This window comes from Elgaria multicarinata, chromosome 16, assembly GCF_023053635.1.
Source record: "Elgaria multicarinata webbii isolate HBS135686 ecotype San Diego chromosome 16, rElgMul1.1.pri, whole genome shotgun sequence".
Lineage (NCBI taxonomy): Eukaryota > Metazoa > Chordata > Lepidosauria > Squamata > Anguidae > Elgaria > Elgaria multicarinata.
Window position 1 is genome coordinate 9,711,796 of NC_086186.1, and position 71,096 is coordinate 9,782,891.

General features: G+C 46.6%; 2 protein-coding genes across 3 annotated transcripts; both read left to right on the plus strand.

Annotated features, from left to right (window-relative positions):
• The first annotated feature begins 11,006 nt into the window (after positions 1–11,006).
• On the plus strand, positions 11,007–23,907 carry SCAMP5 (secretory carrier membrane protein 5). 2 transcript variants are annotated; one of them, XM_063142254.1, is made up of 7 exons: positions 11,007–11,071; positions 15,849–15,915; positions 16,904–17,032; positions 20,439–20,595; positions 22,238–22,339; positions 23,287–23,404; positions 23,520–23,907. In XM_063142254.1, the coding sequence occupies exons 2-7, from the start codon at positions 15,909–15,911 to the stop codon at positions 23,712–23,714; spliced, it is 708 nt and encodes a 235-aa protein (XP_062998324.1). In that variant the 5' UTR covers positions 11,007–11,071; positions 15,849–15,908; the 3' UTR covers positions 23,715–23,907. The 2 variants fall into 2 exon arrangements, with proteins under 2 accessions (XP_062998324.1, XP_062998326.1); XM_063142256.1 differs by lacking the exon at positions 11,007–11,071 and adding an exon at positions 11,275–11,335.
• A 5,863-nt stretch (positions 23,908–29,770) lies between these two features.
• On the plus strand, positions 29,771–42,754 carry PPCDC (phosphopantothenoylcysteine decarboxylase). Its single transcript, XM_063142185.1, has 6 exons — positions 29,771–29,796; positions 31,856–32,025; positions 35,088–35,183; positions 36,466–36,594; positions 38,511–38,679; positions 39,923–42,754. The coding sequence occupies exons 2-6, from the start codon at positions 31,885–31,887 to the stop codon at positions 40,006–40,008; spliced, it is 621 nt and encodes a 206-aa protein (XP_062998255.1). The 5' UTR covers positions 29,771–29,796; positions 31,856–31,884; the 3' UTR covers positions 40,009–42,754.
• Positions 42,755–71,096: the final 28,342 nt, after the last annotated feature.

Genomic DNA, 71,096 nt, shown 5'->3' on the forward strand with positions numbered 1-71,096 from the left:
AATTGGTGGCCATCACACCATTTTTGTGATAAGGAGCTGTCCAGAGTGCTGAACTCCAACCACTCCAAATGGCTTCAGAACCTTAGATAGCTCTTTTACATTCCTGTCTTGTTCTGACTAAAACCCAGAATAGATTTACAACCCCACCCATATCAGACCCACCAGCCTCCACTAGTTCAGAGATTTCTGTTCAGTGGGTTAGCCATGAATTTTAGCCCCAGGGGCTCCTTCCAGTAGTAGGAGAACGCCATTTTCCTGCCCCTTTCTCAGTTAAACAGCAACTCGGCTTTATGGCAAACACAGGTGTGGACGGCCGCTGAAATGCAACACGAACACTGGTCTTGACACAACGGTGCTGAAACTAGTTACAGAGAGAAGCTGTCTAAACGCCTGGTGTCATCGCTCCCAGATGGAGGTCACCGACTCTGCATTGGAGAGTTAATGCAGTTTTGTCATTTGGCTTGACATTCTCCTCTTCGTGCCTTCTCTCTCGTTCCAAGGCTGAGTTCTTCTCAAATTGGGAGATGGCTCCGCTTCATGGGCTTCACTGTGCACAGCTAAAGAAAGGCAACACAGCGGGGCAGGGGAAATAGAGGAGTGCCCCCCCTCCACAGGCAGGGTTAGTGCTGCCATTCAGCAGGGCAAATTGACGTTCTCCAGGCAGCACCACAAGGAAGAAATAGATGAAAGAAGCCGTTAATGCCAGCATGGTGCAGCAAGTGCTTGAAAGCCTTCCCGGACTACAACCCCCATAATCCCCAGACAGCACAGACCAATAGGGGGCAGTAGTAGTCCAACACATCTGAAGGGCGTGCCAGGTCAAGGGAGGCTGTTGACTTTAGCCTGTGGGTAGCGGTGGTGGGGATAGGATTTGGCCTCTACTTCAGGCAGCAAATTAATGGGGGCAGGCACCGTCCCCAGACAAGAAACTCATTCCAAGCAAGTAGGCATGGTACTGTGGGAACCGCCTTCTCCACTGCTGGATCCCTGTGGTGACTTGGAGAAAAGGCCCTTAAAACATATAAATTACAACAGAAATGTACATCAGAAACGTAAACTGAGGTTATTATTTCAAGCATGCCTGCCTGAAAGTTGACACCGCCAAAAATCGGTAGGACTGAGGTCAGAGCAAATAGATTTGGGCAGTGGAGGTTGGTGGCTCCAGTTTTGGTGGGGCTGTAAATCATAGAATCATAGAATAGCAGAGTTAGAAGGGGCCTAGAAGGCCATCGAGTCCAACCCCCTGCTCAATGCAGGAATCCACCCTAAAGCATCCCTGACAGATGGTTGCCCAGCTGCCTCTTGAAGGCCTCTAGTGTGGGAGAGCCCACAACCTCCCTAGGGAACTGGTTCCATTGTCATACTGCTCTAACAGTCAGGAAATTTTTCCTGATGTCCAGCTGGACTCTGGCTTCCTTTAACTTGAGCCTGTTATTCCGTGTCCTGCACTCTGGGAGGATCGAGAAGATCGAGAGGATCTGGGTTTTAGACAGAACCAGCAAGACTCTAAAGGAGCTATCCAAGGTGCTAAACCTGCACCCCCCAAGCTAGGTCCAGAACCTTGGATAGCTTCTTTAGCGTTCTGGCTGAAACCCAGAATGGATTGACAGCCCCTCTGAAATTGGAACCACCAGCCTTCACTGTGTTTAGGATGGGAGCATTAAAGAGAGATACACCATTACTTTTCTTTCAAAGGTCCCCTAACACTTGGGACAAAGTTTTCCCCTCCCGCCCATGCCACTTCAGTGCACCCCCCCAAACATACTGTACCTCTACATCTATATAATGAGACCATCACTGCAGTTAAAATAACCAGGCCACGCAGAAAGGTATACTCCCTCTGTTTCTTTCCATCTTTGCCATCCTTTTTGGAAGCAATATGGAAAGTTGGGGTATATGATACAAGGTAACTTTCCGGCCCATGCCTTTCTATCTGTATGTCGCATCGCCCCTTCTCAGGTCTCACCTGGTCATCGCATTGCAGCTCAAGGGCAGATAAACAGGTGAGTGTGCTAAACCCAAAGCAGGTGTGCTTTGCAGCTTCCTGCTGTTTTGGATCAGGCGTCTCTGTTTGGCGCGCACAGATTCTTTTCTTCACATCCAGAGAGGTCCGCCTGGTGCCTACACTGTACTCCTTTCGTCGCCAGCTGAAGACCTTTTTATTCTCTCAGTATTTTAACACTTAATTTTAACTTAAATTTAAATTGTACTGTTCTAACTCTGTATTTTAATCTTATATCAATTTTGCTGCATGGTTTTTATCCTGGTTGTGCTTTTTATACTGTATTTTGTATTTGTGCTTTTAACCTGTTGGTTGTTTTATTACGGTTTTAATTTTTGTGAACCGCCCAGAGAGCTTCGGCTATTGGGCGGTATAAAAATGTAATGAATAAATAAATAAATAAATAAATAAATAAATAAATAAATAAATGAAATAAATATATTGCCTCTAGGGATTTTGGAGAAATCCCTGATGGATTCAAATGATTTCTCTGAAACCGACCCTCGAATTCTGCAGCAGACTGGATTTTTCTGAGTTGTGTGGGTTCTGCAGACTTGCAAACCAGTCTGGTTTGGAGGGATTTGCACAAATGCATTAATGCACATTAGTACAAGTGGAGATCATAGTGTGAATGCATATTTGTGCAAGTGGAACAGAATTCTCATATATATGGTGTGTGTGTGTGTGTGTGTGTGTGTGTGTGTGTGTGTGTGTGTGAATGTGTATGTGTGTGTGTGTGTGTGTGTGTGTGTGTAAAAGTCCAAATGCATGAATGATGGAATGAAAGATTCCAGACAAGCTGCAAAACAGGATGGAGCAGATTTAACAAAATCCATGCTTTCCTGGTTGCCATCTATTGCTCCCATTAAGGGAAAGAGAGGGAGTATGGGGTCATTTAATGAAATCCTCAAGCCACACCCCCTGAACCCCCCTGATTTGAGTCGAATCCTCCTCTTTTAAATCAATAGCTCTGGGCAGAGATGTTTGGTCAGGGCCAATGTGGTACCAAAAGAGTGCAAGGAACATAAAAGCTTAGCTGGAAAGAGAGGGGCATGAAAGAATGAAGATGGACATTTGAAAATTTGTAGAATTGCGCAGTCCGAAGGATAACTGTTCTGATCTACAGCCGGGCATGTGAATTAGGTCGGTTCACTTAAAAAGTTTTAAATTCTCCATCTTTAATTGCATGTAACTTCTCCTTAAGCAGACTGCCATGGTTTTAATCGGTGTAGTTTGTTTTTCCAATTATATTGTGTCCAGACGAGTTTTGTTTGTTTGTTATTACAGCTCTTATTATTATTGCGCATAATTATTTGTGCCGCCACTTCTTTTGTTTTAACTCCTCTCCCCTCCCACCATATTTTGGCCGTTGTCCCAATAAATCAATGACTGTTCTGCTCTAATAATGAGTCCAAGTTAATTATAGTTTTATCATTATTTTGTCAGAGGCCAGCTGATGAATCAGGAACATTTTCAAACAGACTTCTCCAGCTGGAGCCCTCCAGATCTTTTTGACTACCAACTCCATGACCCTTGGCCATACTAGCTGGGGTTGATGGGAGTTTGGTTCAAAATATCTGTAGGGCACCACACTGAGCCATGCTGCTTTAGTAATCCAAGTTTATGATGTGGACAGAAAAGACATGGTTGGCTGAAGGTCACATGGGAAACCCACCCATAAACTATGCGTAACATCTAAGGTCCTTCTCCACATGCCTACTCAGAGGGAAGCTCAGAGGTTTGCAACAAGGGAGAGGGCCTTTTCAGTGGTGGCCCCCCAATTATGGAACGATCTCCTCAACAAAGCTTGCCTGGTGTCAACATTGTTATCTTTTCGGCAACAGGTCAAGACTTTTCTCTTCTCCTAGGCATTGAACAGCATATGTAGAGTTTTAACTGACCCAGAATAGTTGTTTTAAATGGATATTATCTAATCTGTTTTTATGCTTTTGTGGTTTTAAATTTTGTATATTGGTTTTAATGTTCAGTGTTTTAATCTTTGTAAACCTCCTACAGGGCTTTGGCTATGGGGCAGTAGATAAATGTAAATAATAATAATATTAATAATTATACACCAAAAACTCTACTCATGATCACAGAAAGCCCTATTCCAAGACCTCCTGGAATCATCCTTTTTTTTTCTCCTGGATGGTATATTTTTATACCTACCTACTTATTTATTGAAATACGTTTATATCATACTTCAGCCGTGTTCCTAGCTTGGTTTACTATTCAAAGGAAAGTGCATGAAAGTGTTATTCTCCCTCCCTCCCTGATACCCAGAAGAGGAGCTGCATGGGAAAGGCCATGTGGATTTCCAAACCTGAATTTATTTAATTCTTCCAGTGTCCCTGCAGGAGAGAATGATCCCTTGAATTTGTGTGGATTTATGTTTCAATTAGCTGTGTGATCTACACTCAGTCCACCTTTGCCATGCGTGACAAAAAATAGCAGGGCTCAAGATAAGCTTTATTTAAGGAACAGAGGGGCGGGGGAGATGCAGAGAAGTGGGAGAGATCTTTATCCTTATTTACACTGAGGTCAGTTTTCAACATGGATTTGCACTGTCATTGTCAATAGCCTCCAAGGCTCCCTTTAGACTAGCGGTTCCCAAAGTGGGCGGTACTGCCTCCTTGGGAGCGGTGGAATTGTGTAGGGGGGGGCGTTAAGAGACAAAGGCGCGGCAGGGGGGCGCTTGAGGTGGTCTTTTCCGAGAAGCGCCTCTCCAGAAGGTCTTAAAACCCAGGGACATTTTTCAGGGAGAAGGAAGTTTGGTCCCAAGCCATATAGGGGAAGAACTCACACATGTATTAATACCGTTTCAGAAGCCCATCCATCACATTAAGAATTTACAGAATAGTGAGGTACTCTACCCTAGTTACTAAATGTGATATCTAATATTCTTGCTAAATGACTATCAGACTTTGAAAAGATGATATCGCTGGATCAAGTTCATCAATTATGTTTAATGGAATAAACTAAAAAAAATGGAATTGGATTTTGAATAAATATTCAATTAATTGTTACTGTTTGAATTTTATTGTTATTATCTTCCTTAGTGGGTCGTTGAAAACCACTATTCTGAATTACGATTTTTATAGTGTAGGTTAGGAGGCACTGGGCATGAGTTTGTGGAACCAAGGGGGCGGTGACCTGAAAAAGTTTGGGAACCACTGCTTTAGGCTTTCCAAGTGCAGTGGAAGCCGGTGGTTCCGATGTCATTGGGACTGTGAATCCACTCCAAGTTTCAGTCAGAACTCTTCACACCTTGGATAGCTCCTTTAGACTTCTGACTGAAACCCAGAATGGATTCGCCACCCTGTTGATATCAGAGCCACCAGCCTCCAGTGCCCAAATGGCGCTAAGGAGCGTTAAGAACATTAGAACATAAGAAGAGCCCTGATGCTGGATCAGACCAAGGGTCCATTTAGTCTAGCACTCTGTTCACACAGTGGCCAACCAGCCATCAGCCAGGGATTAACAAGCAGGACATGGTGCAACAGCACCCTCCCATCCATGTTCCCCAGCAACTGGGGCACACAGGCTTATTGCCTCGAATACTGGAGACAGCACACAACCATCAGGGCTAGTAGCCATTGATAGCCTTCATCTCCAGGAGTTTATCCAACCCCCTTTTGAAGCCATCCAGATTGGTGGCCATCACTACATCTTGTGGTAGTGAGTTCCATAATTAGTGTCACTGCACGGGTAACAAGCCACACTGGCTGTGTTCAGACAACACAATAATCCACAGTTAGCAAACAACCAAGACTGCAACCCCATCCTTAGGGTTCCTTCTCCTGCCCACTCAACCCTTGGTGTCTAGTAGAGGAGGAACATTGGACCGGAAGGCATGTTTACCTGAAGTTGCACACAGGAGCTGTAGAAAAGGAATAATCTCAGAACCAATAAAGAGATATAAACCAGAGTTCTGATTATCTTTAACAAGGCTGGGATTTCACATCAAGCCTGTTAATTAATTGCTAAACCCATATAACACGGGCCTGGGTGGACAGAATAGAACAGAACATTATTTCCTAGCCCAGGTCCTTTTTTTATAACGCTGTGTTTGCTTCAGACGTTTTATCTCTTTACATAAAACTTGTCAGTAGCAGTGACATTGCAGGAAAAATTAGGAAGCTTTGCATAAATAACCCTCCTCCAAAATCTCATAATTTAAACAAGCCTGCAATCCTATGCACACTTACCTGGGGGCAAATTTCATTGAACTCAGTGGGATTTACTTCTGAGTAGACATGTAAAGAATTGTACTGTAAGATTGTTATCTGATGCATGGTTCCACTGAATTCAGAGGTCCCTACTGCTGCATAAATTGTTTAAGATTATGCAAAGTGTTTGGATTAAAGCCTACTTAATTTCATTTACTTCCATGGGCGTGAAATAGCAATCCACAAATCAGTTGAGCTGGAGTCCCTGGCATTAAAAAGGTTTCACTGAGGCTAAATCTAAACACTCTGGTTTAATTAATTTGATTGGAAATTGGATTAAGTCAAAGTGCTCTGGTTTACTTTGTTTCTGGATTAGGGTTTGATGAAAGTGATCCGATCTATTAATTTTATTTAGTAGAGGTATAGCCCACCTTTCTTCTATCATGGAGCTCAAGGATGTGTAGAGAGGGCTTCCTGTCTAATCTCCCATCCAGATAATGACCAGACCTAGACCTGCTTAGCTTCAGCAATGTGGCTGGATCAGGTGCCCTCTGACCATGCTCTTGGGCTTTGATGTTGTTTTAGGATAGAGCCTTCAACAAGCTGTTAACCCCCAGATGTGTGATAAGCCAATATAGTGTAGTGATTACACTGGGCATTACCCTGGAGAAGAGAAGATTGAGGGGAGACATGATAGCTCTCTTCAAGTACATGAAGAGTTGTCACACAGAGGAGGGCCAGGATCTCTTCTTGATCATCCCAGAGCACAGGACACGGAATAACGGGCTCAAGTTACAGCAAGCCAGATTCCAGTTGGACATCAGGAAAAACTTTCTGACTGTTAGAGCAGTGCGACAATGGAATCAGTTACCTAGGGAGGTTGTGGGCTCTCCCACACTAGAGGCCTTCAAGAGGCAGCTGGACAACCATCTGTCAGGGATGCTTTAGGGTGGATTCCTGCATTGAGCAGGGGGTTGGACTTGATGGCCTTGTAGGCCCCTTCCAACTCTACTATTCTATGATTCTATGATTAGACTGTTGGACTGGACTCTGGAGATCTGGGTTCTAATCCCCACTCGGCCATGAAGCTCACTGTGTGACTTTGGGACAGTCACTAATTCTCAGCCTAAACTATCTCACAGGGAAGAACAGAGTCAAATCCAGCAAAGCAGAGCCAAGTCTGGCAATGCAGGATGGCAAGGTCAGACCAGGCAGGGTCTGTCAGTGCCCTGGACAGATCTATACTGGCCTAAACTCACTCAAGAAGAGCTGTTGTCTCAGCAACATGCAGAGGCTTTATGAAAGCTAGCTGATCTGGGCCTACTATTCACCTCATTCCCTCTGAGGAGCTGTCTTTCTCTTAAAGGGCCATTGCCTGAATCTGCAGTGGAATGTGGGAAGGTGTCTGTAGTGGAATGGGGAGGGGTGTCCTCTCTCTCCAAAGAGTCTGGCAAGGCTGTAGAAGGTCCGAGGATAGCAGATGATGGCTCACTGGATGATGCCTCCTCCATCATGGAGTCCTCCTGTGAGCTGAGGTGGGAGTTGGGGTGGAATTAAGGCCAGAGAACATGACAGTGGTAAAAAGCACATGCTTTACATCCAGGAAATCCCAGTTTCAGTCCCTGGCATCTCCAGTTACGGTTGGGAAGAACTCTGGTCTACAACCCTGAGGCGCTGCTGTCCACAATAGTGAGCATAGAACAAGCAACGGTCTGGTTTACTATAAGGCAGCTTCCTATGTATCCTTCTAAAATTCCCAGATGCTGCTGTAAATGGAGCAATAAAAATGATCCATTAAATTCTTACTCACAGGCATTTAATGGCATATGATTGAGGCCCTTCTGTCAGCTGTCTTGAACAGGTCTGTTATTGAAAGTGTTTACTGAAATTGTTTTTAGCTATTGAAATTGTTTTTAAATTCTGTACATGCAAGCATTTTAGACTATATTTTATTATAATATTTTTAAAGTTGTATAATGTTTTAATGCTGGTGTGTGTGTGTGTGTGTGTGTGTGTATGGTTGTGAACCACCCAAGCAGCTTGAGTTACTGGGTGGGATAGAAATGAAGTAAATAATAGTAATACTAATACAAGTTGGAATTTTGCCAGGGCTTTCACCCTCCTATTGTTATAAATGTTCACCAACAACCAACTTCATTATGTCTGTTGACACAATCACATACAAGGCTGGAAGGCAGCACTGGGGAGCCCGTGCTTGGACTCCAACCCCCACCAGCCCCTGCCAGCATGACCAATGGCCAGGGATGATGGTAAATGTAGTGCAACATCTGGAAGGCCACGGGATCCTTGCCCCTGTTGAGAGGAATTGAGCAGGCATATGAACATCAGAAGTGCCCTGCTGGATCAGACCAAGGGTCCATCTAGTCCAGCACTCTGTTCACACACTGGCCAACCAGCCTCCTGGACATACCCATTCTCCTGCCCAAATACGTCAACCTACCTAATCCAAACTAGAGAGGAAGATGGGAAAGTGCAGCATACTTCCTAAATAAGTAGCTCCAGCTGCCTCACATGAGCAAGTAATGGCGCAAGGCAAAAAAACTTTCCAGAGACACTTTTTTTGTCCAGAAAGTTTTGTCCAGAAACTTTTCCTGGACAACAGGAAAAACTTCCTGACTGTTAGAGCAGTACGACAATGGGACCAATGACCTAGGGAGGTCATGGGCTCTCCCACACTAGAGGTGTTCAAGATGAAGCTGGACAGCCATCTTTCAGGGATGCTTTAAGGTGAATACCTGCATTGAGTGGGGGGTTGGACTAGATGACCTTAGGGGCCCCTTCCAACTCTACTATTATATGATTCTATCACCTCGAGGGAAAATCATTCAGAAAATCCTTCACATATTGTAGTTTTAATTTGCCCAAATTGGTTTAACTTTATGTGTATACTGCTTTGGGTATAATAATGCAATGAATGTAACAAGGAAATAAATAAACCACAAACTAAGTTAGATTCTTGTGTTGGTGTTGAATCACAGGAAAGTCTGCCACCTAATGGTAGCAGGAGCTTCCATCAATAGTTCTGACTCCCTTAGGTAATGAGCCTATGTACACAGCAGGTACAAGCAAGTCAATAGTATGAAAATCTGCAAGCAAAGAACTTCCTCGGGCAAAGCCTATTAATCTGTTCTAAATATTCATAAACCACACTTTCATCCCCCAAAGGATTTCAAGGCACTGCACATAAAATAATGCAATGCCATTTGATATAATAGAATTAAACTATCTGAAATCTAAATATTAAAAACAACAAAAATCAATGAGAGGTGTAAACCTGAGAGGCTTTTTTAGTAGCTAAAAAGGTACAAACTTAAATCTAAATGTGTCAGATATTTGAAAGTTGTTTTCAAAATGCCTGTGCGAATGGAAAGGTTTTCAGCTGATGCCAAAAAGGGTTCAGCATTGGCACCAGGTGAATCTTTTGTTTTATGAAAATAATAAAAATCAGTGTTTGTGTAAAAAAGAGAAGACAAAAGTCACATTTAAAAGCAGAAGCTATCAAATCAATGAATAATTGATATTTCCATTAACTCTTTTGAGAAGAAATATTAGTTGAAAGGATTTAACATCCTGTGTAATTAATAAAATTAACATAACAGTATTCCAACCCTGCTATCTTTCCAGCGCCAGGTTAAGACTTTCCTCTTTGCCCAGGCATATGGCAGCACATCTTAATCACCCACATGTTTTGGTTTTTTAAACGGTTTTTAATGCTTTATGTGTGTATGTTCTGTGTTTTAAAATTTAAAATTTTGTATACTTGTTTTTATCTCAATTTTAGAATTTCTGTAAATCGCCCAGAGAGCTCTGGCTATGGGGGCAGTATATAAGTGTAATAAATAAATAAATAAATAAATAGGCAATTCAGAGTCAGGGGGCAACCACAGAGAAGGCCCTCTGATATGTAGCTGTGACGTATATTTTCTCTTATGGAAGATCATCAGAGAAAGGCCTATAAATAAATAAAACACACACACAAATGGAACAGAACAAAAGCAGCTATCTTGGCCATAAGAAAAATGCCAAAATCCATATTAGTGCAATACCAAAAAAAAAAAAAAAATGTGCAAGCTTTTGAGATTACCAGATCTGTTCATCACGCAAGATGTTACAAAAAGCAGGTTGGCAGGGAGGGTGGAATAGGATTGGGGGGGTGGGGGTGGAATAAGGCTGACTGGATGTTGTAGCTAGGAGGTCTGCATAGTTGGAGTCCTAAGGTGATATGGAGCTTCCTTATGCTAGGTCAGGTGCTCACTGGGAGAGCCCCTACTTTGCGTGGAGAAGGTCCCTGGCATCTCCAGGTAGGGCCAGGAAGGAATCCTGCTTGAAAACCCTGCAGAGCGACTGCCAGTCAGTGTCCACAATACTGGGCTTGCTGGACCAAGGACCTCACTCAGTAAAAGCCAGCTTCGTCTGCTCCTTTCCATTGTGAGCTGTGAAAGAGTTCTGTGTTGACCCAGAAGCTTGCATCCTTGGGTGGTGGTGGTTGTTGTTGATGATGATGTTGTTTTTGATGATGAAAGTCATTTTAACCCCTCCCCACAAACCTTCCAAACCTCCTCCCTGTGCAAGGCCTCTGATCCTCCCGTCCCCGTCGGACCCCTCCAATCGCCCTGCCCGGGATTTCAGCACCCTGGAGAGCGGCGGCGGCGGCATCACCGCCTCCGCCTCCGCCTCCGCCCCGCCCCGCCCTTCGCGCATCCGCCGGAGCCGCCCGGCGCTGGTGGGGAGGGGGGGGGGAGGAGGGACGGGCGAATCGGCGGAGCCTCGCGAGAGCCGCGGCCGCTGCAGCAAGAGGCGCCGGTGGGCGCTGTGCGGGCTGGCGATCCGGGGAAGCGGTTTGGCCGAGCCCGGCGGAGCGGAGGGCCCCTGCGGCGGGGTGAGTGCGGACGCCGGGGCCTCGCTGCCCGGCCGGGCCCCGTTGCAAAGAGGCCCTCCCCCATCGCCCTCCCACGCGCGATGGAGGGGTGGGGGTGGAATGCTCGTCCCTTGCAAGGCCTGGAAGCGTCGCTTCCAAGCCCTTTTCCTAGAAGGGGGATGTGCAAAGGAGCCCCCTGCTCCCCCCCCCCAGCCCCAGAAAGAGCCCTGTGGGGTCTGTGGATCTGCAGGTTGGCTTCGTCTCCTTTCGGGACTTTTGGAAGATGTATAGATTAGATTCGGACCGCCCCACCCTCCGGGGACACGCAAACACACACGCACATATTTGCCATGGAAAAAAAAAGAGGGGGGGGGAAAGGAAGGATATATATTCGCCCCCTCCTTCCCCGGGTCCAAGCTCTTTTCCCTGATGGGATCTAAAGGAGGTCATCTAGGATGGCTGCATTTTGAGGCCTCCTGTATCCGTGGGGTCCGCGTGCCTTGGGGGTTTTGCTCTCTAGGTATGCATGCGTGCAGAGCCGTCCTTTCTCTCTCTTTCTCTCTCCCTCTCCCCCCCCCACCCCGCCTCCAAAGAAAGGCCTTGCTTGATTGTGCAGAGATAATCCAACCGAGGCCTGGGTGTCTTATCTGGAGCTGGGGGGGCTACAAGGCCTTGCAGGACGCCATCTGATCAGAAGCTGCCCTCAGTTGGGGGCAACTACCGAGCCAAGGGCAGGGCTCCCGCCGACTCCCCAGAGAGCAGCAGGTGACGAGGCTTTCAGGGGAGGAGAAGCCAAGCCCCATTTTATTCCTGAAGTCCTGGCAGCGCTATGAGTGAATGGAGCTTAAAATGCAAGACGGCATCTGCTCAGAGTATTATTACTCGTGTTTATTCCATAGAAGTCTTGGCAAACACTCTTAAGAGATGAGCAATGCTGAAGCAGTTGCAAAGTGTTCGCTGCGTGCTTCACGGTTGACGTAAGACGCAAGGCCGTATAAAGGGGACGTTCGTCCAGGGTCTCCGGTGACCCAGCTGCACCACTTCCTGTCCTAACGTAGTGCCCTTCTGTGTCTGATATGCTCAGTGAATTCAAGTGCAGATGTGGCTGCGGTGGTAGTGGTGGGTAAAAGGGCCTCATTGATTAAGGGTGCGCAGCCCACCTTTCAGCGCAAAAATGCTCAGAACAGAGGATGAAAATAAAGCCAGGATTCAGTTCAAAGCCTCAGTAAAACAACTATAATTGCTTATTCTCCACCGAGAGACCAGGGCCGCAATCCTATACATGCTTACCTGGGAGATGCCAGGGGATGAATTTGGGAATTGCGCACCAAAGGTGTGCACTCCTACTGAGCTAGGTCCCCTTCCAAACAAGTAAGAGAACTAGTAAGCTGCAGATCTGTCGTCAGTAGTATAGTCGGGGTCCAACCCACAACTCAGTGTTTCCTCTAAGATAGGGATGGGCAGCTTGTGGTCCTCTGTATATTTTGGCTTACAACTCCCATCAGCCAATGGTGAGGGATCATCAGAGTTGTAGTCCCTCATTAGCCGTGAAGCTCAAAAGGTGACCTTGGCCAGGCGCCATCTCTCAGCCAAGCCTACACCCCAGGGTTGTTGTGAGGATGGGTGGGGAGGTCCATAATGCCTCCTTGAGCTCTTTCGAGGAAAGGCAGGATATAAGTGGAATGAACGGAATAAAATGAATCCATAGTTTGCCCACATACGAAGGGTGGCAAGCCTTGGTTGGGGGGGGGCAAACCATGGTTTATGTAAACCATGGTTTGTGCAAACCGGGAACAGAGGGTTCTAAACCTTGGCGTGGAAGAGGAGGAGGAGAGAGCTCATGCAGGCCTAAGGTTTGTTTTTGTAAGTGCCAAGCCATGATTTCAGGTTGGGTCCAAATAGGCCTCCGAGTCACTTGGGGAAAGAACCTAAACAGGACTGAACCCATCCAAGAAAGAACGGGCTCTGTTGTGTTTCATATGGCTGTCGCAGCTTGACACTTGGAGTTTTGGACTCGGATGGAGGGAAACACGAGCTGAAGCCAAGCTTGGGACTGCCGCACCACCACAGTGGAAGCTGAGCTGGCTCTTCTCACGTAGCTACTTTGCTTCGTTCTCCACGCCTGCATATCCCCTTGTGTGGATTAGAGAGTAAGAGGGTCACTGTAGGTCGGCTGTAGGTTACTCAGGAAGTGCCAGAGGCTAAGTATGTCTGTCCTACATTGTAGAACCTTTTTTTACTTCTCAGGCTAAAGCCGGTTTGTTCAGCAACTGGCGGTGGAGGCCATGGGAGACGGTTATGTTTGCCTTGGATGGCTTTCCTTGGGGGTTGTTAGTAAGATCTTGTGTACTTCCAGCTACCTACCAAGGAAAATGGGACCCAGAATTCTGCAGTGTCTTTTCCTCCATCCCAGTTATTTGATCAGGACACAGTAAAAAAAGTTAATCAAGAGGAGACCAATAAAGAGCCTTGTGGCAACTTATTATTTATTGATTGCATTTTTATACCGCCCAATAGCCAAAGCGCTCTGGGCGGTTCACAAAAATTGTACCATCAGGTACAATTCAAGGTATTTAAAACAAACAAACTGCAACAGAAAAACCACAACATAAAAGTACAATATAAAAGCACAATCAGGAATGCAGAGTTTTTTACCAATTTAAAATGCAGATTTTAAACAGCAAAGTTAAACGACTAAGATTGTAAACTGTTATAATACTGGGGAAATGAAAAGGTCTTTGTCATAAAGCAGGATTCCCCAACCTATTTTGGGGGGGGGGGGCTGTGGGCACATTTGGGAATTTGAGAAACGGCTGTGGGCGCCACCACAAAATGGCTTCCGTGGAAGATGTAGTAGTCACGGAATGGCTGCAGCAGGAGCCCGGCTTGTCAAAAGAGGCAGGTGTTGGGGTGGGGTGGGGGTGAGAAAGAGTGGCGATAGAGGCGGGGAGGGAAATAGCAAAGCAAAGGGGTAGAGGGGAGAGTAAGTACAAAATTATGCATGGTGTGGAGAATGGGTATAGGGAGACATTTTTTCTCCCTCTCTCAAAATCCTAGAACCCGGGGTCATCCCATGAAGCTGATTGGTGGGAGATCCAGGACAAATAAAAGGAAGGACTTCTTCACACAGGGCATAGTTAAATTATGGAACTCACTTCCACAAGATGTAGTGAGGGCCACCCATTTGGATGGCTTTAAAAGGGGGTTGGAGAAATTCCTGGAGGAGAAGGCTATCCATGGCTACTAGCCCTGATGGTTGTGTGCTATCTCCAGTATTCGAGGCAGTAAGAGCCTGTGTGCACCAGCTGCTGGGGAACATGGGTGGGAGGGTGCTGTTGCACCATGTCTTGCTTGTTCATCCCTGGCCAATGGCTGGTTGGCCACTGTGTGAACAGAGTGCTGGTCTGATTCAGCAGGGCCCTTCTTATGTTCTTAAGGCTAGAGGGGAGGGGAGAGAAACAGCAAGGTAAAGAGAGGGGAGAGAGAAAGAGCAAGGCTGGAGGCTGGGAAGGAAGAGAAAGAAGGCTGGGCTAGGGGAGGGAGAGGGATAGCAGTGAAAGGGGTGGGGGAAGAGAGAGAGAGAGGGGGGAGGGCTGAGTTCGGACGACACGCTAATCAATGTTTGTTTCCCTTTCTGTTCCTATTACCCACCCACGGCTTAGCGTGTCATCCGAACTCAGCCAGAGAGAGATCCAAGGAGAAAGGCCAGTTTGAATGGAAGACGAGCGGGTGGGGCCAAGAAGCAACTCTTTCCGTCTCTTCCTGCCCCCTAAACAGCTGATCAGCAGTAGGTTCAGGAACAGGAAGGAGAACCTGGACCCCAGTTTTTAATTAATTGTGTGACTATTAGGAGGACTTTTAAGATCTGGATTAGGCCCCCTATGGAGAAACACGCATACACACCACCAACCCAAATATAGCTGCTAGATGTGGAGTGAATGTAATGTCTGTTTTGGCCCGGAGAGAAGAGTTTTTCCCTTGCTGCGCGGTGAGAAAAGGAGTCTTCTTTGTCCCTGTGCAGCAGGCGAAAGCTCTTACCTTCCATCAGCTGCTGATTGGAGAGCAGAACTTTTCACTGCAGGCAAGAAAGGGTGGGACCTGGGGAGCAAGCTGCTGCGCCCTGCTTGCTTCTCAGGCTTGTCATGCGTACTTGTGAGTAGGCATGCTGGTCATGCTTACTTCTGAGTGGACATTCAGAGGCTTGGTGTTTGGGATGCTATTTGAAATTGCTGCTGAGTGATTCAGTCCTGCTTACCTCTGAGTAAACGTGCAGAGGCTTAGCCTGTTTATTTGAGAGTAGGCTTTACATTTGTAATAATCATAGTTAGGTTTCTTTGAAAGTGCTGCTGAGTGATTCAGTCCTGCTTACTTCTGAGTAAACGTGCAGAGGCTTCTCCTGTTTACTTGAGAGTAGGCTTTACATCATATTTAGGATATAAAGCATATTTAGGCTTTGCATCATATTTAGGATTCTTTAAAAGTGTTGCTGCTGAGTGATTCAGGCCTCCTTACTTCTGAGTAAGCATGCAGAGGTTTATTCTTTTTAATATGAGTAGGTCTTACATTGGCAATAATCATATTTAGGCTTAAAATCTGTAATAATCACATTTAGCTCTAAAATTAGTCATACTCACTTATTGCCCCTACCTGTTCTGTTTTTGGCCTTGCCCACAGGTGGGATAAATGCCCTCAAACATTTCCCAGGTTGGAATTTGGACCTTGGGCTGAAAAAAAGGCTCCCTCCCCTGGTATATAATGACTAGCCACATTTCTCTCTCCTTCCCAATGTTCTTTTCAGCTTTGGTGGCGGTGTGACACATTCTTCTGTCTAGCTGTGGAATAAAGACTGAGAGACACCATGGGAGGTAAGATAACAGGAAGGTTTCCTAGTAAAGCAATGTTCTTGCATGAGGGATCTGAGCCAAGCCTGGTTGGAAATCCATCCTCTTGATATCCGTGAGCTTACTTTCAAGCCAATGTTCCTAGGTTTAGATGCTGCTTCGCCACTTTAAAGCCATAACTTTAAGCATCCCAAGTACCTCGCCCTGAATGGGACAAACATTGCAGATGTTTCTGAATAATTAATCCCCATTCAGTACTAGTCGGCTAGAGTGCCCGTTTTAAAAAGTGCATCATCTTCTACGCTTTCTTTCGCACAGGAAAGGTGCATGGGATTGCCTCTCCCTTTCTCTGCATATAAAGCATGCATTAGGAAAACCCAGGCTGGAAGAGAAGTGTATAAAACGTTAATGGAACTGTTAGTGTTAGTTTTAAATGTTTTAATTATATGTATTTTATGGCATTTGCATTTATGTTGTAACCCGCCTCGATCCAGAGGGAGAGGCGGGTAACAATTATTATTATTATTATTATTATTATTATTATTATTATTATTGGATGTAGAATTGGGGGAGTTAAAAAACAACAACCCCCAATAATGGAAAGCACCCCAAATAGATTGTTTTCTGAGCCGTATGTCAAAATGCATTTGCATTAACAACCTCAAGAACAATGTAAGTTCAGAGGAATTGTGACGTGGGTGTTTGGGAGATGGGGACGTGTAACGGTCAAGCGCATGAGCTCTGGCGCAGGCCGTCTTCTGGTTTGAATCTATGATGTCACTGAGTGACTCTAGACAAGCTATTCTTCCCCAGTCTTCTGTCTGTAACAGCCTTCCCCAACCTGATGACCTCCAGATGTTTAAGTCGACAGCTCCTATGGTTCTTAGCAACTTAGCAAATGCCCAGGGATGACGGACATTGGTTGAGCGCAAACCCTGGCTTGCTTTGATGACTGAACCAGAGCCTGTACACAGGAGGAAACAATAACCCCGGACCTTTGCTTTCCTTGCAGAAAAAATGAATAATTTCCCTCCTCTTCCTCGATTCATCCCCCTGAAGCCCTGTTTTTACCAGGATTTTGATGAGGAGATCCCTCCCCTACACCGAACCACCGTCAAACGTCTTTACTACCTCTGGATGTGTGAGTTGTGCTGTGGGAGGGTGGAGGGGGGAATCGACGTGAGCGGGAAACATGGGTCAGAAAGGATTCGAGTTCCATCTCTCACTTTCCCCTTTCTGCAAAACTGTCTCTAAGGGCCATTTCATAAAATGATCCAAGCAGGGCGGTGGGGGAGGAGAATGTATCATTATACCTCTGTTGTTGTTGTTCTCCACAATTTCTCTCCACCCACCTTTTACTGCAAAAATTGTCAATTACAAAGGAAGAGATACTTGGCTCAGCAATACTACAAACGAGAAGGATCTTGGAATTGTTGTAGATCTCAAGCTGAATATGAGCCAACAGTGCAATATGGCTGCAAGAAAGGCAAATGCTATTTTGGGCTGCATTAATAGAAGTATAGCTTCCAAATTGCATGAGGTACTGGTTCCTCTATATTCGGCCCTGTTTAGGCCTCATCTAGAGTATAGCATCCAGTTCTAGGCTCCACAATTCAAGAAGGATGCAGACAAGCTGGAGCGTGTTCAGAGGAGGGCAACCAGGATGATTAGGGGTCTGGAAACAAAGCTCTATGAAGAGAGACTGAAAGAACTGGGCATGTTTAGCCTGGAGAAGAGGTTGAGGGGAGACATGATAGCACTCTTCAAAGACTTAAAAGGTTGTCACACAGAGGAGGTCCAGGATCTCTTCTCGATCCTCCCAGAGTGCAGGACACGGAATAACGGGCTCAAGTTAAAGGAAGCCAGATTCCGGCTGGACATCAGGAAAAACTTCCTGACTGTTAGAGCAGTACGACAATGGAACCAGTTACCTGGGGAGGTGATGGGCTCTTCCACCCTAGAGGCCTTCAAGAGGCAGCTGGACAACCATCTGTCAGGGATGCTTTAGGGTGGATTCCTGCATTGAGCAGGGGGTTGGACTCGATGGCCTTGTAGGCCCCTTCCAACTCTGCTATTCTGTGATTCTATGATTCTATGACTTTGCAGCTAGGAAAACCAGGTTCCGTGAGCCGAAATCAGTTGGCAGAATATGAATCGCAAACTGCGGAGAATGTTGCCAGTGATGACATTCAGAATCTGGCATTCTACCCTCAACTTGGTGCCCTCTAGCTATGTTGGACTACCAAACTCCCAGCATGTCCCGCCCCAGCCAGTCATTCTGCACATGTATTGCATTTAGGAGGTGCCTGTTACTCTTTATTTATTTATTTACAAAAGTTTAAAACAGTAAACATTAAAAAAGTATACAGAATTTAAAACCATCAAAAACATAAAAACAACAGTATAAAAACAACAGTATCTGTGATATGTGGATGTATATACCTTTAAGAGGCCTGTAGCTGCTAGTCTCCAGGTCCTCATCGAAGGCCTGGGCGGAGCCTCTGTTTCTGTCAGTTGGTATTGTGGGCCTTGCTGAGGGAGTTTGGTGTCACTGTTCTAAGAGGTTTTAGTAATAAAGGAATCCAGCAATGAAAAGACTCTGATGTTATTGCCTGGTAGTCTAAAGGCAAGTGGCAGGCTGAGCAGGCAAGCTCACCCGTATGGTCCCTATGCCTGAGGGATACTACATGGTGTCAGAAGTGGACTCTCCCCTTCAGAAATCCACTTGAAGAGGGGTTTTAGTGCCCGCCGCCATATTGGAATAAAACATGGAGCATTTTAAACCTCCTTCTGAGCTAAGCTTTATTGGAAACTTAGGAGAAAATTGGAGGAAATGGGAACAGAGACTACAACTATACCTTACAGTTACAAAAGCGGAGAAAGAGTCAGAAGACTACAAAATTGCTGTAATGCTGCACTGCATAGGAGAAAAGGCTTTAGAAATTTACAACACCAACTAAAGGTAGCAGCTGATATTTTCGAGTTACAAGGTCACTCTTACCTGGTAGTCATGGACTACTTTTCTAAGTTCCCTGAAGTTCTCCACTTGACAGATAAAACAGCGGTGACTGTTGTTGCCAGATTGAAGGCAACATTTGCACGTCATGGTATACCTAAAGAGATAATCTGTGACCATGTACCATTTGCGAGCCAGGTTATGAGACAATTTGCAACTGAGTGGGGGATCACCTTGACACATTCGAGCCCAGCTTACCCCCAGTCCAACGGGCAAGCAGAACGTACTATACAAACCATCAAGCACATGCTATCGAAAACTCTACAAGATGGCGCTGATCCATATCTGGCTCTGTTGAACCTGCGTAATACTCCAGTAACAGGTTTAGGTTTTGCTCCTGCCCAATTGCTCATGGGACGTTTACTACGGAGCACACTGCCAGCTATTACATCTGCCCTGAAGCCCAGGGTGCCACGTGGAGCGCACAAGATCGACAGAGGCAGCAGAAAGCATATTCTGACAAGCACACAGCACCTCTTCCACCTTTGCAAGTAGGAGACAGGGTCAGGTTGAAAACAACTTTAGGTTGGATGCCAGCATCAGTAGCTCAGAAAAGAAGAGAGCCACGCTCATATGTAGTGGAGACTCCCCAAGGTCAAACTTATAGAAGGAACAGGGGGCACCTCAGGAGGGATTGCTTTTCCCCTGTGAGTGCAACCAATGTGGATCTAGGGGTTGCAGAGGAGCTGGCATCCCCTGAGGCAGTGGTCTTGCCAGAAGGACCTCAAGGTGAGCTGGAGCGATCGTCAGATGTAACAGCAGATGGAATCAAACGGACACGGAGTGGGCGAGAAGTGAGACTACCAGCAAAGTTTAAGGACTATGTTATGGGATAGTGGTGAAGAGCGAAGATTGACATGTTAAGATTTAATTGAACAAAAGATATTGTTTTTATGGAGAAGGGGGGATGTGATATGTGGATGTATATACCTTTAAGAGGCCTGTAGCTGCTAGTCTCCAGGTCCTCATCGAAGGCCTGGGCGGAGCCTCTGTTTCTGTCAGTTGGTGTTGTGGGCCTTGCTGAGGGAGTTTGGTGTCACTGTTCTAAGAGGTTTTAGTAATAAAGGAATCCAGCAATGAAAAGACTCTGATGTTATTGCCTGGTAGTCTAAAGGCAAGTGGCAGGCTGAGCAGGTAAGCTCACCCGTATGGTCCCTATGCCTGAGGGATACTACAGTATCCATTTAAAAACAACAGTTCTGGAGTCCATTAAAAAACAAACTTAGCGTTGTTAAATGGTATTAAATGCCTGATTGTTAGGGGAAGGTTTGTTGTGACACGCCTTTGTTCTGCTCCCCTTTGCTGGCAATTTCAATCCACGTGTTTCCCAGGGGTCACTTGGAAAACTCTGGACGGGGCTGTTACGCTTCTTCGTTGCAGACTTTGCACTCCCACCTTCGATGGGTCTTCTTCTCGTCAAAGCTTGCTCTTTTCTTGCTGTGTGATCTGCTACTTTTGCCTCTTCTCTCTCTCTTTCTCTCTTTCTCTCTCTCTCTCTCTCTCTCGTCTTTTTCTATAAATGTGTTTACAGTGAATAGCATCACCTTGGCAGTGAATCTGATTGGCTGCCTTGCATGGATGATCGGAGGCGGTGGGGCGGTCAACTTTGGACTGGCGATCCTCTGGCTCATTCTCTTTACGCCCTGCTCCTATGTGTGCTGGTTTAGACCTATTTACAAAGCCTTCAAGTAAGTGAGAGGCACGGCTCCGCTTCCTCTTCTCCCCCTCCCCTCCCTGTGCTCCTCAGTCTGTTGCCTCGTGCTTCTGCCTTCCATTATCCACTCGGTTCATAGCTTCGCTTTACCTGCATGGACACAGATGTCATTGCTTGTGGCTGCATCCATCCCCATCCATCATTCCTGCTTCTCTTCCTTTGGCTGGTGGACCATCCCGCCCATCCTTCCCCTGCTTACCGCCTCACCCCATCCATTGGAAACATGGTCGACTTAAGCTCTGCTTCACGTCATCCCAGTCACCGTTGCCTAGGGTGACCACATGGAAAAGAGGGCAGGGCTCTTGTATCTTTAACAGTTGCATAGAAAATAGGATTTCAGCAGGTGTCATTTGTATCCATGCAGCGCCTGGTGAAATCCCCTCTTCGTCCCAACAGTTCAAGCTGCAGGAGCCTTGCCCTCTTTTGTATCTGGTCACTCCAGCATAGCTCCTGCAGCTTGAACTGTTGTGATGAAGAAGGGATTTCAGCAGGTGCTGCATGCATACAAATGACATGTGTTGAAATTCTTTTTTCTGTGCAACTGTTAAAGATACAGGAGCCCTGTCCTCCTTTCCATATGGTCACCTTACTATTGCCATCCCCACAGACAAGGCATTGTGCCAGGATCTTCTCCTTTCCCAGGTAACCCTAATACTCCCCTCCCCACACCTGAAGCTCTTAGGCGTGCAAAAATTGGAAAGTTTTTTTTAAAGAAATACACACCCCTATATATACTAGGGTGACCATATGAAAAGGAGGACAGGGCTCCTGTATCTTTAACAGTTGTATAGAAAAGGGAATTTCAGCAAGTGTCATTTGAATGCATGTAACACCTGGTGAAATTTTGTCTTCATTATAACAGTTAAAGCTGCAGGAGCCCTGCCCTCTTGACCAGATACAAAAGAGAGGAGGGCACCTGCAGCTTTAACTATTGTGATGAAGAGGGAATTTCACCAGATGCTGTAAGCATACAAATGACACCTCCTGAAAATCTCATTTCTCTACAACTCTTAAAGATACAGGAGCCCTGTCGTCCTTTTCATACGGTCACCTTAATATATACACTTGCATATACACAATGTGTTTGTGTGTATATTCCGGTTGTCAGCTGTAGGTTTTGCAGCAGGCCGGCTCTGCACATTTGGGGTCTGGTATATTTTTCTATTTTTGGGTGAGGGCCTGAACCACTCCTGACAGCCAGTATGGGACTCGCATGATTGAATAGAGTTTCTCACCTCCCTCCACTGAAAAGAACCTCCCCCAACAGCCCTGCGAGGTAGGTCGGAGTGCAAGAGAGTGACCTGCCCACAACCACCCAGTGAGCTTCATAGGGCTTTGAATCTCGGATGCTGAGCAAGCCAAACACCCCTCTGCCCCATCTTTTACCTTGAGCCTGTTTCCTGCGTTTGCCCATCCTCTCTTCCCTTGAAGCTGATCTCACCCTCTCTGGGGCGTCTGTTTGGTGAAGGGTCTCTCTCAAACCACAGGAGGTGCTTGGCTGCTTGTGGGAGTCGTGACTCGTGGTTGGAGTGATGTTTGTCCTCGCTAGTAGAGTCGCAGAAGTCAAAGGTGACCCTTCCTTCCTTCCTTCCTTCCTTCCTTTCTTTCTTTTGTAGGACGGATAGCTCCTTCAGCTTCATGGCTTTCTTCTTCACCTTCATGGCTCAGCTGGTGATCAGCATCATCCAGGCAGTTGGGATCCCTGGCTGGGGAGTCTGGTAAGGATAAAACCTAAGACAGTAACAGGAGCCGTTGCCCGATTAAAGAAATCTTAGTCAATCAACTGTATGATTTAGTTGATTCCCTGACAGAAAGCTGCAAGTGGTAGGATTCCTCTATCAAGGCCTGTGTTCTAAACCAGCATTCTCCAAGCTGGTTCCTGCCATGTGTTTTGGACAACAACTCCCATCATCCCTGACATTGGCCATGCTGGCTGTGTCTGATGGGAGTTGTAGTCCAAAAAATCCCTGGCGGGTGTCTGGTTGGGGAAGGCTGTTTTAAACCTAGCAACCACTGAGTTTAGCCTACTTCCCATCTCATAATATACAGCTCTTTTTGACCTTATGCTTTATATATTTTGTAGCCTCAATTCTTTCTCTGCCCTTTTCCTCAACTCACCTACCCTTCCTTCAGGCACTTCTTTCTTTAGCTCTTTATGCAGTACTCTTCCTTATGCCTCTTTGCCCCTGTCCCCTTAGAGTCCTACATCCTGGGACTTCTTCCCAATCCTCAGATTGCTCCCTTTCAAGATTTCAGATCCAGCTAAACTGACAGCTTTTCCTTCCCTCACAGAAGTTGGACTGCAAACTGTTTAATTTTCTGAGCAACGGAACATTCCGTGCTCAAGGGAGGCTTCACTCCCCACGGTCACAGTACAATAGGTCCTAACATAAATTAAGTAAATTGTTGCAAACTTTCTTACGGAATTGAACAGCACTGCACAACCCACAAAACACTCGTGGGATGGATTCCACAAAATCCGGACATCCCTACTTCTCCTGTCCCTGCTCAAAATTGAAGTTCCGCTCTGGAGGTCCTCCTCCTGGCAGTCCCGCCCTCAGAGGTTAGGCTGGTGGCGATCGAACAAGTGCTTCTGTGTGGTGGCACTGTCACTGTCGATTCCTCTAAGCCCTTTCCCCCTCCCCTTTCCTCGGTTTCCGCACAGTGGCTGGATTGCAGCAATCTCTTTCCTTGGGACCAACGTGGGCTCGGCCGTCGTGATGCTCATCCCAACCATCCTGTTCACAGCCATGTCCGTGTTCTCCTTCATTGCCCTCAGTATGGTAAGCGCACGGCCTGCACCTCCCGCTTTATGGGCGGAGGGTGTGTGTGTGTGTGTGTGTGTGTGTCTGATGGGGCCACCCACTGAAGGCTCTCTTTCCGCTTCCTCCGATGCAGGTGCATAAGTTTTACCGGGGAAGCGGCGGGAGTTTCAGCAAAGCCCAAGAGGAGTGGACCACGGGGGCCTGGAAGAACCCCCACGTACAACAGGCGGCTCAAAACGTGGCCGTGGGCGCCGCCCAAGGAGCCATGACGCAACACGAAACGCAGTATTCGGCTACCCCTAACTATAACTACCCCAATGACATGTGAGGTGTGTGTGATCCCTGACTGTAACGACCCCCCGTGAGATGTGAACCCATGAGGCTTTGGTCTAAGGTGGGCAGGACAAATTGGACCAGGAGTGTGTGTGTGTGTGTGTGTGTGTGTGTTACTGTGTGTGTCGGGAGGGGTGGATTCCAGTGTATAGTAGGTATGGCCAGGGATAGCTGTACGATAACTTCCGTGATGGGGGAGGCGTGTTGGATACTTCCTTCTCCCCTTGACTCCGTTCCAGGACAAATGTCCTTGGACATCATTTGTTCGCTCTCTTCCTCCCTCCTCCAACTCTCCCCCTTCCCCGCCTCCCACTCGAAGAAGCTGTGCATCAGCCTGCAGGACAAGCGTGTTGTGCCGTCATAACTGTACGTGTGTGTTCAATTCTTTCCCTTTTGTGAAACAGTGTACAGTGGTGATGATCTTAAATTTTATTGTGGTGATAGGTGATGTTTAGAGCTACATCAGCCGGGGGCGGGGGGGGGGGGGCGGGGGGAGAGAAATGGCGGGCCAGGGGTGGGTGGTGGTGGTGGTGGTGGTGGGGAAAGGATGCCAAAAGGCAGGGGAAGAAATTAGCCCTATAGCAAAAGAGCTAAATGATCAGGCTGGGAATTTCACTTGGTCATACAGTCCGTGATGATGGCAAGAAATTGGTCAGCTTTGTTATTCCTCCTCGGGAGGGCCTTGCTGGTTTATTAGCACTTGAATCTTTCTCTTCCTCTCCACCCCCCCCCCCCCAAAGAGGGTCACCCCCTCCCCCTTTCATTCCATGCTGTTCCGCTCACGTCGAAGGCTAAGGCTTACTTTAGCGCTTGGCATTATAAATACAAATCCGTTTCCTCTTCCGATGGATCGATAGGCAGGCTGTATTAGTGCGTAGCAGCCCTGTTAGAATTGTAGTGTTCACAGCAAAAGTCATCACGTTACTTATGTCTCCCTCCCCCCAAACCCACCCCTACCTAGAATCATAGAGTTGGAAGGACCCTTTAGCCCAACCCCATGCTCAGTGCAAGACATCCAGAACTAGAGAATCCAGAGCTTCAGCCAGGGATATCCCATTACTCTCATCCCTCTAGGTCAGCCTTCCTCAACCTGGGGTGCTCCAGATGTGTTGGACTACAACTCCCAGAATGCCCCAGCCAGCTGGGAGGTGCAGTCCAACACATCTGGAGCACCCCAGGTTGAGGAAGGCTGCTCTAGGTGGTTTGTCCCATAACCTCATCATTTTAAGTCCCCTGTTCGCATTTAAAGAGTTGAAAAGCCATGGTCCTAATGATCCGCAGCAGATCCGCGGCGGTTCCCTGTTTTGCAGGGAAGGGTGTGTGTGTGTGTGGAATGGCTCCGAAGTGTGTGTTTGTGTGTGTGCAGAATCTCAGGCCCGGGGGTCCAATCCAGCCTGCTTGCGGTCCCAATCCATCATCCAGGAATTCCCCGGAATGCCCTGCCCCCTCTTCCTTGGCTTGGTGCAGTTTTCTGCCCTGTTCTAAAAGGTTGAAATGCCTTTTCGGGCTAAGCCAAGGTGCTTCACAGGGGAGGGGGGTGCTCCGTACCTTGGGTGGCACTATTAGAATTCTGATTGAAATCCAGAACGGATTCACCGCCGCACTGGTGTCGGTGCCACTAGCCTCCACTGCCTCTTTCCAAATCAGCTCCCAGCACCCCTTTATCTGCCTCTGGTTTTGTGGTTCCTTCTCTTCCTGTTAACACTCTGATCTTCTCAGAATCGGTGTCCCTCATCTTTGGGAGGCCTCCTTTGGACGGCCATGTTAACACACCACTAACATTCCTCTTCACCCCAGAACCGCCCCTGCTTTCCTTTACAGCTGCTTCTACATTCCCGATACATTAGAACAACCACCAAGCTGTTTGCCAACCCCCGATTGAAAACAATAAGACTCTGAGCATGTGCCGTTTGGCATTTGAAACTCACTTCAATCATAGCCCCAGCGTGACTAGAGGAATAAAACGGAGTTTGCTTCTGCGGCCTGCATCGCCTGCCATTCTTTGGGTGGTCATTTGCACCCCCCCTCCCCACAGGCTGTGTGGGGGCTTCGGACTTTGACCCCAAGGTCCAACCCCAGCTGCACTACTGCCTGTAGCCACAAAGCTCACACAGCAAAGCCCATCATTATCATGTTACTAGTCCTCTGTGCCATTGCTGTTATTTTTAGCTGCTCCTTGCATTTCCCCCCTTAACTGGGCTCTAGCTTCCTTTGCCTGGATACCTACTTGCACATGGTGGTGGTAGTGGTGGTGAGTCTCTCTTCTCTTCTGGCAAATTGATTGCCAAGGTGAAGATCCAGGTGCCATTGCAAACGTCTTGGTTTGCAGCCACGCCACAAGTCGAATCCAGCCAACGCTGCAGCGCATGTGCGTGAGTGGTTCTCTCCAAGCTGAAGATGCTGGTAAATGCCACGGGCGGGGCTTTCCCAGGGGCCACCGTGCGTGGAAATAGTTTTGCAATCCCAGCTTGGAAGAGAGGAGGCGAGAGCAGCCGGCTTTGGGGACCGTTGCTGCTCATGGACCACCGCTTGGGGCTGGCAACTTCTTAAGACGTGTAGGTCGCTTTCATACGCCGGAAATGCCTGGATCATGTGAGCCCAGCCTGACACGAGCTTGGAATTCGTGTTGTAAGAATAATAATTTCCTATCTAAGAAGGGAAGGTCGACGGTTGCTGCAAATGTGCCCTGATTTCATGTGGGCTTCTGTTGTTTTGGGCACCGCAGAGGGTCTGTGCAAGACATCCACCCTTTGTGGAGTTCCAGCCTGGTTGAGAAGAGAAGGGTGCTGGTGATGCTGTTCCGCATTTCTTTTCCACAAACCCCCAGGATAGCTGTGGTGCCATAAATAATTATGTCAATGTATCTTAATTCACGACAGAGTTTTTAAAAGAAATGTTATATTAAAATGGGGTGGGGAGGAAGGGAGGGGATTTTTAAATATTGGGACCACTTGTGATTTATTCAGTCATTCCATGTCTGTCCCTGATGAAACAGTGTCAACCTGGAGACTAATGAATAAAACAAATTATACCAAAGGCTTTTTGGCGGTTGTGTTTTGCGATGGCAGAGCCTCATCGGAAGTGTGCCTGCAGGCGGACGCATCGGGAGGGAAGGATCCTCAAAAGGAAATGGCAAGAGAGAAGGGGAGACAGGTGAGAAGGTGGCGACAAAGGAACGAGAGAGAGAGACTCACAGGTGGATGTGAAGGTGATCCGAGAGAGAAACAGTCAAGCAGGTGTGAGAGAGACAGGCAAGAAGGAGAAGAAGACATATACGCCTGGTTCAGACAACACGCTAAACCATGCTGCTTAACCACAAAATGCTTAACGGAATGCATGCATTCCATTAACCATTTTGTGGTTAAGCAGCATGGTTTAGCGTGTTGTCTGAACCAGGCCAGAGAGGGAGACAATCTCATATTGTCGTGTTTCTCAGAATGCTCGTACTTTCGAGATGAGGCTTGCTAAGTAATCTACAAAGCTTTTATTAAGTAATAAATGTCTCTTCTACCTGAATAGAGTCTAACCTCTTGGAAACGTCCCCTTAGGCAAAACTATGCAAACTAAGCAAGACAGTTGTCTGTTCAAGAAGAATAGGAAGCCACTTCCCAAACGCCCGTAACTTCAGAGCGCCTGGTGCGGAGGCAGGTTCTGGCGTAATCGAACCAACTTTCTTACACCTTCCTTCTGCCCTGTGCATTTGAGCTTCCGGTGGACCCTAGCATCAATTAGCTTGTCGGGGTGCTCACCTCCAGAAGAAGGCTCACTTCCCACCGAGTGTGTAGGATTTGGCCTTGAGGAGATAAGCTCTGGAGAGGGCTGACTTCCAGCTGGGGTATCACCCGTGAGAGCTTCCTCCCCCACTGGTACAGGCTGGCTGGTGTTCGGCACAGCGTCTTCTAGTTCTGAATCTGATTCTGATTGATTACCTGAAACACCTTCTCCCAAAACAGGGGCAGTAGGGTTAGACATGACACCTATGCTGATTGGGTATGTAAACCAGCCTTTGCCAACCTGGTGTTTTGGACTACAAGTCCCAGCGTCAGCTATGCTGGCTGGGGCTGATGGGAGTTGAAGTCCAAGGCAACTGGAGGTTGGAGAATGCTGATGTAGTGTGTGTGTGTGTGTGTGTGTGTGTGTGTGTGTAGATATTTTGTTGTGTGTGGAAGGATGTGTGTAGAATTAATCATATTGTAGAAGTTAAATCTTCCTTTTGTGTGGTTGTAGATCAGTCTGTCCAATATATGGCACATGTATATATAGACGTCAAGGGTAAAAAAAAAAAAAAAAAGAGTCAACTATTTTTCTACGGCAAACATACACAAATGTATTCCAATAATGCTAATAGGATCAATATTAGAATATTACAATCAATATGTTATTAATAAGTAATCGATGTACTAATATACCCCTAAGCTTCTTGTTGACATGTTTAAACTCGTAATAAAACTAAGATAGTGCCCTAACATTAACACTAACAACTTTCAATATACCAATTTTACAGCAAATGTTTTGCTCAGCATTTTGCTGGCAAAAAAGTTATAATAACGCTTTCCAATAAGACTCCGTATAATACAGATGTTGATAGAAAATGTTCTCTAGCTCAGTGGATATCCAGCAAATAACTCTTAGGAAACGGAGGTGGCGGGCTTGCTGTCACTGGGAGTATTCAAGCAAAGACTGGGCAGCCATCTGTCAGGGATGCTTTAAACTGTATTCCTGTAGGGGATCAGACTCAATGGCCTCACTGGCCCTTTACAGCTCTATGATTTTACACGTTCCCCCCATCCCTGCCACAGGGATGGGGCAAACTAAATTTAATGTCAAATTTCAAATTGCAGCACTTTGACTATTTTGTGTGTGTATCGAAGTCCAAGAATTTCATTTTAGCACCGATCAGGCCACCCGAAGCAGGCCAAAAAATTACTTCTGAACTGAAAGTGTACTGCCCAATGTCCTACCTCACCCCCCAGGCAGATTTTTCTAGGGCACCTCTTACTCAGTTGCAGAATAACCTTTGCTACAGCCTGGCGTGTGTTTTGTATGGGGAGGATTTGGGTCTGGATATCCAAATCACCCTCAGCCCCACCTCTAATCTTAACTACACTGCAGGGCTGCCCTACCTCAGAGCAAAACTATACATGTCTACTCAGAACGAAGATCCATTGAGTTCAGTGGGACTGAAGTGTGTCTAGGATGCCACCCTCAACCTGCCAAATGAAGATAATACAGTGCATGTGCATCTGACCTGGAATTGGCAGGGCGATTTTGAAAACGTTGTACAAACAAAATAACACAAGTTGTTCACACAAAAATAAAACCCAACTTTGAAAGACCTTTTTCTCTTTGCTGCTACCTTTTATGGTGTGTGTGTGTATGTATAAACCTAGGGTGACCATATGAAAAGGAGGACAGGGCTCCTGTATCTTTAACAGTTGCATAGAAAATAATTTCAGCAGGTGTCATTTGTATATATGGAGAACCTGGTGAAATTTCCTCTCCATCACAACAGTTAAAGCTGCAGGAGCCCTGCCCTCTTTAAAATCTGGTCACTCTAATATAGCTCCTGCAGCTTTAACTGTTGTGATGAAGAGGGAATTTCACCAGGTTCTCCATATATACAAATGACACCTGCTGAAATTCCCTTTTCTATGCAACTGTTAAAGATACAGGAGCCCTGTCCTTCTTTCCATATGATCACCTTAATAGACCTGCTGGCCAGCCGCAGCTACCCAATAATGCTGGATTTCTCCACTGATTTCTGTGACCAGCACTCATCGCCTCCACCAGGGGACAGAAAAAGAACGTGGAACCTTACGCGCCAATCTAGGAATTACATCTATGGGTAATTAGGCTAGCTATTAAACTTGGAAAAGGAACCGGAAATCAAGCCCTGTGTGTCTGTCTACCCATTACATCTATGGTCACTCCGTGCCTATAAACGGAAATGGAGTCCCTCCTGACAGTCTAGCCTCTACATTTATGGTTCCCCAGGATTTCTTTGGCCGGAGAGGAACCGGAAGGTCCGTCTCTTAATGGTGCCCGCTGAAGGAGCGCGAGGGGAAGGGCGCGTTCAGGTGGGGAAGCCGGCTGCTGCTGCTGCTGCTGCTGTTTGTTTTTGCCTGTATTTCCTTGTCTGTCTCGCCTTTTTCTCCAAGGGGCCTCGGTCAGCATCCTCCGTTCTCCTCTCTAACCCGTTTTAGTTACCAAAACAACCCTGTGAGGTAGGCCAGTGAGAGAGTAACTGGCCCAAAGCCCAACTTTGTGGCTGCACAAGGGTTTGAGCCTGAGCCTCTCCGGTCATCATTTAGGGTGACCCTATGAAAAGGAGGACAGGGCTCCTGTGTCTTTAACAGTTGTATTGAAAAGGGGATTTCAGCAGGTGTCAATTGCAGGCATGCAGCACCTGGTGAAATTCCCTCTTCATCACAACAGTTAAAGCTGCAGGTGCTCTGTCCTCTTTTGTATCTGGTCACTCTAGTATAGCTCCTGCAGCTTTAACTGTTGTGATGAAGTAGGGTGACCCTATGAAAAGGAGGACAGGGCTCCTGTGTCTTTAACAGTTGTATTGAAAAGGGGATTTCAGCAGGTGTCAATTGCAGGCATGCAGCATCTGGTGAAATTCCCTCTTCATCACAACAGTTAAAGCTGCAGGAGCCTTGCCCTCTTTTGTATCTGGTCGCTCTAGTATAGCTCCTGCAGCTTTAACTGTTGTGATGAAGAGGGGATTTCACCAGGTTCTCCGTATATACAAATGACACCTGCTGAAATTCCTTTTTCTATGCAACTGTTAAAGATACAGGAGCCCTGTCCTCTTTTTTATAGGGTCACCCTACATTGTTCCTGTCCAGGGTGGCCACGTTTTAAAGAGAGGGCAGTGATTGGCATGAAAGCTACTTGTGTTCATTTCTATGTATTGATGCAAATTTAGAAATTATTATAATTTAAGTAGATATGCAGTACAGCTCATCATAGTGTGGAAGGCTGTGACCTGTGTGCCTCCCTGTTCAGACTGCAGTCCAGTTGCTCAGTGTGGATGGGCGACGGTTCTTTATCTTCAAACCTGCACTGAACAGGACGGTCCTCCAAAGAGAGGGCTTTCCTCTGGTAGCCCTTAAAATGGAAGGCTGTGCTCTATAAAAGAGGACACATGGTCACCCTTCCTGCCCCAGATTTCATGACTCTATATCTATCCATCTTCAATATAAAATCATCACATGTGTGGCCACTGAAGAACATCCTCTATCAATAAAGAAAGAGTGATGGGGTTGAAGTGTCAGCTCCCCCTGCCCCCAACACCCCTTGCAGGAGTGGGGAGATCTTTGGGGATTGCACCTTTTGGAAATTGACCTGCTTCTGTTTGCTTACATATGTTACATCTACATATGCAATCTGGTGCATGTTTACTTGGAAGTAAGTCCCACTGTGTCTGTGTGTTTCGGATTTCAGCCTACAGCTGCAAACGGGCTGTTCGTTGTGGGCAGACCTCTGGGGTGGTTTGAATTAGTGCCTGAGGCTGTGATCTTATGCACACTTACCACAGAGCAAGTCTTATCGAAATCAGTGAGACTTACTTCTGAGTAAACCTGTGGTGGTTTGAGTTACACTAATATTACCACTGCAGATTAGGCTGGGGTCAAACCTATATTTCGATAAAGTGGGTAACCCTCTCCTCTGCCTGTTGAAACATACATGAGATATTTCAGAGATTGGTTTATCCTGAGTTTGGCTCGGAATTGGCATTTTCTATAGCAGCCTTCCCCAACCTGGTGCTCTCCTGATGTGTTGGACTCAGCTCCTGGGTACGAAGTTGGGGAAGACCATTCTATAGTAAATCAGATCAGTATGCCATTATGTGATGATTGCGGGGAGATTCAGGAGAGATAATAGGAAGGACTTCTTCACACAGCACATAGCTAAACCATGGAATTCATGAAATTCCATGGAATTCACCCCAAGAAGCAGTGATGGCCGCCAATTTGGATGGCGTTGAAAGGGGTTTAGACAATTTCATGGAAGAGAAGGCTAACCATAGCTACTAGGCCTGATGGCTATGTGCTCCCTCCAGTATCAGAGGCAGCTTATAAATCTCACCCAGTATGGTTTCATCATATCTCGTTTTCCTTTTGCTTGCAGGCAGAATATTATTGCTTCCTAAGGCTGCTATGAATCCCATAGCACATTCTGAGCAACAACTCCCTGCCACCGCCACATGGAAGAATGCCCACATCCTTGTGGGTGTGACTGGAAGTGTGGCTGCCTTAAAGTTACCTCTTCTTGTATCTGAGCTCTTGAAGATACCTGGAGTGAGTAGTTGTTACTCAGACAGATTTGAACTGTGAAGGACCTTGGTCCTCTAAGATGGCTTCAGTCTTGCTCTTAAGTTCCTGTTTGTGTTATTATGTTCTAACTGTTTCGTTTCACAGGCCTGGGCTTCTGTGGGAGTGAGTGAGTTAGGAGGTTTTGTCAAGGCTGTTCTCTGCCTGCCACTTCCAACTCCCACCACATCCCCATTATCGGAGCTAATTGGGAAACTGATTTGCTTCAGCTGTGGGAAAGAATGTTTAGAAGGGACAGGTATCGCTCCTGTTGGGAGGGGGATGCCAGGAACCCAGGAAGGGCATCGGTTGGTGGAAATGGGTCATGGGGCCTGCTGACTGGAAAAGGGATTAAAAGGCCAGTCGTGAAGAACCTCTGTTGTCTTTCAGTGGGCTACACGTATCTCAAGGGGAAGATCTGGTCCGGGCAGAGGGATGAGGATGGCAAATTGATAACAGATGACAAAGAAAAGGCTGAAGTGCTCAATTCCTACTTTGGCTCAGTCTTCTCCCAAAAGCGGGTTTATGACCCCCCCCCCCGGAAAAAGTGAAGCAGAAGTTGAGGGGGCAGGATTGCAGTTTGAGATTGATAAACAAATGGTCAAAGAACACCTAATTTCCTTGAATGAGTTCAAATCTCCAGGGCCCGATGAACTGCATCCTAGAGTAATGAAGGAGCTAGCGGAAGAACTCTCAGAACCTTTGTCTATTATCTTTGCAAAATGCTGGAAGACGGGTGAGGTGCCAGACGACTGGAGGAGGGCTAACGTTGTCCCTATCTTCAAAAAGGGCAAAAAGGAGGAACCTGGGAACTACAGACCAGTCAGTCTGACATCCATCCCTGGGAAAATTCTGGAGCAGATTATAAAGAAGTCAATCTGTAAACACCTTGAACTCAATGCAGTGATTACTAGAAGCCAACATGGATTTGTCAGGAACAAAACCTGTCAGACTAATTTGATCTCATTTTTTGATAGGATAACCTCCCCTGTGGACTGTGGGAATGCTGTGGATGTCATATATCTTGACTTCAGCAAAGCTTTTGACAAAGTGCCCCATGATATTCTGATTAACAGACTAGCTAAAAGTGGGCTAGATGGAACAACTATTAGGTGGATTCACAGTTGGCTACAGAATTGGACTCAAAGAGTACTTATCAATGGAACCTTCTCAAACTGGGGAGAGGCAACGAGTGGGGTGCCGCAGGGCTCAGTCCTGGGCCCAGTGCTCTTCAACATTTTTATTAATGATTTGGATGAGGAGGTGCAGGGAACACTTATGAAATTTGCAGATGACACAAAATTGGGTGGGATAGCTAATACCCTGGAAGACAGAAACAAACTTCAAAGTGATCTTGATAGGCTGGAGTGCTGGGCTGAAAACAACAGAATGAAATTTAATAAGGATAAATGCCAAGTTCTACATTTAGGAAATAGAAACCAAATGCACAGTTACAAGATGGGGGATACTTGGCTCAGTAATACTACAAACGAGAAGGATCTTGGAATTGTTGTAGATCGCAAGCTGAATATGAGCCAACAGTGCGATACGGCTGCAAGAAAGGCAAATGCTATTTTGGGCTGCATTAATAGAAGTATAGCTTTCAAATCACGTGAGGTACTGGTTCCTCTCTATTTGGCCCTGGTTAGGCCTCATCTAGAGTATTGCGTCCAGTTCTGGGCTCCACAATTCAAGAAGGACACAGAGAAGCTGGAGCGTGTTCAGAGGGGGGCAGTCAGGATGATCAGGGGTCTGGAAATAAAGCCCTATGAAGAGAGACTGAAAGAACTGGGCCTGTTTAGCCTGGAGAAGAGAAGATTGAGGGGAGACATGATAGCACTCATCAAATACTTAAAAGGTTGTCACGCAGAGGAGGGCCAGGATCTCTTCTCGATCCTCCCAGAGTGCAGGACACAAAATAACGGGCTCAAGTTAAAGGAAGCCAGATTCCGGCTGGACATCAGGAAAAACTTCCTGACTGTTAGAGCAGTCTGACAATGGAACCAGTGACCTAGGGAGGTTGTGGTCTCTCCCACACTAGAGGCACTCAAGAGGCAGCTGGACAAGCATCTGTCGGGGATGCTTTAGGGTGGATTCCTGCACTGAGCAGGGGGTTGGACTCGATGGCCTTGTAGGCTCCTTCCAACTCTGCTGTTCTATGATTCTATGCTGCCTGGAGTTAGTTTTTTTTTTTTTAATGTTTCAAGTGTCTGGATACTTTGTGAGAAAGATGGCCGCCACTGTGGCTGGGCTTGGATAAGATTGATGGTTTTATGGGGGTAATTGCTTGCTGCTAACTTTCCCTCCCTCCCTCCTTCCCTATTCTCTTCCCTTTCCCCCAGCTTTTACTGCCCGACCAAGGCCTTATGTGGTAGCTTTTGTGTAAATAAACTTGCTTTGGTCCTTAAAGTGTGTTTGGCTTTATTCTTCAGAAGTTTGGCTCAACTCCGGTGCGCATAGGGCTTGGTTGGTCGGGTGGACCCAGGCTTCCTCCACATGCACCAGTTCCGGTTCTTGGATTTACGAAGAGAAATGGTTGCTTGCTTTGTCTCTGTATGCTTTGTGCAACTCGAGATCACCTGCACTGGGCAAAAACTAACCTAATAAGACGATACTGAGCTCAACGGACCATAGTTCTGACTCAACAGGAGGCAGCTTCCTATTCTGCTAATATTTGCTGCTTAATTTGTTACCTGCCAGGAAGCATTCAGTGACATGGGGAACATTCTCAGCCTCATTATCCGCCAACTAAGGCTAATGTTTCATCCATCTGTAAAGTGGGCTCCAGTCCATAAAAGCTTAAACTCCAAAAATCTCTTAATCTTTAAGGTTCTGCAAGATTCCATGTTTCTTAGACTGTGTGTGTGTTTGCTCTAATGGACTAATTAACTCTGTTGGCCACTGTGTGAACAGAGTGCTGGACTAGATGGGCCCTTGGTCTGATCCAGCAGGGCTCTTCTGATGTAACCCTCTGGAAATGGTGCGTAGGACGGTAGCTAAAGAATCCAACTCTTAAACGTCTTCTTCCATCCCTGCTTTTCTCTTTTTAGGTGGAAGTGCGGGTGGTGACCACGGAGAATGCAAAGCACTTCTACAACCCTGCTGAGATTCCTGTATCCCTCTACAGTGATGCCAATGAATGGCAGGTCAGTGTTTTCCGGAGCCTTGTGACTGACTTCAATTACAGCTCAAGAGAATCTTTTTTGCACCCCAACTCTGCAAGGGTGTCAGAAGAACCCTGCTGGATCAAGGGTCCATCTAGTCCAGCACTCTGTTCACACAGTGGCCAACCAGCTGTTGACCAGAGACTCACAAGCAGAACATGAGTGCAACAGCACCCTCCCACCCACCAAGCAACTGGTGTCTATAGGCTTAGTGCCTCTGATACTGGAGGTAGCCATGGATAGCCTTCTTCTCCAGGAATTGATCCAACCTCCTTTTAAAACCATCATTCTGGTAAATGAGTCTCATAGAATCATAGAATAGTAGAGTCGGAAGGGGCCTACAAGGCCATCAAGTCCAACCCCCTGCTCAATGCAGGAATCCACCCTAAAGCATACCTGACAGTTGGTTGTCCAGCTGCCTCTTGAAGGCCTCTAGTGTGGGTAACTGGCTCCATTGTGTCATTTTCTGGGGTTGCAACATTCAAACTTTGGAATTGAGTTGACTTTGGGTCTGGCGGCAGACTGTCCTTCATACCACACTTTGTGTTATTCAAACTGTTCTTTTGGTCTGTGTCACTTTTTCAGAGCACAGGGTGATCAACACAGGCTGAACTTTGTTTCCATTCTGCATTTTCCTGAGTTGTAGTTTCGGATGGAAGGTTCCTCTGGGACTTGATCATTTCATGCAACTTCTGTTTGTTTGCTTGTTATATCACTATACCACCCAATAGCCGTAACTCTCTTGGAGGTTCACCACAACTGAAGCTATAAAATACCAGACAATAAAATGCAGGTGAAAAAAATACAATATGGAAGTTTAAAAGTTTAAAACTAGAATATGAAAATAACCAAACAAGCTAGCAGCAGTACAAACATTTTAAATAAATTACAACATCAAAACTGTAAAACTTCCATGCTGGAAGAATACAAAAGTCTTCACCTGGTGCCAAAATGAACACCATGTAGGCGCCAGGGGAACCTCTCTGGGAAGTTCATTCTGCAGTTGGGGTGCCAGAGCAGAAAAGGCCCTCTTCTTAGTAGCTGCCCACCTCACTTCCTTTGGCACGGGCTCCTGGAGGAGAACTGTTGAAGTTGATCTTAGGGTCTGGGCAGGTGTATATGGGAGGAGACGATCCTTCAGACAGATTTCAGGTATATCTGGATTGAGGAGGCGAGCTTTTGGCTCAGTGCCTGTCGTACGCATGTACCGTAGTTTTGACCACATCAGATGATGTCACTAAACTGAGGGATTTCTCATCCACAGATGTGGAAACGGCGCACGGATCCTGTGCTGCACATTGACCTGAGGCGCTGGGCCGATCTCATGCTGGTGGCTCCTCTGGATGCAAACACCCTGGCCAAAATGGCTAACGGCCTCTGTGACAATTTACTGGTGAGTTGCTGCCAGCTTCATCCAATGTTGTGTGCAAGTGGAAGCACCGCTGGTGTTGTGTCTAGCCCTGCTCCCCCTGTTTTGGAAGAAGGTGTTTCAGGTAGTCAATCAGAATCAGTCTCTGAAGTAGAGGAGTTGGCGCCAGACATAGGCCAGCCTGTACCAGTGGGGGAGAAAGCCCTCATGGGTTCTTCACCAGCTGGTGGTGAACTCTCTCCAGAGCTTATCTCGTCAAGGGCCAATCATACACAGTCAGTGGGAAGCCAACATTCTTCTGAAGGAGAGAGCACCAGCAGGCTAGCTGATCCTAGGGTGCGCCACAGGCTAAAACGGGCGGAGCAATAAGAAGGCGAGAGAAAGTCCGCCCGGTTTGCATCGCATCAGAAGCTGCCTCAGAGCTACCCTTTCTGAAGTTAACGCGTTTTGGGAAAAGGCTTTCCATTCTGCTTGGTAGGACAATTGTCTCACTTAGTTTGCGTAGTTTTGCCTAGGGGAAAGGTTCCAAGAGATTAGACTCTCTTCAGGTGGGAAGAGATGTTTATTGCTTAAATTAAGCTTTGTGGATTACTTAGCAGGCCTCGTTATTGTCTCCTAAGAAGGCGGGAGGTTTCTGAGAAACACGACAGTTGGTGTTTGCCTTTCCACCATGCCCTTGCAAAGCTTTATTTGCTGAACCGCTGTCTCCTTCTGTTCATCCTTCAGCTTTACGTTCTCCCATACTAAACTGGGAAACTCCTGCAGTTTGTTTGGTCTTTCGTAAGAAGCAAAATTCTTTGCATCACATTTGTGGACCTGCAGGCCCACTCTTGTCCTTTGTTCTTGTTGTTTCACAACAGTGCATTTCACAGAGCACAACTCTGTCAGGTGTGAATAGCAGCACAATGGTTATCTGTTTAAACCCTAATCAGTCTTCTCCCACATGGACCTGCCCCTTTTTAGGCTCATCGGCTTAAGTTCTCCCACCTTTGGAGGTGTGGCTACCAGGACGTGGCCTTTTCAGTGGTGTACCCGAACCCTGGAACCTGCCTTCCCAGCTGCATTCAACAGGCTGCCAGCATTGTTAGCTTTAATGTGTTTTTTTCTTTTATTGACCCAAGTTTTCAGCGGCACTTGAATGGTGCTAACTCCATTGAGTACTTATTTGTTGCTTTTGGGTGCTAGAACTTGCCCTGCTATTTTCATTTTTTAAAATTGTTAAGTATTACAATTTGTTTTTAGCTATTTATTGTGAGCCACCTTAAAGACCAGCATTATTCTTTCTGTTACGTTTACCCTTTTGTAGCCACAAGCTGTAGGCATGGGATTTTTGAACTGTAAATAAGTAACTTTAAAAGATTTTTTTTCTCTCTCTCTAGATATACCTATCCTCTCACACACAGCCACACTTAATTCCCACTTTAGTCCTATAAACACAAACCCTATTCGCAATGTATGTCTTCGCATTCTACCTCTTTACCAACCCTATCTTGACTCTATCAGTCACTCTCCCCATGCCCTATCTTGTTCTAACCTCTTCCCTATCGAAATTACACAAGCACCACCTCCCTGTTTATATATAGCACCACCGTTTCACACCCCCTGCTCACTCAGCCAATCACCTCACATATGCAAATATGGCCTGTTTCTCATACTGCTGTCAGTCTAGATCTACTTACCGTGAAACACAGAGTGATAACATCAGTACACACATACAACTGCAGGTTCATGCATGCATATCACAGCAGCCGCTTGCACAACGGAAAGATTTCACAGAGCTCAGCTAGCGCTATTTCAGTTTGCGGAATGACCCCGTTTGGTGCTGCCCAGTGGTTGCAGTGTGGCTGGTGGTCTTTCACGCTTCCACGTCTTCAGCTATTTGCAGTTTAGGTGACTATGCTGTTGACCCATGTGGTAGGGGCGTTTGCCTTCCTTTTTAGACGTGCGTCACCCGTGCCTGGGATCTGAGCAAACCACTGCTCTTCTGCCCTGCCATGAACACAGCTATGTGGGAGCACCCCATCACCAGTGAGCAGGTGCAGCGGCTCAAAGGCTTTGGCTACACGGAGATTCCTTGCATCGTGAAGAAACTCATTTGTGGCGACGAAGGTTGGTCCCTCTTTCCTGCCTCGCCTCTAGAAGCAATTATAGGATGGTGGAAAGCGCAGCACCCTGCCTGCAGACTGCTGCACATGCGGCATTTCAAAGTCGTGGCTGTGCTCTCCCATCTCATCTTCAAAATACCTGCAAATTCTTTAGGAAAAAGGAAAGGAACCTCTCGTGCAAGCATTGAGTCATTACTGACTCTTGGAGGGACACCAGCTTTTGCTGACGTTTTCTTGGCAGGCCTTATAGCGGGGTGGTTTGCCGTTGCCTTCCCCGGCCATGATTACCTTTCCCCCAGCTAGCTGGGTACTCATTTTACCGACCTCGGGAGGATGGAAGGCTGAGTGGACCCGAGCCGGCTGCCTGAGAACCAGCTTCCGCTGGGATCAAACTCAGGCCGTGGGGAGAGTTTCGGCTGCAGAAACTGCTGCTTTACCACTCTGCTTCTTTAGTGGGTTTTTTTTTTTGGTATTGTTTTTATCTGAAAGTTTGCAACATTGACAGTGCAACCGTATTCATTTCTGCTCAGCAGAGAGCCCCGTTGAGTTCAATGGAAGTTACACCCAGATAAATATCTATGGAATTCCAGCCTTAGTCAACAAATCAATTTGATTCATTGATTAAACTGTTGATTTATTTATTAGAAAGGTGCTTCCAGTCAAAGAGCCAGCAGATTTCCAGTCGGATGGTAGAGGTGCCTGAATTTTCAGGGAAAAGAGTTGCGTGACCCCTTAAAGACTAAGCATAAGCTTTTGAGGGCTAGAGAGCTCATTTTGTTAGATGTATAGCAGTTCCACAGAGTACAGAGAGAAGAAAAAGTGGTGGAGAAACGCCCTTAGAAACTGAGGGTCAGGGGCAAAGCAGTGTGAAAGATGCCTACGCAGAGTGCAAAAAAGGGGGGGGGGGAGTGATCCAGTCAATGCAATGAAGGTGCAACTCTCTCCCAAGAGATGATTAATATTGTGCATAAAGGCCTGAATAGGGATGCTTCCTCACTCTAGTGAGCTAGCCACTCCCAGTTCTGATTAAGCCCGTGCCTGGTAGTGTTCAACGTGCACAATGGGTTCAAATTGAATGTGGGGCTTTGGGCCACGTGAATTTTAAGAGAACCATCCAGAAGTCTACTTGGAGCTGGCATACGGATGGAATGGTCAAAGGGGAGAAGCAGTGGTCAGTGACGGGCAGAGAGACCGACCTTTCTTTGTGGATGAGTTGGCCCTGACCTGCATGTGTTCTGGCTGTGCAGGTCTCGGTGCCATGGCAGAGGTGCCAACCATCGTGGAGAAAGTCAAGGCGATCCTGTTGCAGCAGGGCCTGCTGGAACAGAGCTGATCTCCAGGTAGAGACAGCCTTTCCTCCTCCTCCTCCTCCTGGGCTGTTTTGGGCCAGCAGACAGACGGCAAGAGCGGACGCAGTAGCGAAGCCCACATGGTTGGATCTAATCCTGACCAGCTGCTCTGACTCAGCGACGCCGGGGACCTCTTGCGACTGAATTCAGGCATGTTGAGTTTGGAGAAGGGATGCCTTGTAGTCCCTGCTGTGCAATTCCAATGCTTGTTCCTGCCTGAAGAGGGAGGTGCAGGCTACGGAAAAAAATGCTGGCGGGTCTTCAGAGCCTCTAGATAACGAGAGGCGAAGGATACAAAGATGTGTGGCGGCAGGCAGGGGGCAGCACTGTGAGCATCCGCTAAAGTTCTGTTCCTCATTAGGCAGCTGATGGGTCACACAGGAGATGCACCAGCCCTCTCTCTCTCTCTTGTTCTGCTGCGTGTTTTTCCTTGTTACTGCCAGAGCTATAGTCTAAGCTTCTGCATTACTTTTTGGCTGGTACACAAGCTTTTTGACCCCTGAGGGCCAGATCTGATGTCAACTGAGGGGGGGGGGAGCAGGGGGCACACATTTCTTTCTCTTTCTCCCATCCACCCTTGCATATCTCTTCTCCCTGCCTGCTGAGATCTAGCAATCAATCTCTCTCTCTCTCTCTCTCTGTAGGTAAAAACCTTTCTCATCCCCCAGCAATTGCCACTGAGACTGCTGTTTCTACGCCTCTACTAGCTGTGGGAATGCAGTGATTTCGGAAGCCAGGGTAGAGCTGAAGCCAGAGTATTGGGCTTATTGGTTGGGCTGTAGGGAACGGGGAAGCCAGAGTATTGGGCTTATTGGTTGGGCTGTAGGGAACAGGGAAGCCAGAGTATTGGGCTTATTGGTTGGGCTGTAGGGAACGGGGAAGCCAGAGTATTGGGCTTATTGGTTGGGCTGTAGGGAACGGGGAAGCCAGAGTATTGGGCTTATTGGTTGGGCTGTAGGGAACGGGGAAGCCAGAGTATTGGGCTTATTGGTTGGGCTGTAGGGAACGGGGAAGCCAGAGTATTGGGCTTATTGGTTGGGCTGATCAGCCGAGTCAAGAATGAGACTGAGTCTTGCCAGCTTCAGGGATGGGGGGCACATGGGAGCAGCCAAAGATTGCGCACCCCTGCTTTGTGGTGAGACTCTTGCAGGCATGCCCACTCCCACAAGGAAAGATGGCGGGTGGGGTGTGCATGACTCCTGGTTCCCAGGCAGGCAAAAGGGGCCTGATCATGGAGTAGAGCTGGCCAGCAAAACCGTTCCATTGAGTAATGCTCACCAATGTAAAAAAGAAGAGGCTGTCAGCTGCGGAGCCTTTTCCCTCGCAGGGAGGCGAGGGTGGTGCTGTAGAAAGTCCAAGGGAGCAGCCGTAAATATTCAGAGCGGTTTCTTTGGGGTGGCCTTTGCACCTGGGCTTTCGCGCAGGGTTAGAACGCAGCTCTTTTACAAGCACCCCGGGGAGAGGTTTTCGTCGGCTCCCCTTCTGCCATTAGCCTTTGCTCTGCCCTGCCGACTGATGCGTAGGAACGTGGGCATCATCAAAGAGCAGAGAGCAAACAGAAAACTCCACGGGAGAGGTTTTCTTGGGTCTCGCCGCTGATTCCGCCTGGCTTTTTTGGCACGTTGATTTGGGGCCCTGGGTGCAAGGGGGTGGGGTGGTCGGTCAGGAGGCCTGGGAATGCTTTTGCTGAGAAATGGAACAAACTTTCCCAAACCCCTCGCGATTGAAGATTAACAGCTTGTTGCGCAGGAATTGGGAAAGCGACCTCCACTATCCAGGCTTGAATTACCGGGGTGGGGTGGGGAATCCAAGGCTGCCCCTCTTCCTTTGATCCCTGCCCATGGGCAGCTGTCAGGCTGGGTCAGTGGCCTGTCGTAGAAATAAAACCACTCATGTGTTTGTTTGTCCCCCCCCCCCCCCAAAAAAAAATAACCCCAACTGCCCCAAAAACCGGTCCGGCACAAACATGCACTCCTGGTACAAAATGTTCATGTTCATGCTTCACACAGGCTGATCTTTGCACTGCTACGCCCAAGGTCAACGCCGAATCCTTTATTGATTTCTTACAAATAAAAACCTCCCTGGACTTTTCCCATCTTGCCTTCTTTGTTACGGGGCCGCTGTAGCCAGTCCGAGGCTCGAGGGGTGGTGTTAAGGGCAGGGCTCCTTCCGAGTAGTTATAAGCATTCAGTAGCAGAGTATGTGAGCTTTGCATGCAGGAAAGGTCCCACCTTCGACCCTAGAGTTAAAAGATTGAAGCCAGGACTAGAATTGTAGAGTTGGAAGGGGCCTATAAGGCCATCGAGTCCAACCCCCTGCGCAATGCAGGAATCCACCTTAAAGCATCCCTGACAGTTGGTTGTACTGCTCTAACAGGAAGTTTTTCTTGATGTCCAGCTGGAATCTGGTTTCCTGTAACTTGAGCCCATTATTCTGCGTCACTCTGGGATAATTAAGAAGAGATCCTGGCCCTCCTCTGTGTGACAACCTCTCAAGTATTTGAAGAGTGCTCTCATGTCTCCCCTCAGTCTCCTCTTCTCCAGGCTAAACGTGTCCCGTCCTTTCAGCCTCCCCTCATAGGGCTTTGTTTCCAGACCCCTGATCATCCCCATCTCTGTGTTCAGGGCTGTATTAAAGCTGGAGTGGAATATTTGCATTGAATAGTGGTGGCGGTGGTGGGAGTGTTTCCCTGCGGAAAAGGGCGGTGATTCTGACGGAGACAAAGCCGCCTTTTCTCCATCAGCTCTCACAAGCCGAGAGCTGGATGGGCTAAATCCCCTTCCTTGATCCACGTTTAGACTTGGGGCGGCGGGTGTGATTCCATCATCCCCATCCCAAGCTGATTTTGGAAGAAGGGGGCTGTGTCTGCGTCTGTTTTGTCTTAACAATCTTGCCTTGTACATCGCCTCAGGACAGGGGCGGGGAACCTTTTTCAGCCCAAGGGCCAAATTCCAATTTGGAGAAGCTCCGCCAACCCCATTCCCCTGGTGGGCGGGGCCAAAAGCGGGGGCAGAATCCTTCAAGCAATGAGGGAGAGGGCCTTCTCTGTGGTGACCCCCCCCCCCAAAAAAAATTACGGAATGATCTCCCTGACCAGGCCCTCCTGGCGCCAACATTGCTGTCTTTTCGGCAGCAGGTCAAGACTTTTCTCTGATCCCAGATCTGTTTCTAGGTCCGCCTGACAGCTTGTAGTTGTTTATAGTTGATTTCCGATATATGTTTTTGTGTATACAGTATGTTTTTATGGTTTCAAATGTTTATGGTTTTAAATTTTATATGCTGTTTTTAATTGTTTTAATCTCATGTAAACTGCCCAGAGAGCTTCAGCTATGAGGCAGTGTAGAATTGTATATTATTATTATTATTATTATTATTATTATTATTATTATTATTATTATTATTATTATTATTATTATAAGCCTATTTTAGCTTCAAGCTCTTATTGCTCCTAGCCTTAGGAGTTTCCATGTGTGTGTGTTTTGTGTATGTGTGTTTTAAATATCAGGAGAGCTGATGGTGGGTCTACCCCGGATCATGCCTTGCTTGGCCTGTCACTGTTTTCTAGCAGCCTTTCCGCTGCTAACGCCTCTTTGCTGAGACGAGAGGGTGGAGAGGGCTTTTATAGGCTTCATGCAAGGCTCGGTGGGGTGGGGGGTGGGGAGGAAGGGGAAGGTCAGGCTGGCAAACGCTGATGCTCTGTGCCAGTGGCGTGCAAACTGTCCTTGCAGGTTGGCGACGGGTTGCGTGGAGCTTTTATCAATATTGACAGAGGCTCGCAGACCTCAGGAGGCGAGGCCGAGCAGATAAGAGTCTGGGCGCCCTCTCTGCCTGACGTGCTATGTTGCGGGACTGAAGCGGCCGGGGTCCGTTCCACTTCGCTTTGGGCACGCCGAGTGATGCCTCGTTGAGGATGCGGCCTGGCCGTCATGGCGGTGTTGTGCAAATCCGGTGCCTCCCCTTAAAAAGGGATATTGTAGAGGTGGGCAGAGTGCCGAAAAGGGCCTTTAAAATGATCGAGGGGCTGGAGCAACTCCCCCACGAGGGAAGGTTACAGCAGCTGGGATTGTTTAGCTTGGAAAAAAGGAAGCTCAGGGGAGACACGATAGAGGTGGACACAACTATGTCTGGCGTGGAGAATGTGGAGAGGGAGACATTTTTCTCCCTCTCTCTCATAATACTAGAAGCCATTGAGGTCATCCCATGAAGCTGATGGGTGGGAGAATTCAGGACAGATAAAAGGATCTCTTGCTTCACACAGTACATAGTCAAAGTATGGAATTTGCTCCCACAAGATGTAGTGATGGCCACCAATTTGGATGTCTTTGAACAGGGGTTAAATAAATTCCTGGAGGAGAAGGCGATCCATGGCTTCTTGTCCTGATGGCTATGTGTGCCACCTCTGGTATCGGAGGCAGTAAGCCTGTGTATACCAGTTGCTGGGGAACATGGGCAGGAGGGTGCTGTTGGCCATGGTGTGAACAGAATGCTGGACGAGATGGACCCTTGGTCTGATCCAGCATAGCTCTTACGTTCTCACGTTCATTTGCCATAATGAGAGAAACTGTTACAAGTGTGTCCATTGCTGCGTCAGCACGTTGCATGAATTTAATCCAAGAGTCCTAAACCTGACATTTTTTTTCCTTGGACAGTACCAGCGCCCTTTCTGTTCTTTGCTTATGACTTGCATATTGTGGAACAGGTTGAGGCACATCTGAGCTCATCGTTCAATGTCTTGGAAGGACAGTAAAGCTGGCATGAACTATTGAGTTTTCTGACCTTTTTAAAGCAATTGCCTTTGCCTTTTTGATGTTTACATTTTTACTGTGTATGATTTGTCCTATTATATTATACTATCACCGCTGCGGAAAGATGGCGCCTCTGTCAAGCATTTGTGAATTGCCCGCATGGTGCTTGTCTAGGAGAGTCTTCACCCAACTCTTTTGATCCCCAAGGGTTAATTCTTACATCTAGGGAAGAAAAGCTCTCTGAGCCTTTATTAATATGGCACCAGGGCTCCCCTCCTACTTTGCTAAGTAGGCCAATTAAGTCTTTGAATGTGGTTTTGGATGCTTCTGTGAACCCATTGCTGATTTGGCAGCTGCACCCAGCAATAATAGTTGGCACCCAGGAAGCCCCAGAGCTGCTCTGGCTTCTGGTCCACCCAAGTCTGAAAGCACGCAAGGCAGCCGCTTCACTGAAGCTAAGCAAGTTTGGCTCCGGTCAGTTTCTGGATGGGCGACCACCGGAGAACCCTTTTTTTTTTAACAGCAGCCGTGAATTCTGTTTGGGAGAAATAACAGGGATATATACATGTTAATAAAAAATAAATATACCTGTTCTTCCTTTTTTAAAAAATATTGTTAGAAATCTTATCAATTTTCCAAATACAAAAAATACATTGAATTTATATCTAGGTATTAGAAGTTCTCCTTCTCTTCCCTTTTCAGACAAAAAATATAGGCTGCTTAGAGATTTTCTTTATGGTTCTTCATAGTAACAAATTATATTTCGTCTCTTCCTATGTAATCTGAGGATAGGCATTGACAAATATTGCTGTGTGTGTTCCAGATTTGTGTATATAATAAAAACAAGCAATTTTTTTTTAACCCCCTCCCTGGTATTTTGCCTTTGCCTAATTTCATTTGTTATACCAATTTTTCTGCGCTGGCTGTTTGCCTTTGCTCCATGTACCAAGACTTCAATGTTCGAAGTTCTAAAATTATTATCCATATTCTCAAGGCCAAACTGGACATGGTTGTGGAAGTTTCGGGTGGTTCAATTAAGAGTGAACTAAATCCCTGTTTGCTGCTCTTTGAACGTAAACATGTTGCTTTCCCCGCTGCTGCTTCTAATGTGATTTGTTACTACTGTGATAGTTTGTGGTGTGGGGGTGGGTGTTTGTGTATGTGTTAGTGATCTTGTGATGAAGGCAGCTCATGAGCTGCCTTGGGAAACATTTGGGTTGGGGATTGGGTATATATGTACCAGATTGTTGACCGGGGCTGGTTACAGGGAGCACACAACTCCCCTGTTAAAACTAGGGATGTGCGGAGCGGATCGAGGTGAAGGCAGATCCTTCGCCTTGATCCGGAGCTCCACAAGAAAGGTAAGTGGGGTTTACCGGGCCCTGACGCTGTCGCCCATGCGATGTCTAGGCCGCACTTGCACTTGCGGCCCAGACTTCCTGGTTGAGCCACGGGCTCAATTGAAGAAGCCGAGGGACTGCGGACGGACGCAGGTAAGGGAGAGGAGGGAGGGGGGCCTTACCTGGCGCCACTCCCCTCCACTGTGGAGCTCCGATTCGGAGCCGGAGCTCCGCGTCGAAGAGGAGCGGACTATGAGCGGTGCGGAGCGGGCCGATCCGAAATTTTCGGATCGGCCCGCGGGGCGGAGTGGGGGGTCCGTGCACACCCCTAGTTAAAACAGCTCCACTGGCTTGCAGTCTGTTTCCAGGCACAATTCAAAGTGCTGGTTATGACCTATAAAGCTCTATATGGTTTGGGTCCAGGTTATTTGAAAGACCGTATCCTCCCTTATGAGCCTGCCCGTGCTTTGAGATCTTCTGGAGAAGCCCTTCTTTCAGTCCCACCTTCTTCACAGGCACGCTTGGTGGGAACATGGGAGAGGGCCTTCTCGGTGGCTGCTCCGGTGCTCTGGAACTCTCTTCCCGGGGAAGCTAGACTGGCTCCCTCCTTGATGGGCTTTCGGAAGCAGGCTAAAACTTTTGTGTTCCAGCAGGCCTTTGGAGAATAGTCTGGCCCTCCATCTATGTTAATGTCTTATAATTTTGTTGTGTATTTTAAATGTTTATGGTTTTGTTCCCCCCCCCCCCCAATGTATATTTTAAACTTTGTAAGGCCGCTTTGAGGCCCAGCATTGAGCAAAAGGCGGGATACAAATAAATATAATAATAATAATAACAACAACAACAACAAACTTTCTCCGATACAGTCTATTTCATCTCCCTTTTTAAATCTGGTGTGAATTTTAGCCTAATGCTTTTAGTATTTTTTTAAAAAAGGTTTTTTTTATTTTTTAAAAAAAATGGGTTGGGATCTATTTAAGCACTTTCAACAAATTTAGTAGTAATGAAATGTGGGGGAAGGATGTTCCATATATCTTGACGTATACAGTTTAGGACAGAAAAGCTGGCTGATAGTTTGTTGATTTGTTGATGCTGTTTTTTGACTTCGGATAACTTTGTTTCTTCCTCACCCCTGAATCCCCCTTTCAGACTGGCCCTCCATCTATGTTAATGTCTTATAATGTTGTTGTGTATTTTAAATGTTTATGGTTTTGTTCCCCCCCCCCATGTATATTTTAAACTTTGTAAGGCCGCCTTGAGGCCCAGCATTGGGCAAAAGGCGGGATACAAATAAATATAATATAATAATAATAATAATAATAATAATAATAAGTAGCAAATAGACAAGACAAGTATTTCGATGTCTTCTTGTCAGTGGTATTTTTACTGGTGGGTTTGAGAGCAAGAACTGGGGACTGTCTTCACAGCGTTGTGTCAGCGCCGCGTTTTGCCCCTAAACCCCTGGTTTCGCTTACCTGGGGTGGCGTTGGGTAATCCCCGTGCCAAGGAGGGGGGAGCGCGGGGTTTCTGGGCGTCATCCAGGTACTGGAGCCTCCCCCCGCCCGCTTCCTGGCTTCCAGTGACCAGTCGCCATCCGCCAGGACCACTCCCTGGATCAGCCATGGAGCCAGGCCAGATGGCGGTAGAGCCAGGGTGAACTCACTCCCGCTGAAAGAATTGGGATAAGTCCCTGACTTTTTCACCGCACTGGTTCATGGAAAATGGGCAGCACACGTGCCTTCTCTGTAACACGCGGTGGCTGGCACCGAGAAAGGGGAATGACTAGGTCAGCTTTTCCCACCCTGGCACCCTCCAGATGCATTGGATGACCAAGTCCCGGGATACCTGTGTAATGTTTCAGGTTTCTATAACTTGGATCAGGAAGGGCAGATTACAGCCACTCCAGAGACAAAACAAAATGTATATTTAACAGAATTAACTTTACTTAAGAACGGTTAGGGAATAATACCCTGAAGAAAACAACACAACTATGAATCAAATACATTCAACTCCCTTTTTAACCCACGGTTCTCTGAAGTGCAGTGTTAGGTTTACTGATCCAACAACAGTTGTTTATCCCAGTTTGTTAGGCCTTGGTTGCCTGTCTCTCTGTGTGGAGGTGCACTCTTCACTAAACTGCAGACTCTCTCCCCCTCCTCCTCAGATCTTACAAACATCCTAATAGTAAGATCCGTTCAACAGTCTACCTATGGAGGTTGTAGATTCTCCATCTCTGGAGGGTTTTAAGAAGAGGCCGGACAGCCACCTCTCATGGATGGTTTAATTGGTTTTCCTGCACATCGCAGAGGGTTGGACTAGATGATCCATGTGGTCCCTTCCAACTCCACAATTCCACGATGGTGATGCCAATTTCTCTTCCCTTTCTTCCCTTTTCTCCTTCAACTCACTCCTTCTGCCTCTTCTCTTCTCCAGCTCAGCTCCCCTCGACGTTTGGTCTCACCTCCCTCCATTCCCAAACTTTCAGAGGCAGGCATTACACCTGCAGCCGGCCTACAAAACATTCCCCAGCCGGCTTAAAGCTTTTCCTGCCAGCAACTAAGTCTTAGTGGAGGCATTTCAACCTTTTACAAAGGGGAAAGAACTTCACCAAAGCTGGGAAAACACCAAATGATTCGTAGTTGGGGGAAAAGGGGGTGTGGCCTTTTGGAGGGCCGGATTTGGCCCCCAGGTCTGAGGACCCCCACCCCTGGTTTAGAGACACGCCTACCTTTCTCTGAATACTAGTTTCTGGGGGGACAAACAGCTGACTATTCGATTCATCCGGAGAGGCGTTTGGGTGACCGCCGAGAGGGAGTAGGATGCTAAATGTCGATGGACCTTTGGCCTGAATTACCGGCGATACTTCCTTCTTTCGATTCTTTGTTCATCCACAAAATGCCAAAAGAGGAGGTGGAACACGTGACGGCTCAGCACCCGATTCTCAGGAAAGTCTTCAGATGCTATCGTAGTGCACAGGCGCTAGGGCAGACTCTTGTGGCCCAAACTGGGAAGTGTGATAAAACTCGTGGTTTTAAGCACTGGACGTTGTGGGTAGGAAAGGAAGTCAGAAGAGGAATCAACTAAAGCTGCAGCCTTGGGCATGCTTCTCTGGGAGTAAGTCTCATTGAACTTGATGGGGTTGAATTCCAAGCAACTACGTCACCGAACATTGAGCTGTCGGTTTCACAATCCTGATTTGGCTGGCTTGGGAGGAAGTGAAACCGGCTGTGATCCTGTTGGCGCCAGTGACCTGGAATTAGAGGAAGGCCAGTTTTGGACTCTTTCACCCTCCGAGCGGCTGTTTGCTGTGGCTTTCTCCTTTCCCCTGGAATGTGGACGGGGGGGACATTTTTCTCCCTCTCTCAAAATATTAGAACCTGTCGGGATCACCCTACGAAGCTGATTAGTGGGAGGTTGAGGACAGAGCAAAGGAAGGAAGGAAGGACGTCTTCACACCGTGCAGAGTTAAATGATGGGATTCGCTACCACAAGAGGTAGTGGTGGCCACCATTTTGGATGGCTTTAAAAGGAGATTGGACAAATTCCTGGAGGAGAAAGGCGATCAACGGCTACGAATCCTGATGGCTATATGCTACCTCCAGTATCAGAGGCAGTAAGCCTATGTACACCAGTTGCTGGGGAACATGGACGGGAGGGTGCTGTTGCACCATGTCCTGCTTTGTAGGTCCCTGGTCGACAGCTGGTTGGCCACTGTGTGAACAGAATGCTGGATGAGATGGATCTTTGGTCTGATCCAACACATCTCTTCTTAAGTTCTTAATATGGGGTCTGGGGTGAATTGAGCTGCAGCCCCAGACAAGCCAACTTCAAAATCAGTGGCTAGTGAGGTGGCCGGCATTCTCACTTCCTCCCTCCCCTTTCAAATTTCCCCCTTTTACAGGGATGCGGTTCTGTAGATGCTAAAACAAGACTTAGTTCTCAATGAGCTGGCAAACCTGGCAGTTTATGCCCCTTCAGACTACAGGGCGAGGCTCAGATGAAGAAATAAGACCCGTGTTTGTCATGTGTGATTTCTCCTTTGGTGGCTGATTTTGGGGACTTGTGGGTTGTCGGAGTGCAAGCCAGATTGGGATCATGACATGCTGAGAGAGAGATTTTAACCCCTTTGTCCTCATCATAGTTGTGATTGGGATCCCCACCCCATCTAAGGGTGGCCATGTGTCCTGCTTTATGGATGGTGGTCCTCCTGTTCAAATGGCTGTCCGGTCCATGTCCTGTATAAAAATAACGAGCAGATCTAAACAAGTCATTGGGCTGGTGGTATATACATATGTGTTCGCGCCTAAGAGATACATCAGTTTTCCTGTTTCTGACATGATACAGCCCTCTTGTGGGGTCATATCCCCACAGGCTGTTCACGGGGGATTTTTGGTTTGAAAACAGCCGCCCTCCCTCCCTCCCTTCTTCCAAATCCTCATCTAAACAGGCGTGACGTCTGTTTGCGCGTCATTTGAACCAAACCGGCTTGCCGATTCTGACATGGTACAGTCCTCTCTTAGGTTTGAATCCTCTCAGGATGCACGTGGCGGGGGGGGGGGGATTTGCTGCTTTGAAAGTGGCCATGCATACGCCCGTGAATTCTACAGCTCTACGTCTGGAACTTCCAATTCTAAAAACCTCCAATGTGCACACTTGTTTCAAAGAGCTATATGCCAGGCCCAGTCCTGGGGGCGGATTAATTGCAGGTATACATCGGCTGCTTGGCAGGGGCGGGCTAGCAATTAGAGCCAGAGCACTCTGCCAGTTTCTCAGCCTTGTGGGATTCTCTATTATTCTCCCTGAAGAATTACCAGCTCCTGTTGCTTCCCAGAAGGCAAAGCAACCAGCTCTTGGTATTTCATCAGCCATTCACCCCTTGGAAAGTTGCAGTCGTGTGTCTAACTTTATACAAAGATGGACTTTTCATGGATTAAGGGATTCAGCTGGATCTATCCTTTTGCTGACTTATGCAAGGGATATGCCTTCCTTTCGTAGGGAAAAGGTACCCAGTGTAATTGTAGCAGCCAGGGTCCTATACATAAAAGTCTGGAAAGGAAAAGGACCAGGAAGGAACCACACCATTAACTAAGGAATTGTGTGGGTCTATTGCAATAATGTCCAAACGAAAAACTGTTCTTAAAATAAAAGAAGTAAGATAGACAATGGATGCTCTTTCTAAAGAGCATTTACTGATTCTGTAAATAAAAATTAGCAATTGTCTTGTCTTTTCTATGTCATAAATTTATTTATTTATTTATTTATTTAATTACATTTATATACCGCCCCACAGCCGAAGCTCTCTGGGCGGTTTACAACATTTAAAAATAGTAAACATTAAAAGTATACAATTTAAAAAAACACACACACACATAAAAACAGTATAAAAACAACAGTATCCATTTAAAAACAACAATTGTGGGGTCCATTAAAAACAAACTTAACGTTGTTAAATGCTGTTAAAATGCTGTTAAAAATGCCTGGGAGAAGAGAAAAGTCTTGACCTGGCGCCGAAAAGATAACAATGTTGGCGCCAGGCGAGCCTCGTTGGGGAGATCATTCCACAGTCGGGGGGCCACCACTGAAAAGGCCCTCTCCCTTGTTGCCATCCTCCGAGCTTCCCTTGGAGTAGGCACTCGGAGGAGGACCTTAGATGTTGAGCGCAGTGTACGGGTAGGTTCATGTCGGGAGAGGCGTTCCATCAGGTATTGTGGTCCCAAGCCGTGTAAAATGGACACCAATGTCTTTAATTTGATTTAATAAAAAAAAAAGAAGAAAGAAAATTAAAAAAATGTGATGGGACTTTAAGTAGGGACTTTTCTGAGGCTCTTAGTGTATGGATTTATTGATTTATTTATTTATTTATTTATTTATTGCATTTCTATATAGCCCAATAGCCGAAGTTATGAGAGGGAGGCTCATATGAAAAGAAGCATTCCCTAAGGCACCTCAGGGCTTTCTAGGGCTTTGAAGGTTAACACCCAACACTTTAAATTGTGTCCAGAATTAAAGTGGGAGGCCATGCAGTTCTTTTAACACCAGTGATGAAAGCCAAACTGTCCTTGGCTTATTTCTGCTAAGGGATGGCCTGCTCATTTTGACCTAATTGGGATTTCCAAACCATCTTCAAAGATAGCCCCGTGTAGAGAGTGTTACATTAGCCCAGCTGGGAGATTACCAAGGCGTGTATTATCAGGGCCAGTTCAGCTTTTCCTAGGGATGGTCACAGGTAGCATAATAGCAGGAGAGGGCGTAGTTCGGTTTTTGAACACATGTTTTGCGTGTAGGAGGTCCCAGGTAGAAAGATCTGATAATAGGAAACACCTCTGCCAAAGACGCTGTCAATTAGAATAGGCAATATTGGCAGAAAAGACAGGATGCTATCTCATTATATTATATTCTCCCATAAAGGAGGAATGCGCAAAACTGGAAAAACACAGAAGTAATTGGAGGAATGGCTGTTGAAGGTTTTGGAGTTGGCGGAAATGGCCAAACTTACAGCGTTAGTAAGAGAAAAATCGACGGCTTCAGAAACCTCTGATAGAATATTTGCAAAAGCTGGAAAAAATTATATGTCTGTGGATTCAATAAATAATGTCGGGGGACTTAGTACACAATACTGTGCTGGCTAGAGAGATGTAAGAATGATATAATGTTACTGTATTTAGGGAACTAACTAGGAAGAACAAATAGGCCATATGTCTGACATGAAGAATGCCTTAAATGTAATATGGCCTTGTATGGTTGTGTATGGGTGCTTTTATAGCTAGTATTGTCTTGTTTGTTAAGTTTTGTCTTTTAGTATAGAAAGCAATAAAATAGTTGAAACGGAAGAGCTAGGGTGTAAAAGATGGATAAAAATATTTCAGTGCAAAAGCAAACACCAGCTTTCGTTGAATTCTAGACAGACTGCAAGTGGAGTATCAGTGCTTCAGCTCTCATCTCCAAATCAGACCTGAGCGGAGCCGACCCAGAGAACAAAGGCACTGCCAGCTGAGGCGTGCCTCTGCTCATCAGATTTTAACGTGGTCCTTAGAGCCAACAAGACATACACTACCACAGTGTTAGTGAGCCATGTAAACAAACAGCCAATTAAAGCATGAAATAACTCTTGCAGGTCCCTATACCTCAGCAAGTAAACACCACTCATGCTGGAGGGCTTCCAAGCCTTTTGAAACGACTGGCACGTTCCTCTCGGAAAAACGTGCGCAAAAACATTTTCTCCCGAAAAGAACGTAGTCCGCAATGTGAGATGGACACGAGGCGGCACAAACTTCGAGGTGGGATTCCGAGGACCTTGGCGGATTCGCCCAGCCCTAGCCTGAAACGGCTCAGGGAAATTGGAGAGAAGCCGCTGCAACAGCAGATACAAACTAGGCAGAGCCTTTTGGCTCACCCAAGGGCTTTGGTATACCCAGTGCAACTCCAGGCTTCTTTTCTTAGAACAGCAGAGATCCCATGTCCCATCACAAAGAACTTTTCAAGCTTTGACAGGTCTGTGATGCTCGTTGCTGTTGCTTGAGAAGCACAGGTACAGAGCCTTACAGGGCAAATGGAGTTGTGGCCTAGTTAGGGTGAGGTTTGGGATTTTCCCCGCCCGTCTGACGAGTGAACACAGATCACTCGTGTTCCCAAATCCTGTGTGTGTCTGTGTGGCTAAGCACTGGAGCGCCATAGTAAGTCCTGAATCAGCCGCCTTCACCGAAGGAAACCTGTCATCTAATTATTTTATCAGTTAATGACCGGTTGCATATAAGCATATGATCTGTGACGGGGGTCTCAACTTTTGGGGGATTTGAGGAACTGCTATGGGCACTACAACAAAATGCCTAAACAGCGGATCACTGCTTTGGCATCTCTTTGTCGCACCTATGGGTATTAGGGTGCATCTTACATAGGAAAAAAAATGTTTCTTGTCTGTTGGACACCACAGCATCTTTTCAATAAGGGATTATCTAACTTGGCTAATCGCCGGTGGTGCAATACAGCTAATGCTTCCTTTAAATATATGTTTTGGCAATGACTAGTAGCTACTTCTCTGGGGGCAGTGGGAGTTTATTACACAGATTATTTTGTACTGGAACAGTCTTTAATACTGATGTGCATGCTCTTTTAAATTACTTACCTGCTTCATAGAAAGTAAAAAACGGGCAGTATAAACGGATTCTCTATGCCCTTTTGACAGGTAAATGACTGATATTACAACACTGGAAGGATAAACACCCATCTCCTATAATGCAGTGGACTGAGGACCTTACAACACTGTCCATATTTCAACCAGTGCCTTATGGATGCCATCTTCAAATGGATACTTATTTGGATATTTGGTACACTTTTGTTGAAACTTATGTATAATTGCTAGAAGGCTGTATGTATTTCATACAAATCCACGTAGATATATTGAAAAACAGGGAAATGTTTATATATACTTTACAAGACATCTTTACGAGAATCAGGCAGATTTATAGAGAAATGGTCTCTTGTTTATTAATTTCTAGAGGAAATAAAGTGCAACCATCTCTCTTTCCCCCCAATGGTATAAGAGAACGTGGCAGTAATGTACGCTTGGGAGATTTTTTTGCCTGAAAATGTAAATATATTGTAGCTGTTATTCCTTTGCTCTTTTATATATGTTTATAATATTATAAACCACTTTCATAAGTTCGCCAGCTCAGCACCATCTCAGTCTTTACTGAGCGAGAAGAGACCAGTTAAAGTTTCAGTTGCCATGCAAAAATCAGGCCAGAGGCCTTTGGCCAACTTCTTTACGTCACCTTCTGTAGCTCCATATACAGTACATTTCGAGGGGGGGAGGAGCTGTTAAGGACTTCTGCATATCTCTCCCCCCCCCCCCCATTCTAGCATGTCTAAATGCCTTTGGAGTATGGATGCATTGCAGCAGGCTTAACATCTTACTGCTGCCAGTCAGTTTCACAATTTTGCTTGCAAAGGCCGACCGGGAGCAAGTTGTGGCTGTCAGACTCTTGTATAACTGGCTGGATCCAAATCTAAGCTTCTTTGACCTCAGTAACACAATTGCATGCAATGGTTTGGATTTTCCTAGAGTAAGCATGTCTGCACAGATTTACCCTAGTGTGTGTGTGTAGGCTTCCTTGCCAACGGGTGATGCAAAATGTGGCCATCCCATCCAGGAGTGAACTGGGGGGAATGAAATGGAAACAGAAAACGTCTCAATTCAGAATGGTCTTGTTCTTGCTGAGCTTTTTCGGAGAATTCTAGGGGAAAGCTCAGGTGTTTTTTTTTTGTTTTTTTTAGGAGTCTGTCTCGGAGATCATGGAAACTCCTGATCCACTCCAAATTCCTTAGTAAAGCCACTCTAAATACTTCCCAGTAGGGTGGCCCTGTGTCCACTTTTACACTCCTCTATTTTGAAGGCATTCTCTGTTTATATAAAGATAGTCTCATATATAAGAGAAAGAACCATTAGAAGGAAGAGTTGGGCTTTGAAGTTGTCTATCAATGGTTAGGACCTGGACGGCAGCATCAGCAAGGCATACAGACCACCTGGTCATGGTCTTCCACACTACGGTGAGATAAACTGTACTTCAGTTTACCTTGTGATAATAATTTCTTCGTTTGCATCCATCCACATTTATTTATGTATTTATTTGTGGCATTTATATGCCGCTGAGTATTAGGGCTGTGCAAAGCCCCCGTGATTCGCTTCAGAAGCTGATTCAGTGCTGTTGGATGGGCCTTGATTCAACTTGGGATGCTTCGGGGCCCAGGCCAACCCACTTCGGATCTGGATCCGAAGCAAGATTCGGATGCCCCGAAGCGGGTCAGCCATTGTGGTTTCCAGGGTGCCTGCCGTGGAGCTGCTTAGCAGGTGCCTGGGAGCCTGCATTGGCTCTACAATTGAGCTACGACCCTCCCCTACGAGTTCCAAAGCCCTGGCAAAACACATTTCACAGGGATTTTTGCTTCCTGTTGGTAAGTCTTTGGGGCCTATTGGAGGCTGGAGGGGCAGCCCTTCCCTTTGTATCCCCACAGCTCCCACTGTAAGGTAAATTTGGGGAAGGGGAAAGAAGCCTAACCAAACATTCAAAGGGCTTTTGGCCCAGATGATCATCTTTTTTCATACATCCATGCCTCAATCCAAAATTTGGCAACATCACTAGTGGTCACTTTCCTCAAAAGTAAAACAGACATGCCCTTTGAGCAAAAAGCTTGCTGAGGTTAATATAAGGATGCCATAGGAAATACAACTTGCTCTTTGTAGTTTACACTTACAAAATTTGAGGGAAAACCAATCTGATTTCAATTGTGTGGATTCCTTTGATGCTATGCATTTCTTTCTTTTAAAATGTTTTGATAATACACTTCTATTTTGTTTTATTTGCTCTTTGATCTTGAGATAACCATAATGGTTGGGATAGTACATGTTGACTAAGGTGGCCACTTATGAATTGCCAAAAAAAATTGGAAATGTATCAACAAATTAAACAAAGGACAAAAGAGGTCCCAAATTTGCCTAACATTTGCATGTGCTGAATTATTTATATCGATGCCAATGTGAACATAATTTAGGCAGAAATGTATTAGATCTCACCATAGTGCAGAAGCTTGTGAGTGAGTGAATTGTGTGTGTGTTTGGCTGTTCAGCAGGGCCGCCCCAGGATATTTCGCTGCCTGAGCAGAGGGCAAAAGGCGGGCACCTTCCATTATACATATAGAAGCTACCTGGACTGGCAGTTGAATCTTATTTCAACTCTGGTATCAAGACAGATTGATGAGGGTAGTGGGCTAGTTTAGGGAGTGCAGGACACACAGTATAGTGGTGTATGAGAATTTCGTTTTTGCTCCCAAGCATGTTTCGTGTTTCTCAGAAAACTCCTGCTTTCGCTGGGAGGCAAATGATGAGACTTGCTAAGTAATCCACAAAGCTTTTATTAAGCAACAAATGTCTCTTCTACCTGAAGCAGGTCTAACCTCTTGGAAATGTCCCCCTAGGCAAAACTATGCAAACTAAGCAAGACAGTTGGCCACTCAAGAAGAATAGGAAGCCACTTCCCAAACGCCCGTAACTTCAGAGAGCCTAGTGTGGAGGCAGGTTCTGGCGTAATCAAACTGACTTTCTCATGCCTTCCTTCCGCCCCGTGTGTTTGAGCTTCCGGTGGACCCTAGCATCAGCTAGCTTGTCAGGACACTCTTCTCCAGAAGAAGGCTCACTTCCCACTGAGTGTGTAGGATTTGGCCTTGAGGAGATAAGCTCTGGAGAGGGCTGGCTCCCAGCTGGGGAATCGCCCGTGAGAGCTTCCTCCCCCACTGGTACAGGCTGGCTGGTGTCCGGCGCTGCGTCTTCTAGTTCTGAATCCGATTCTGATTGATTACCTGGAACATCTTCTCCCAAAACAGCGGCAGTAGGGTTAGACATGACAGCATGAGAGCATGCTCCCTTGAAGCTCTAAATGCAAGCACAAGCATGTGTCCACCTGAAATATTTGCAAATTGTTGAACATCCACTTGCATCCGTTTTGTTCCGATTCCCAGTTTGGTCTGTGCAAAATTCTTAATTTGCGCAATTTGCACAAAATTCCGAAGTTGCGCAAATTTGCTCAGCAAACTGAATCCGCCTCATTTTAGCCTATGGAAGAAATTTGCGCAGATTAGGACATTTGTGCCAATTTGGGGAGATTTGTGCGAATCTGTTGTGCAAGTTTCCCATTCGCACAAAGTGAGCAGCAAATATGACCAGGAATATGGCGTGAGATGAGACAATGTCTGGAGAATCTTCGCGAACTTGAACATCACTCATTCACCCATCCCTATGTGTGGCCCACACAGCTGTCTCCTCCCAAGGCAGTCAAGTGGTTGGAGAGCTGAGGAGGACCAATGGCAGATACAAACTGGCTCTCTTGTGTTTGATGTGATGTGAAAGCTCTGCATATTGTTTTCATCAGTTATGGCCCATTCACACATGCCAATCATTACTGGATGTTGCAGCTGCTGTCCAGCAATGATGCCTGGGCCTTAATTTCAGCCACAACCATTCCTTCTCTCTAGTCTGCCATCAAGAGCCATTACATTTGTAGGAACCAGAGACGGGGACTTTTCTGTGGTGGCCCAGTGTCTTTGGAACTCTCTCCCCCAGGAAGTTTAAGTGACCTCATTAGTGGCCTTTAAGTGAACCTTAAAAACTTTTCCCCCTTTCACTTAGTCTTATCTATTGAATTTTATGTTGTTATGCCAGTTTAAAGATTTAGCTGCTCACTGTTCTTAATTGTTTACATTTTATCACCCTGTTCTTTCTTCTATTCACGTGATGTATTTAATATTTCTTCCTTGTAGGTCCTCTTGTGTGGATTTACCCTGACAGGGTAAATCCATTAACTCCATTTAAATCCATTAAACAATCAGATCCTAAAATAATAACAGACACATTTAAGGGGAGATTTATTCAAGCTTCATTTGTTGGAGAGGAAGTCCCTTACCCTTTAGATGGTGTTCCCCTGTTTTGTGATTTTCGAAAGACTGCACAACGTTTGCTTTGGTTTCAATGCTCTTTGTAAGCTGCCGTAGTTTTATTTTATAAAGCAAGGAGGGGTCCAAATGCTTAAAAGAAAAGGAGAACAATATTTATTTATTTATTAAATTTATTTTCCGCCCCATAGCCGAAGCTCTCTGGGCGGTTTACAAAAGTGAAAAACAGTGGACATTAAAAAGTATACAAAATTTAAAACCATCAAAAATATATAAAAACAACAGTATAAAACAGTATCCATTTTAAACAACAACAGTTCTGGGGTCCATTAAAGAAACACAAAACTTAGCATATGCTGTTAAATGCTGTTAAATGCCTGGTTGCTGTATCCCATGAGTTCTGCCTGCTACTGGGATTTGTTTGCAGTCCGGAAATGGCAGAGCTGCATCGCTTGCATTCCTGTGGGTTTGGGTAAAGCGCACGGCCTGCCCTTCTCCTGCCAGGGTTCGCTGAGATGTTAGGCACAATGGCCCTTTGATCTCGTCGCTCCAAGACATCTGTGTCATTTTGTTCTGTGAGCCAAAAGGATCAAATCGACTCCTTGTATACACATCCCATTTGCAACCACCAGTACCCAGGCACTTCCTGTTCAGTGACAGGGCGTGACGAGACAAAGGGATTGTGTGCTGCAAAGATCACCCACCCTCTTTATCTCCACCTTTGTTTATCTGCCCAGATGCCTCTCAAGGACTCCCCCATCTCCGTCTCTGGCCTTTGCCTCATCAAGCACATTGTTCCTTTCTGTTCTGCCAGGACTAGTTAGTGCCAGGACTAGACTTCCTTAATGGACCCTGCGACGTCACACCTATACCAGGCCCGCTGCATAAACCCTTCTCAGGCCAGGCATCACCACTTGAAAACCTGAGGGAAGGTTAAATAAAAACTTTCCCCTAGCTAAGAGGGAAACAGGTTAAATATCGGATCTTTTTTTAAAAAATGTACTGTAGGTATGTTCTGGTGTGGGTGTTTGATAACTGTGAGGCAGGTAAATAATGCCAAACTGACACGTGGTATTTAGTAGCTAACAAAATAAGTTTATTGTCATGTTAAAAGCTTTAAATGAAAATATAATACTTCTAATCCTGCTTAATCCAAACTCCCTACACACCAACCGTCTCTCTCTCTCTCTCTCTCTCTCCACATCAATCATAAATCCCTAGCAATTAATTTCCTCTCACTCCACAAACAATTCCAATCTCCACTCCCAACCCAACTCAACAACCCAACACCCTAACACAGTCTTCCTCAACCTGGGGCGCTCCAGATGTGTTGGACTGCATCTCCCAGAATGCCCCAGCCAGTCCAACACATCTGGAGCACCCCAAGTTGAGGAAGGCTGCAACAACTCTCTAACTCCTCCCCTCAGTCAGTCTTTATATACTCCTTCCCCCCTACCTATTACATCACAAACCACACCCACTCAGTTCTAACATTCCATACTCACCAGACATACTAATCTAGATGTATACAAGATACTCAATTGTGGGGTAACACCACAGACCTCCCCCCCTCCCTCAGTGAGCCTGCCTTCTTGACACTGGTGTCCCCAGCTGGTCTTGCTCTGTCCCGTCGTCTTCCTCCTCATTGCTCCCACTGGCTTGCCTGATAGGCAAAGAGCAAACTCCCAGCAGCATCTGTTGCTGCTCCTTCTCACCACCACCGTTGTCTGGCCTGAAGCGAGAGGCAGTTGAACAAGCAGGTTGCAATGGGGAAGAGGAGCAAGTCCAGAGGGCTCTTGCTCGTAGGCCCTTGCTGGGGTGTGGGCCCTCAGCCGATGCCCCAACGTGCCTCCCCTTGACGCTGCCCATGATTTCAGTTTATTAGGATGCCAACATCCCAGTGTCCCATCAACAATCCGAGGAGGCCGTGGCAGCTTTCACCACCTGGTTCCAGTGGGCAAGGGTTTCTTGCACTCCCTTCTTTTCAGGATTCCTCTTTCGCGTGCCAGGTCTGTGAAACCCGCTTCCGGCTTCTCCCACAGCCGCTGTTCTTCTCCGTTCCAACTTATGACACATTTTATCTCAAGCGAATAGTTCCCACCTGACTTCCCGTCTAGTGCAAGGCCTTCAGGATGATAACAGCTGGGCCAGACCCCAAAAAGCCCCGGTTAGTTTCTTTAAACTTCATTCCCTCACACAGATGGCTGACTCCCACATCTCTTGTCTGATCTCCAGACTCCAGGGAAGACCAAGACATTTGGAATGGCTTGAAAGGTATAAGCACAGTCTCCGCCGAGTTCAGTTCGAGATTTATGGTTGCATCCAAAGCAGACGAATATATTTCCTAACTCTCATATTCTTTTTGGAACTTCCTTACACGTGTACAAATTCTGTCGCTTTAAGGCTACAGATCACAACGCAGTGTACCTCACTAGCAAAAAACATGTCCTTTTAAAAGCATCCCAGGTCCTTCACATTGAAAACTGGGATTACACATCATTATTATTATCATCATCATCATCATCATCATCATCATCATCATCATCATCATTTGTATACCGCCGCATAGCCAAAGCTCTCTGGGCAGTTTACATAGGATAAAAACACATTAAAAACAATATACAAAAAATTAAAATCACAAAAAAATACATTTTTTTAAATAATTTTTATTGATTTCACATCTTAAAATACAACAACATAATACTAATTAAAACACATAAATCATTACATAAATTGCTTACAATTTAATATTTGTAATTATTTTAACATAATCACATAACATAAGTGCTCCCCTCCACCCTTCGGGATCTATTCCTGCTTCCAGAATCTCATTGTTTCTTCTGGTGGTGGTTTTCCACTCCCCTTAGATAATACATATTCTAGGAACTGTTTCCAAATTCCCTCAAATTCATTTACATTTGTTATACCTTTTCTTACCTTTATATTACATGTCAATTTATCATTAATAGCTATATCCCAAATTTCTTTTTACCATTCTTCAATACAATTTAAACCCACAAAAACATACAAAAACAAACCCAGGCTAATTACTTATTGCTAAATGCCTGGGAGAAGAGAAAAGTCTTGACCTGGCGCCGAAAAGATAACAATGTTGGTGCCAGGCGAGCCTCATCAGGGAGATTGTTCTACAATTGGGGGGCCACCTCAGAAAAGGCCCTCTCTCTTGCAGCTGTCCTCGGAGCTTCCCTCGGAGCAGGCACCCGGATGAGGACCTTGGATGTTGAGCGCAGTGTACGGGTAGGTTCATGTCAGGAGAGGCGTTCCGTCAGGTATTGTGGTCCCAAGCCGTGTAAGGCTTTATAGGTTAAAACCAGCACCTTGAATTGGGCTCGGAAACATACAGGCAGCCAGTGCAAGTGGGCCAGAGTGGGTCTTACATGTTCGAACCTTCTGGTCCCTGTTATTACTCTGGCCACTGCATTTTGCACAAGCTGCAGCTTCCAAACCATCTTCAAAGGCAGCCCCACATAGAGTGCATTGCAGTAATTTAACTCGGAGGTTACCAGGGCATAGACAACTGAAGCCAAGTTATCCCTGTCCAGATAGGGGTGTAGCTGGGCCACCAACCAAAGCTAGTAGAAGGCACTCCGTGCCACCGAGGCCACTTGAACCTCAAGTGAAACAGATGGCTCTAGGACCACGTGAATGCTGAAAAAGCCATTAGTTTCTTGCAATCCACTGTGCAAGCCCTATAGCAGTACCTTGGGGCATTCATAGGTAAAGCATTATCTTCAGGTAAGAAGCTCAGAAACTTTGATCCTGGAATAAACTCCCCCCTCCCCAGTACTTAGCCATTATATTCCTCAGTTAAGGAGACAGTGGTGGTTTTTGAGGTGATGGTGTCACTAGCTTTGTGGAAACTCTTAATCTGCTCTTGTGCAAAAATGTTACGCACCCAACTGATGGAGGAACCAAACCGTTGGAGTAGCTATGATTTGAGATGTGCGAAGTACTTTTGTTTAGCTTGAATCTGGAAAGAAACCAAATATATACCAGGAATAGATGGCACCCATGATTAGCAGTTCCTTGTGAGTTTCTGTTAATCTCTCCCTCTCTCTCTCCCTTTTATATGGGGGAATCAGGAACAGTCTAAGTAAACCTCCAATAAAATAATGAACTTTATCAGCTAGTCAACAGGTGCCTTGAAGTGTCTTTAGTGATATGTAAATAGAATTAAATTGCTTTATTGAGTACGTATAATGGAGCCATTGAGCTTATCTATCTTCTGAATTAAAAGCGGAACCCGTTTTTATCTGGCTCGTCTTTTTCTGCACTATCTTGGTTTCTGGGTGGTGTAAAGAATGAATATAGGGTACAATCCTATACAAACATCTGGGAATAGATTCCACTGAAGTCAGCGAGGTTTACTTCTGTATAGACATGCATAGGATTGCACTGTTAATCTATTATTATTATTATTATTGGGAGGGTTATCTCTTTTTCTTTGGATAAAATCCAACATATGCCATATTTAGAGTAGACCCATTGAAATCAATGCAACTTATCTCCAGAGTTGCACTAATTCTTTTCCAGGAATCCATCCGTTCTATACCTATCACTAATGGAATCGAAGCACTCCTGTTTCCTGTCCCAACAAAACCCAGGAGAGAAGGAGTCTTCCTTTCCCCTGGAATTCTGGCTAATGGGGACAGGAGATACCTTTCTACTCCTTTGGATTAGAACCTAAGATCCCTCTCGAAGCTCTGCAAACATACAGCAAATATCCCCAAAGAATAAAGCTGGAGAAGTTTACATTCCTGGGATTACTGCAAATTCTTCTGCAGGAACTAAACAGGGATTTTACCCAGCTCAGGGCAGCTGCGACGGCAGATCCTATCATCAAATTACTTATGCAAATGTTATGTTATCTTAATTCTCAACTAGCTCCTAATCTTAATTGCCACCACAGCAGTCTGTTCCTGCGCCTCTGAACTCAGGCTCAGATGTTTCCCTTCTCATCCCATCCCTTTAAGCATGAATGCAGATTTAGGCCTTAGCTAGACCTAAGGTTTATCCCGGGATTGTCCCGGGGTCATCCCTGTTCATGTAAGTGACACACAGGATATCCTGGGAACAGGCAGGGATGATACCGGGATAAACCTTAGGTCTAGCTAAGGCCTATGTGCCCTCCACATGTGTTGGAATACAACCCCCATCATCCCCAGCCAGTATAGCCAAAGATTGGGTGATGGGAGTTCTAGGCCACACACCTGGAAAGGCTGCATTGATCAATTGGAGTCAACACCTTGTTACAAGTAGTGACTTCAAGCTTGAAATGTTCAGGTTCAAATTGAACTCGGGTCACTGAATGGCAGGGGTCGGGGGACAGTCCTTCCACCAGGGCCTGGATTGCTTCCCAGGACACCTGCTGGGGGGGTGTCAGATGATGTTGGGGCGGCCCCTCCTTACCAAAGCCTCACCAGTCACTGACTGGAGATACGGCCAGGATTTCCCTTTTCAGCGCTAGAGAAAGGCAGACGTTGGCCACAACAAGAATGCGGTTCCCAAGTGTTTCTCCAAAACTGAATCCAGCCCTTGGCAAATCATCATCATCATCATCATCATCATCATATGTGGTGCCACCACTAAGAAGGCCCTCTCTTTGCTCACGACTTGCCTGGCCTCAGAAAGTTGTGTGTGTGGGTCTTTAAAGAGGTCGGACATCATTATATTAGAAGGGCAATACTCTTAGGCCTTAGCTAGACCTAAGGTTTATCCCGGGATCATCCCGGGGTCATCCTTGTTCATGTAAATGTCACACAGGATATCCCGGGAGCAGGCAGGGATGACCCCGGGACGATCCCGGGATAAACCTTAGGTCTAGCTAAGGCCTCAGTCAACAATATCGCAGGCTAACCACACAATTCTTCTTTCTTCTTCTCCTTCATTTATTTATTTATAGATACTTTTATACTGCTCTTCAGTCGTATTCCCAGGATAGTTTACCAAAAGAACTATTAAATGTAGATACACAGAAAAGAAGCAAAAACCCATCAAACTTTAAAAGCAGCATAAAAAAGTCAGCAGAATTAAAATTGCATGGAAGTTAAATAATAAAAGATCTCTGATGAAAGTGCTTTACTTGGTACTGAATAGAGTATAAAGTAGGTGCCAGGTGAACTTCTCTAGGGACAGTGATCCACGACTGGGTGGAACCATTGAGATAGTCCTCTCTCTGGTAGACACCCACCCACCTGCCTCACCTGAGGCCCTCCACTGGAGACCTTAACGTATGGGTAGGTATATATTAGGGCTGTGCACGGACCCCCCGAACCACATTGCCACCTGATCCGGAACTTTCAAATCGGGCCCAAACTGCTTCGGGTTGATCCGACCCTCCGGAGTCGGAGGGGCGGATTGAGATTTTGCCCCTCCTTCCCTACTTACTTGCCTCTGCGGTGGACGGCGGAGGCAGGTAAGGGGGGACAAAATGGGGGCTGAATAAGCCCCCTCCCCCTTACCTGGCTCCGCTGCTGTCACCGCACGAACTGCGTTGGCGGCGGAGTCAGGTAAGCCCCCCTCCCCCCACTTACCTGCCTCAGTTGAAGCCTGCGCCGGACCGCGATGGACACAGGTAAGCCCCCTCCCCCCTGCCCCCTTACCTGGCTCCGGTGCCGCACGGACTGCAGCACCAGCGCCAGGTGAGCCCCCCCCCCCCCACTTGCCTGCATTTGGAGCTCGAGATGGAGGCAAACCGCTTTGCCTTGATCCGCAGCTCCCCTGACCCGATTCGGATCCGCCTTTGGCAGAGGCAGATCGGGTCACTCCGCTCTGGATTCGCGATCTGAACTGGAGCGGAGCACAGCCCTAGTATATATGGAGACAGGCAGTCCTTCAAATACTCTGGTTCTAATCCATGAAGGGTTTTAAAGCTCAGAACCAGCATTTTAAACTAGACCCAGAAATAGACTTGGAGCCAATACAGTTGGCACACTACCATAACACCCAGTCACAGTTAGCAATCTAGCCTCTGCGTTCAGCACTAACTGCAGTTTCTGAAGAGTCTTCAAAGGCAGTCCCTCTTTTAATGCATTGTAGGAGTCTAATCTGGAGATTTACCACAGCAAATATAACTGGAGGCAGGCTTTCTCTGTCTAGGCTACTTTTAGCCGAACTACAAAATTAAGTTAATATCCTAGAAAACAAGAGATGTGTTTAGAGCTAAAATTCCAGCTCAGGAACAATGGATAAGATAAGGTCAACGGTATTCTTACATTCCAAGCCCACCTGTGCATATCCAAAATAATATGAAAGCATTCTTATGAGGGTGGAAAGCCATTGGAAAGCCACCAAAGGTTGCTGGAAGAACATCAAAACCAGTCGGAGAGAAGTCAAAACTATAGACAAGGGATTGTTCCATTGTTAAGGTAAAATCGGGACAATTCATGGGTGTCAATCATTTATACAAAGAGATGTGTATAAATGTTGGGTGATATTGCTTGGCTCGTTGTGCCCGCTCCGAGTCTTTAGAACTAACTTCAGGGTGACAAGGTGCCGTCCTGAAAATGCCTACTTGTACAATGGAGGAAGGATCTGAGTCATTGAGGCCAGATCATCGTAAGCTGTCATCACTATATTTTTTTAAAAAACTTTATTGTTTACTAGAGAGAATTGGATTGTCTGTGCTGGTGTGCATATCCAATTCTGTTCTCCCAGAACCATTTCTGGTTAGCTCCAAAGTGGGGGGACATGGCTCATATCCATGCTCTCTAGATAAGAAGCCCCCAAATTAAATCCATAGGGTCTCCAGTGAAGAGTCCCAGCAAAGCTCAGAAAGAAGTCTGCTAGAAGTCTCCTACAGCATGGTGAAAAAGCATGTGAGACAGCCACCTTGCTGAAGCTAAGCAGATCTGGGTCTGGACAATTCCTGGATGGGAGACCCCTTGGAAAATCCCATGTAGCCACCATGAGTTCCATCATGGAAGAAAGGTGGGATATACCTGTAATATACATGAAAGATGAAGTAGGGAAGGGGAGTTTGTGGCCCTTCAGGTGTTGGTCTACGACCCCAACCATCTTTGACCATTGGACATGCTGAGTGGGGGTGAGTCCAAGAACATATAGAGGGGACTACACGTTCTCTACCTCCACAACTGCTGAGGAATAAGTCCATTGATCTCTGTGTAAAGTATCTCCATATGAAGTAGAGGTATCATGTTTCCCAGAAACTTTGCTCCTATAAGATTTCATATCCTAACCCTGGGGAGAGGGGCAACATCTGGAGGCCAATTTTCCATCCTGGAATCTACCAGAGGCCACACCCATGTGTCCCCACTACTGATTTGCTGCTGAACCTGTCCTTAAAGCAACAGAACAGAATGCTTCAAGTCCACTCTGATAGGAGAAGTGGCTGAATAAAGCAGACTGAATCTAGAAAGTGAAGGGCTTGGCAAACTTTATTGAGTCACACTAAACAGCCAGAAGTATAAATCAGGAGAGCAAATCAGGCCTGGCTTCTAAGAACGAAACCACCACTTTCACAGAACACACTGACCATACTAGTCTTTTTATACATACAAAAATGCCCAGGCTAAAAAAAGAAGAAACCTGTTTGGTTCCTCCTTGGTGCTAGGTGACTTCTCACCGCTACCTGAATCCCACAGTGTGACCACTGATAGCACCTAAGGCTCTGCAATGCATCCAGAGCTGCTAATTAGCTCTGTATTCTGAGTCTCCCTTGCTATTGCACCTAATAACTGCTTTGAAAACTCCAAGAACAAATTACCCTTCGTCGGCATGGTGTGTGACCTCCCCGCACCCACCTCAGCTATCACTGTTCCATCATAATGACCACCGCTGTGTCTATTTAACCGATTGGGGCATACTAGGGCAGAGGAGGGCAAACTTCAGGCTTCTAGGATTTACTTTGCTTTCCGCCAGAGGCCCATCAACTAGAACCAGGTGCCAAACTGTGAAAAAGGTTGAGCACATATTCCAGTGCAATAATTTGTCTTCAGTGCCAAAAGTGAGCTTACAGTTCTTTCACACAAAAATCCACTCCTGGTTCCCTCCCCCCCCCCCCCATGGGTTCTTAATTAAAGCAGCCTAATTTAGAAAGAAAAAGAAAGAAAGGCTTTGAGTTGTTGCTATTGTTAAACAATTGGGAACTAGAAACCCTGGCAAATCTACTGCAGATCACCCAGGGATCTACTGGCAGATCCTAATTTATCTTCTGCCCCCCCTATGCTAGGGTAATTCTATAGTCCTGTGATGCCAAACTTGCTTCAAAGGAATTCAACCTAACTTGATGGCATTTAGGGCCGGGCTGCACTACAAAACCTTATCTGCAGGTCAAGGCCGAACGTGGTAGAGATTTTAAGAAGGGCTGGAAATGACTGTGGTGGTGGGAGGAGGTGACGAACCCACGTAAGAATGAAACAAATCAAGGAAACGTGGTTTTTTTGGTGGCAGCTTGGGCCGGACGGAGGAGAGGCGTGCAAGCTGTAGCATGCATGTCAGGCGGGTTACAGCCTGAACGTAGATGAGATCATGAAGACCAGCGAGGGCAAAAAGCCTTCGGGGGGGCCGTATTTAGACAAGGGGGGGTGTTCCTTCCAGCCCTCATTAGGCGGGGCCGCTTCCTTCTGCTGGGATGCTGAAGAACAATAGCAGGTGTTGAGAGAGAACTGTTGTGCAAAGCCGCTTTGGGTTATTTGCAAGAGGCATAGGGCAAAGCCAACACAGCCCCTCCACGTTTGGTGTATGATGAGCTGGACTTGAAGGCCCGAAGCCAGAGAACTCTGTTTCCCCAGCTCTTGTTGCATGATGGGAAGCGCCCACTGAATCCCAAAACGGGGGCATGCCCACCCAGAGGTCCCAGATGCCTCGGCTGCATCACGTTTAGACGAATGGAAGGCACTCCATGTGGGGCTACCCCTGAGGTGTCCCCGGAAGCTTCTGTCGGTGCAAAACGTGGCTGCTAGGATAGTAGCAAATCAATGCACATCTGTCCTGAAAACTTGCACTAGTTCCCAGAGAGGGAGACATTGCTGCTGTTTATGTATTTATTTATTATGGCATTTATATCCTGCCTTTTTTCCTCCAAGGAACCCAAGGTGCCATACCTCCTCCTCCTCCTCCTCCTCCTCCTCCTCTCCATTTTATCCTCATAACAACAACCCTGTGAGGTAGGTTGGGCAGAGGGTTTGCGACTGGCCCAAAGTCACCCAGTGGATTTCCAAGGCCAAGTGGGGACTAGAACCTGGATCTCCCGACTCCCAGTCCAACACCTTCGCCACTACACCACACTGGCTCTCAGTTGTTGTTGTTGAAAGGGAGAAAGAGAGAGAAGGACAGATGAAAGAGTGCGGTGGGGGTGGAGAGAGAGAGAAGGGGTGGCCTGACCCATTTTTGGCTCCAGCTCCACCAGCAAGTGGCCAACAGCAGATTACCCACAATGACATGTGGCCCTTGACCAAAAAAATGGGGTCTCTTCACCCTTGCTTTAATCAAATGTACAAACAGTCTCTTGCCTTTGAATCAATGACGGAGAGGTTTGAAGGAAAGGAAAGGAACCTCTCGTGCAAGCACTGAGTCATTACTGACTCTTGGAGGGACATCAGGTTTCGCTGACGTTTTCTTGGCAGGCCTTATAGAGGGGTGGTTTGCCGTTGTCTTCCCCGGCCATTATTACCTTTCCCCCAGCTAACTGGGTACTCATTTTACTGACCTCGGGAGGATGGAAGGCTGAGTTGACCCGAGCCGGCTGCCTGAAACCAGCTTCCGCTGGGATCGAACTCAGGCCGTGGGGAGAGTTTCAGCTGCAGAAACTGCAGCTTTACCGCTCTGTGCCACACGAGGCTCGTTGACGGGGAGGTTTACTGCAGTTTAAATGTGCCCAGCCGCTGGTGAGGAGACTTCAGCAATTATTACTATAATGAGCGTGATTACATTTATAACCCACCCTTCCTCCAAGGCAGGGCAGTGCCTGTTGCTCAGTGGCAGGGCAAACTGGGCTGGGGATAATGGGTCTTGAAGTGGACGAATCCCTGGCATTCCCATTCACAGGCTCAGAGGGTATGAAAGCCACTTTCTCCATCCCCAAGACATAAAGCCTGACGTGGCATTCACCAGCTTCCTGTGTTTCAGGGGAAGGATCGCAGCTCAGTGGAACACAAGCTGCTTTGCAGTCCCAGACCCCCGCCTTGCCAGATCTCCTGTTGAAAGGCTCAGGCCAGCAATTATTGAGAAGGACCCTCTGCCTGGGTCTCTGGAGAGCTACTACCAGTCAGAGCAGGCCAAACTGGGCTGGAGATAATGGGACTTTGGATGGCGCCAGGTTGGGAGGAGCTGCACTAGACCATGCTGGATCTTAGTGTTTCAAGATGCAGCCTTCTTGTCTAGGGATGGAGGAGAACCTACTTCATCAACATTTTAAAAAAAGAGATTTTCCCAATCTGCACCTCCCAGAACCAAACACAGAAACAGGCAGTTTGTGGATTGGAAATCCATAAGATGCATTCCAGTATCAGAGGCAAGCCCATATATGCCAGTTGCTGGGGAACATGGGTGGGAGGGAAGCTTTATGGATTACCTAGCAGGCCTCGTCATTTGTCTCCCATCAAAACTTTACTTTACTGCAAGTGTCCAGAGCCCCTATCTAGGTCAGGACCATTGTACATGGGTAGGGAGGAGTTAAACTTTCCCACCCAGCTGCTGCCCCCTCCTAAATTCCACACACACCCTTTAGCAGCAATTGAGTTTTCCCTCTTTGCGTTAGCCCCTTCACGAAGAAGGCATAACACCCATCAGCATACAGTGGTCAATCTAGGCCAGGGTCCTGTATGCTTACCCTAAAGTAAAGAAAAATGATAGGAGCAGCTACACACTGTGCATTTAACCTTGTACGTAGTGCACCAGTTGCTGGGGAACCTGGGTGGGAGGGTGCTGTTGCACCATGTCCTGCTTGTTCATCCCTGGCTGATGGCTGGTTGGCCACTGTGTGATCAGAGTGCTGGACTAGATGGACCCTTGGTCTGATCCAGCATCGGGGCTCTTCTTATGTACTTATGTTCTTATTGTGCAAAAGAAAAAAATGCATTTGCCAACATATGCACCTTTGAAAAATTCTCTCTCTCTCTTTCTCTCTCTCTCTCTCTCTCTCTCTCTCATATGTGCACAAACCTGCTTTAGTCAATGTGGGCATGTGTCCATTTATATATCCATTTGAAAAATCCACACAAAATATGTACAGATATATTCCTGTAATAGATACATAAATAAATAAATCTGCATAAAAATAGCATGGAGGTGGGAAAAGGTGGAAGTCCATGAAAACAGTTTCAAGCGCTGGGTTTGTTTCTACTCTTTACCCTGCTTTTAAAGGGTTGTCTAGTGTAATTGTGCTGGGAATGGCACATGCACAGTGATGCTTGGTGTGACAGTACTATTAATTCATCTTTTACATCTCTAACCCACTCAATAACCAATATCCCTTGCACTTTAGACAGCTCCTTGAGAGTTTTGACTGGTTGTGAAACTTGGAGCGGGTTCACTGCCCCACTGACTTGGGGGCTGCCAGCCTCC

Coding starts and splice junctions, on each gene's coding strand:
- SCAMP5 (XM_063142254.1), top strand. Junction 17,033..20,438: donor TCTTTACTACCTCTGGATGT/GTGAGTTGTGCT, acceptor ATGTGTTTACAG/TGAATAGCATCACCTTGGCA. Junction 20,596..22,237: donor CCTATTTACAAAGCCTTCAA/GTAAGTGAGAGG, acceptor TTTCTTTTGTAG/GACGGATAGCTCCTTCAGCT.
- PPCDC (XM_063142185.1), top strand. CDS start 31,885: ATGAATCCCATAGCACATTCTGAGCAACAACTCCCTGCCACCGCCACA. Junction 32,026..35,087: donor AGCTCTTGAAGATACCTGGA/GTGAGTAGTTGT, acceptor TTCTCTTTTTAG/GTGGAAGTGCGGGTGGTGAC. Junction 36,595..38,510: donor GCCTCTGTGACAATTTACTG/GTGAGTTGCTGC, acceptor CTTCCTTTTTAG/ACGTGCGTCACCCGTGCCTG.